Source organism: Antechinus flavipes, chromosome 3, assembly GCF_016432865.1.
Source record: "Antechinus flavipes isolate AdamAnt ecotype Samford, QLD, Australia chromosome 3, AdamAnt_v2, whole genome shotgun sequence".
Taxonomy (NCBI): Eukaryota; Metazoa; Chordata; class Mammalia; order Dasyuromorphia; family Dasyuridae; genus Antechinus; species Antechinus flavipes.
This window is the reverse complement of record NC_067400.1, coordinates 45,739,962-45,811,361: the sequence shown is the minus strand read 5'-3', so window position 1 is coordinate 45,811,361 and position 71,400 is coordinate 45,739,962. Positions and strand designations below refer to the sequence as shown.

The 71,400-nt window shown below is 41.6% G+C and overlaps 3 protein-coding genes across 3 annotated transcripts; 1 reads left to right on the top strand and 2 right to left on the bottom strand.

Annotated features, from left to right (window-relative positions):
- Positions 1-31,980: 31,980 nt before the first annotated feature.
- Positions 31,981-51,090, bottom strand: ZIC4 (Zic family member 4). Its single transcript, XM_051983315.1, has 4 exons — positions 50,650-51,090; positions 46,136-46,220; positions 37,907-38,518; positions 31,981-32,674 (listed from the first exon to the last, which is right to left on the bottom strand). The coding sequence occupies exons 2-4, from the start codon at positions 46,203-46,205 to the stop codon at positions 32,112-32,114; spliced, it is 1,245 nt and encodes a 414-aa protein (XP_051839275.1). The 5' UTR covers positions 46,206-46,220; positions 50,650-51,090; the 3' UTR covers positions 31,981-32,111.
- Positions 38,526-39,417, bottom strand: LOC127552972 (zinc finger protein ZIC 4-like). The gene has a single exon (XM_051983316.1). It carries the CDS (start codon positions 39,137-39,139, stop codon positions 38,612-38,614), a length of 528 nt encoding a protein of 175 aa, XP_051839276.1. The 5' UTR covers positions 39,140-39,417; the 3' UTR covers positions 38,526-38,611.
- Positions 51,091-54,496: 3,406 nt separating the features above from the next.
- Positions 54,497-58,148, top strand: ZIC1 (Zic family member 1). Its single transcript, XM_051983314.1, has 3 exons — positions 54,497-55,553; positions 56,935-57,098; positions 57,867-58,148. Exons 1-3 carry the CDS (start codon positions 54,575-54,577, stop codon positions 58,062-58,064), a joined length of 1,341 nt encoding a protein of 446 aa, XP_051839274.1. The 5' UTR covers positions 54,497-54,574; the 3' UTR covers positions 58,065-58,148.
- The last annotated feature ends 13,252 nt before the right edge of the window (positions 58,149-71,400 follow it).

The window sequence follows — 71,400 nt, the reverse complement described above, 5'->3', positions numbered from 1 at the left end:
TTTTAAGATAGATACTTCCTCTGATATACTAAATGTCAAATTTTTATCCAGAAGTTATGCTAAAGACATTTAATCCAAATCCTTTGTTTGGTATTATTTTTGCTTTCTATTTCTGTATGCCCAGTGCCAACATGGAATCTGGAATACAGTGATATTTAATAGGCTTATTGAATTAAATTGAATTTACAAGGCCAAGAAAGTAAAACTACTTAGGAAGTAAATGATAAAGTCGAGATTAGAACACATAGCCTCCAATCCAAAATTCAGTATTCTTATAAGAAAGCATTATTTTTATAATCTTATTTTATAAGGGAAGAGAATTTTAAAGTTTTATATTATGTATTTCTAATAAAGGGGAGGAAAGACATGGGAACAAATCTCTCATTATCTCCTTCAACTTCTCAAACTATTAAAATAATTCCCTTTTTCATTTGCAAAAACACAAAACTTGAGTTGGTAGGAAGTCTTTAAATCTACCTTTTGGCCTATAGTTGGAATCAGATGTCCTTTTTTGTTTTGACCTTCTGTCTTCTTTCAGGAACCAAAGCCAACCCATAAGTCTGTTTGGCCTATGTGACCAGGTCTGAAGGAAATCCATACAGTAGTCCTGATAAATGGAGCTGAAGCCCAAAGAAACAGCAGATTTCTAGGTCCTGTGGCTAAGGTTTAAATTGAAGCCCAAATACATCACTCTTCAATATGCATAGGCTGGTGCACAAAACACCAACATGAACACATACATGCACATTATCAACCACTATAATTATGAAACCAAGAATAAGATTTGTCTTCTCTCTAGAATCAGAATGATAATAATCAATAAAAGTTTGGGAAAGAGGACTCTGATCTTAAGCCCTATTTTTCACCTTTCCTGCCAATTTCTCGATCTATTCCAGGCATCTAGCTTGAGCCTTAGTGATGATATGATCATATACAATTTTCGAATTTAACCGTTGGACCAGGCTGGATTAACTTCTTTCCAAAGGGCTGACTTTCTAGTCTTCTCTTAGAAGAGTTTTAATTATATAAGACACTAAGTTTCAGAGCAGTGACTAAAATGAACTGGTAAAAGAGTTCTCTAGCCTGGAATATAAAGATAGAGGAAGGAAAGATGGATGTTACATATATACACATATACTTATATATATATATGCAAGTGCATATGTGTATAGAAATACAGAGACAGAACAGATTACAGAGGCAGAGATGGAGAAATAGAGACAAAGAGACACAAGAGAATGGCCTCATAGTCAAATCCTGAGTTGAAGCCATGGCCTGATACATGTTTGTTAAAGTCACTTAAAATCTATGTTCCTCCAAGAAATTTTCTGACTATCAGTGACTGATGGTGATCAGTCTGGTTGGAGGAAGTTTCTCACTAAGATCTACCCCTAGCAATTGAAAATATAGACTAGTTCAAATAGATTGAGGGGGAAAGAGAGATAACAGCATGGGTTACAGCTTTAGGAAACTTCTTTACAAATCATTTAGTCATCACACACAGGGGAGGGAAGGAGGACATCCTAAGTATCCTGAATGGTGTGTGTTTGTGTGTGTGTGTGTGTGTGTGTTTAAAAAAACAGAAAAATAGAGGGAGAGGGAGAAACCAAATGACAAAATAGAGCTTGCCTCTGAGCCAAGAAAATCAACATTTGCCTCTGATATAAATTGGTTTTGTGACCTGAGATAAGAGTTTATTCTCGACAACTCTTTAAGAGTATAAATTGCTGATAAGATGCCCACCTGAATTTTTGGTTGCCCGATCGTATCTGAATCTTCATAACCTTGTTTAAGGTTTTCTGGACAAAATACAGGATCAGTTTGTCATTTCCTTTTCCAGTTGATTTTTTTTCAGATAAGGAAACTGAAGCAAACAAGATTAACTGACTTGCTCAAGATCATACAGCTTGCAAGTGTTTGAAGTCAGATTTGAACTTAGAAATATGGGTCCTCTTTGTCCACTAGCTGCATCAGTAGAAGGGATTTCTTCAACTTGGGATTCCTATATAAATAAAATCATGAATCCATTTTCTAATGCTAAAGATAGCTCCAACCAGCCTTTCAGTGAGTCTTTTCTATAACTTGTCAGTTCTACTTTAAACTGCACAATTATCCACACTCCCCAATGTGGGTGTGCGTACATATTTTTAGATAATAATAACTGCTGGTGAAAAGCTTCAGTTTGCAGTAGGAGGGCCTGAGGTAGTGACCTAGAGAATCAGGAGATGGTCTTAGAATAGGGAAGAAAAGTTTACTCATACAGAGGGCAGGTCTATTCAAATCTGAACCCAGGAAATAACTCAGAATGACTCCAGGCTAAAATATAAGTTTTGGGGGGTACCATAGTCTAGCCTCCTCACATTCCCCCCAACTTACTCAGAGAGCTGTACATTCTGAGCCCTCAGTCTGAAGGGACAGCTGGGAGAAGAAAAAGAATTATATCAAACTCCTAGATAGGGTCCCTTATAAGGGCCGTCATTGGCTAGGTGTTTTCAAAGAGGAATTGGGGCTAGGAGGAAAGTTCCAAATGGCTGCCAATGAAAATTAACAGAGATTTAATAGCCTCACTGTGCTGTGTATGGGCCAAATTAATACTGCTTTTACATAATTTGTAGACAAATATAGTATGGTAGGTATCCTTACCCTGACCTGAGCAAGTGTTACCAGACTAACTTTCAACAAACTGGGGACGTATAGGAAAGGGAGAAAAGGGAGGAGGGGAGTGAGGAAGGGAGTAAAGAAAGAATGGGAGGAATAAGATGGGGAAATTGGAGGATTCAAGATTAAAGAAAGGAAGAGAAAGTCAAAAGGAAAAAAAAAGTCCAAAAAGGGGAAAGGGAAAGAGAAGGGGTTAGTATAGAGACACAGAGACACCAGAGATAAAGAAAGGGAAAGAGAAAATGCTGAGAGAGAGAGAGAGAGAGAGAGAGAGAGAGAGAGAGAGACATTCATACTGTATCTTGAACCACCATCTAAACAAATAACAGTAAGACTGCTGAATTTTTTAAATGTTAGAGACTACAGTACAGATATTAGTGATGCTTAAGATTTATATCCAAAATGGAGCAGAAATAAACCTCACTGGTACTTTATTTCCATATTCTACTTTTGGATAAATCCCATCTTTATATTGGGGCAATTTATAAATATAGCTAGCTGAAGAATAGAGGATCATTTATTTGCAAAAATGTTTTAATGGTCTCTTTAAATATTTGAAAAGTATTTCCTAAGTTATTAACTAGAGTACAACATAGTTTATGACAAAAGCTGTGTGTACTATTGATATTTCATAATAGAAGACTCTTTTGATACACAGGAGTTTGTGTGTATTGTTATTTGTGCCATTTAATGATTTGTGAAGTATATTATATGATAGCATTCTATCAGTCCTTATATTGTATTATTTTTGCTATGCACATACTCACTACCTCTCATGTGAAACATTTTTCAATAAAATCAGTTAATTAACTTTTAATTCATAGTTTTACAAGAGAAAATTAGGAAAAGGCCCTGACATCATTTTCCAGAGAATGGAACAATTTCTATCATTACACTGTTATTGTGATTATAAATTCTTTCCTTTCTTTTCTCCTCCCTTCCTCCCTCTGTCTCTATCTATCTCTGTCTCTGTGTGTGTGTGTGTGTGTGTGTGTGTGTGTGTGTGTGTGTGTCAATTGAATGTACATCATTAAAAGTATTCTGGCAGTTTCTAAAGCACAAAGCAATTCTTACAAAGGACTTTGAACTTTTTTTAATAACTGTGAAGAATTTACATGACTCAATTATATATACATTTATATAATTATCATGGGAAATCAGATAATTGATGAAGAAATTATGAAGGGAAAGACAAATGGAGGGAGAAAAAGGGGAAGTGAATGAGGTAAAAAGGAAGAAGAAAAGAAGGAAAAGAGGAAGGGAGGGAAAGAAGGAAGTAAAAAAGGAAGGAGAAGGAAGGCAAGCAGGAGGGAGAAATAGAAGGAAAGGAAGAAAAGAAAGGAAAGAAGGAAGGAGGGAGTGAAAAGGGAAAAGGGGGAAAGGAAGAAAGAAAAGAAGGAGGAATGGAATGAAGGAAGGAAGAAATATGGAGGGAGGGAGGGAAGGAGGGAGGAAGGAAGGAAGGAAGGAAGGAAGGAAGGAAGGAAGGAAGGAAGGAAGGAAGGAAGGAAGGAAGGAAGGAAGGGAGGGAGGGAGGGAGGGAGGGAGTTTGTCTTTCACATCAATCCTCTTCAGTTTCTAATCAACTTGGTTAAAACCACGTTTAACCACAGAAAACCACTACAATCTGACAATTATTTTAGTAGAATTTTTTACCTTTTAGGACTAAAGTGCATTTTAAAATGTTCTCGAGATCGATAAATTCAGGGGTTATGGATAAAATCAAAACCATTCCTATTGCATTTTCACCAATAGAGCTGGAATAGTTTGTCTGCATTGAATCATTTTAAAATCTATATAAAATTTAAAAAATAAATTACCTTGGAACGAAAAGACAAATAGGGAAGGGAATGGATTATCTAGATAGCTGTCTACCTTGATTAAAGTAAGCAAATCCTAACTTCATTATTCTACTTCAATTTTGCTACAGAGACAGAAAGAGATTTCGTGGAACTTCTAAAAATATCAAACCCAAATAACCCGATGTTACAGCAAAGTCAGAAAGAAAGGTCTGGATAAATAAGTTGAGGCACAGAAGACAGTCATCCAGGAAACATTACAGTTCCAAATATGTGCCCCAATATAACAATAATTATTTCATCTAATACATTTTTTTAATAAAATAAAATATTCTGCTGGATTTTGTCCAAACACTCTACTCTACTACTTGTAGATTAGATTAGCAGTGGTGTTCTTTTATTAATAGCGATTTAAATAGCACATACTCATTTCGGGCTCCCCGGGAAAAAAATGGTATACAAATATGATGTGTATTGTCACCAAAAGTCACACACACACACACACACACACACACACACACACACACACACTTGCGTATACCTAGAAATGTTATCAGTATTTTATATAATCTCATCTAAAAAGTTTTGTAGGGTTTTTATTCCCTTTATATTGATTTTACAGTTATTTTATGAGCCCCCTAATATTAACAAGCTTCAACAATTTGCCTGTGTAGATTTCACAAGATAAATATTTAACAGCATTTTTTCTTTAATGGTGATGTCAAGGACTTTAACCAATAAAACGGACAATTGCTCCACTAGATTTTTTTTCCAATTGTTTTGATTAGGTAAATGAATAACTAATAAAATGTATGGGTGGGGAAAAAAAAAAAGAATCGCTTGAATTTAAATATTTAAGTTGGCCAGACTTTGGTCTTCACACAAACACATACTTATACATATTTCCTGCTCCTTTTTAGCTTATTCTCAACAAATGCCATCAATTCTTTCTATATGTTTTAATTTCTTGAAATTGAAACCTTCTGCTGTCTCTCTAAAATACACATAACTAATCTTAAAGTTTACTTGTCCTCGACCTCTAGGGGTCCACTTTATGCAATTCTAGGTCACTAAATGAACATGTGTCCACATCAAAAACAACCACACAGGAGCAAAGCCCAAATCTCTGAGAAGAATTAGCCTGTTTTTTCCAGGTCATAGTAAAGAGTTTGTAAAGCCACCAGAGAAGAATCTCAACGTTTGACAGACGTAGTGCAGGATCCTTCACCCAGGTACTCGGACTGAGGTCCGAGGAAAAGGGGGTCACATAACTAATGACTTCTCTTTATAAAATAACTAGTGTTTTAATCAATATCACGGTTAAATTGATTACAGTATAACAACGTAATAGGGAAATCCGTTCCCAAGAACTATTCCACTAATTCAATTTCTCTCTAATGATTGCATTTGTAAATAGAAAATCAAAACACCCAACTTATCAGTCATTCAGGTTTCTGTCAGCCTTGAAGAATTGTCCTTAAATGGTGTTTACCTGCCGCATTGTTAAGCAAATCGTTCAAAAACCTGACACTTCTGTTTGTTGCCTTTTAAAATGGGGACTTAACAATTTCTCGCTTTTCAGTACAATTTCTCTTCGTTTTATAATCACCTGAAAGGTATTTGTAGCACCTCCTGGAATCTTTTCTCCTAGTGTCAAGCTTATTCCCGAGCTAGATTTTAAATGTGGTGCTCGATTTTAATGATCCAAAAAAGCTGATCTTTCCCAAAAGCCCAGGACTAAGAACAAGAAGCCCGCCGATAAAATGCCTCCGCTTCGACCAACCAAAAGAGAATATTTTGTTCTGGCTGAAGATTGTTTACCCCCAAGTTTGGAAAGATCGAACACCCAGAAAACATCAACAACAGATAATAATTCAACTGAGTAAGAGGACACCTTCAAATTATGCTGAGTAAAGTTCTGAGATAGTTCAGTCTTTAAAGACCCCAGTATGCTCGGAACATTTTCGATTCGCGTGGATTTTGTCCCTTTGCCATCAAGAAAGCGAGTGTGCTTCCCCTAAAGTTTCTTCCATCCAGAGGAATCTTTCTAATGAAGGATATACTTTCTTATAATTATTTATCACCTCTCTATTTCCCTCAAGTTTTCCTCCCCTCTGCAACTCCACCAAACCCGAGATCCGGTCCACTGTAGTAAAAATTCTATGTCATATAGCTAAGGAAATTGTGTGTGTGTGTGTGTGTGTGTGTGTGTGTGTGTGTGTTTGGTTTTTGTGTGTGTGTATGTATATATATATATATACACATACATGTGTGTATATACATACACACACAAGGGACATGGACATCGGGACAGATCAATACCGAGTGTATCCTTTTTTTGATCTTCAGATTGAGGATCTCCTCATAAGCTCACTGAGATCACGTTGCCACAGCAATGTGTGTACCTATAGCAAGTTCTGATTTTATTGTTTTTAATATAAAATTTCTACGGAATGTTTCATGTTACCCAATAAGTCTTTTTCTTTCATCTCAGACTAGGGAGTGGTAGAGATGATATATACACCATTGGCATAAGGTCGAGCGATCTAGCAAACTTTTTTTCAAGTTTCTGCCCAGAATTCAACAGTATGATGCTAGCATTTCTTCCCCCACCCCACCCCCCGGCCCCTCCCCGGTTCCATCCAGCTAGCTCATCTTGGCTCACTATATTCTCCAAGCTCTCTGGGTCTGTTTTCCAAACAGTCTTTTTTCCTATTGTCCTGTATGTCAGTCCCTTTTTTCTTCAGCACCCTACTCCTCCTCCTCTTACTTTACCAACCTAACTTATCTTCGTGGCTGAGCCATTTGTAATAGAAACACATTCATGTCCCCATTTTCTTCCTGATCAGACAGGATTCTGTTGATCCCCCCAGTTTTCCTTGACCATGAGTTTTGTCTCCTGACCTTTTTACAGATTTTTTTTTAAAGGATCTGCATTCGACATGTAAATGGTCTATTTAACCAGCAACGAGCAATCATCAGACATTAATTTATACGGTTTTTACAAATACCTAAGCTATTTAAAATGCTGAACTGGGTTGTGTGTGGCAGTGAACATCTATCTGTTGAATAGACTGTGTCACACGGTAGCATGCTCTCTTGTCAAGGCTGATTGTGTTTTAGGCAAACATTTGAGCAGACATAAAGGCATGGGTCAAGTAGTGTTCAGTGACAGTGCGTGCTAATTCACCTAGCTAACCAATGGGGCAAAAGTTGCATTTTCTGTGCTCGCTCCTGCAGATCCAGGCTCCCAAAACTAGCTCTCTTTTGACCCACTCCTTTCCCTCTGCCGACTGCAGAGCCATAAACAGTAGAATTGGAGAAAAGCTAGTTAGTCTGCAGACTTTAGAACGATTTCGCCGAGGAGCTGGCCTGGCACGTGTTTATTTCACGCTCCTCTGTCTGAAAAAAAACGGCTGCCTCCGAAGGTAGCAGGTTGCTGCTGTGTGGTTAAATAAAGGACCCTAGGCACTGGTGTTTGGATCTCTGAGCTGTTACACACGCGGCAGTCCCACAGTAATGTCCCGTCCCCACGAACAAAATCACAGAGCTTCAGGTTAGTGACAGGAAATTACTCTTGAACTGCACTGATGAGATGTGTGTGTGTGTGTGTGTGTGTGTGTGTGTGTGTGTGTGTGTGTGTGCCTGTGGGGGAGGGAGGAGGGAAGAGAGAGTGCTCTATTTGGAAACTGAGTCTTCAGTTGCATTATTAAGGAGCACTTTCCTTGTTATCTAGAAAAAAAATAATAAATCAAGGTTTTAGGGATGAAATAACCCTCCCAGAATAATTTTGTGTAGAACACTGACTAGGAATCCTTTTGGTTATTTCCCTAATCTTCCAACACAAATATAGACAAATTAAAATACATATATGATGGTATGTCAGACTAGAAACTGGAAGCTAAGGATTTAAAAAGAAAGAAAGAAAATTAACATTTTTTAATGTGGGAGAAAGGATTCTCAATTAAAGCCAGATTTGTTAAGAAACAAGGAGTTGTTTTGTTTTGTTTTGTTTTTAAAGAAAAGTTCCATGTATTTTTGGTTGGATTTTTTTTTTTCTTTTCCACAAACCCGCAGCTGTGCTCTTATGCAATCAAGTATGTTTACACGTGCAAAATTCATTGCTGGGAGTCCAGCAAGCCCCCAGCCTCCTGCTGCAAAGTCTGAACCAGCCCAAGGCAAGGGGAAAGCGGGACTTGTTGCCTCAGCAGTCCCCAGCCGAGTTCACAACACACACACACCCCTCCCTCATCCACTGAGCTGTATCTGGGAGCCCCTGGGACAGCTCTTGACAGTCCCCAGGAGAATCGCCTGGACTTGAAACGTTTGGAAGAGACAGACAGACGGAAACAGTCACAGAAACAGAGAGAGAGAGACAGAAATCGAGACGGGGAGAGATAGAGAGAGGGAGGGAGTTGGGGGAGAGAGAGAGAGAGAGAGAGAGAGAGAGAGAGAGAGAGAGAGAATAGTTAACAACAGTGGTCTGAATCCTCTAGTTGTTTGTGGTCCACTCTCCCAAGTGCATTTCTCTTATCTCAGAACCCCAACGATAAAGCAGAAGAAAACATAACTTACCCCAACCTGCCACAACACTACATTTGGGGCGTCCTTTTAACCCTTTGATGCTTCCTTTAGGGTTGTCGATTTTTTTTCCTGGCTCCTTCCAGAAATCTACATTAAAACTAGCTAAAAGTTAAAACTTTTTTCCCCTCCTTCAAATCTCTTCAAGTACAATCTGCCTCAAATACCTCGTCTTTCTTTACAACTCACTGGCCACGATCCTCTAAACACCACCTGTGCATCTTCGCAAGCTTTAAAGTTTTGTGTGTGTGAGTGTGAGTGCGTGTGGGTGTGTGCGTGTGAAGTAAGTTGCTTTAAAAGACACCGTTGTCATTCAGAGTAATAAAAGTGTTGCCCTGATCTTTGGTGTGATGTTTATACATGCACCTCTCATTTCAGTTAACTTTTTAAAGATGAGAAAATCTGCAAGCTTAGTTTCTGGAGACTTCTCGTTATTCATCTGTTTAGTCGCCTTAGCTGCACAAAAGAGTATCAGCGGCGTTATGAAAAATGGCCTAAGCCCAGAGAATGTCACAGTGGTCGACTTATTATTTTAGCCCTTCTTAAAAAAAAAAAAAAAAAAAAACTCAGGGAAAGTTTGCTTTTGATGAATTCAATAAAAGCAGAGCTGCAACGGAAGAGATTTTAAGCTAAAATCATACAGCATGGGGGCAGAGCTTAAAACAGCCAGATGGCCAAAGGTAGACTAGAGCTCTCTGTTTCAAAAACCCAGATATAGAATTACTCCCAGTTGAGCTTCTTAACTTATTTAATCCTGAGTATATCTTTATGTCTTTTTCAATTGATTTCTTTCCCCCACTCTTCCCCCCTTCCTTTTCCCGGCGACTTTTTCTCCCTCTTTCACAACTAAGTTTCAGTTTAGACCCTGTTCTTGAATTTGTAGAAGTCACTTCTCAAGTTTCTCCTTTTTATTAGTTAAACTTCCGATCAAAGCTAAGCACCTCCAGATTTCTTCATTAGCCAGAAAATCCCCCTGTTTCTTTCCCGTCTTACTGTTTAGGATGAGTATTCAAATTGGACTGTATTTGATAGATGGAGTAGGGTTCAGACTTCTGAAAATGAGGAATACTGATGCTTTTACTAACATCCCAGGGCAAAAAAAAAAAAAAAAATCCGAAGGGTAAGAACTCAAGTTCACCCTCCATCAATTTCCTCTTGATAAAATCACCTGCTTTGATGAGAAAAAAAAGATGTAATCAGTTGCCTCTCCATTCTCAGATTGTGTTTGAAATATGTCATTTTTTCCTCTCCCATCTTCAAGTAGGTTTCTGAGAGCCAGAAAAATCATAATCATTTTAATTCAACTTTCTATAGCGTTTTAAACTTTACAAGGCACTTTGCTCATAACAAATCTGGAAGTTAGAGAAACACACAAAGTATAATTGAAAAAAGATCCATTTGGAAACTGGGAAAGAGGGGCGATGGAGTTCAGCTATACAGATTCCTCGATTTACAAAATGTTGCAGAATGCTGACTGCTCAACAGGGGGGAAAGGACAAATGAAAGAAGATAAACTACTATATGAGATTTAACGACCCTCACCCTAACCCCTCCTTTAACAGTTCTGAAATAAATGAGATGACCATTCTCATCTAAATTGCTGGTAAGTCAACTCCACCCATCTCCTACCCTTAATTGGGAGCAATATGAACCATTTAGCTCCCAAATAGGTCAATTTGTGATGGAAGAAAAGTGGAGGCACCCCCTGTTCCCCCAGCAACCAGGTCTTGTGCACTGATATCCTTCTACAATCCCTAAGGGAAAGATATTACCTGGTCTTAACATTACAAGCAGGAGAAGCAACTAACTAACCCTAAGTCACTATTTCCAAAAGGTACTGAATAGAATCATGAGTTTGCAAGCTTGAATTCGATTTCGACCTTGGCTCCTCCTAATAAAAGTGAGAAAGAATCCCACAGGAAGTACATACCTGCAGGGTTTGGGTTCTTGGTGTTGAGCAAAAAGCTTTAGATAACAACTTAGAAGATCTGGACCTCAACATAGCTTAACCTGCTATTTATATGACTACATCTAACTCTTCATTTGGCCTCAATTTCCTCATCTGAAAAATGATAAAGGTGGCCTATTCGATGTCAATATATGCTAAGATGAAGACAAACCTTCCCAAACCTAGAGATGTTTTTTTTTTCCCTTTTGTAGAGGTGGAAATAGAAGATATATTCTGTACTGAATGGTTATGTTTTTTGGCTATCCTCCAGAAGAAGGAAATATGTGTACCAGTCCCCAAATTTCAGGGACTTTAAAAACCTCTGACTTTTCTCACCTAATCCCACCACCTGCTCCATATACTCATTCCATTGCTTTGCCCTTGACCGAATCCAAAATTTCTCTGTTACTCTTCTCAGACTTTTTTTCCCAAAGAAGGGTGCAATACTTCTGTAGTTGACTCAGTCAATCGATTTATTTTATGACCCTCACCACAAACATTGAGGGAACCTAAAAACATTTATTTTTCTTATTGAGATGCTGTATTTTTGAAACAAATATCCAAGAGAACTATTGCTGTTAGAGTCCTGTCTGATTTCCATCTTATCCATCTATACTTAAAAGATTACCTACAAAAAGAAGATTGGGGTTGCCCATTTCATTTCCAACCTTTCTCTTATCAGTCATCCAAAAACTGAAGAAAGGTTCATGATGCCCACTACTACCCAAGTATTTGATTGAGTATACCTCACTATTTCCCTAGCAACTTCCCTTCTCTAAATTGAATTTCCAGGTACTTAGATCAACAGGATACTGTCTTGTTAGATAATTTCTCTAGTGGAGGGATAGACGGATTCTAATTTTTAAAAAGCATGAGAGATTAAGTTTTGAAGTTTCCTCTTTTGTCTGTTTTCCTAAAAGCAAAGGACAGAGGTCTAACTATTCTTCAATTTCAGACTGAATAGTGGGAAGCTTTCTTTACCTTCCAACTGTCTGAGTAGTTTGACTAAATTTGATTAAATTGTTTTAGTCAAATGCCAGTACAAACATCATTATTGGAGCCAAAGAGTAGCCCTTCCCTAGTGTTAAATAGATTTGATAAGTCCCTTCCCCTTACATTTTCTCTTGTTCTATGAAGATTCAGGAAGCATGCCTGTTTGAAGGAGAAGACTTTTAGTTTGGAGATTTCCCATCTCTTTGTTTTTACCCCTTCTGCATAATTCTCCATGAAAACCCAAGCCTATATAGAGCTATTCAGAAGGTGTTAGGGTGGAGAGCATCGATGGGAAGGCCAGGGTTTTTAGTGGTCCGTGCTGATATTTTCTAAACAATGCAATCGACAACTAGGACAAGCTAACTTGGGTCTCTCTTAGAATAGGGCTATTAATTGCCAAGAACCACGGTGAGCCATGCTTGTGCTTCCTACCTGTTTTAAATAAATTTTAAATAAACACTGCAAAGTTGCACTTCCAGTCTTGAATGACAACCAAGAAACTCACAAGAGAAACAACAGTGCTTGTGAAAATTCTGCCACGCCCAACTTCAAAGGTTCTTTGGCCAATTTCTACCTGAAACGGTATACGGAAGCACTCCCAGGTGCGCACGTGAGTTTACAGATTTTTCCAAAGTAACCACAAACCTGAGTTCGCTGTTTCTAAGATTTTGTTTCTTCTGTGGGTGCATCTGGGGTTGGAGCATCTCATCAATGTTCTTTATTCGAAGGACACGGAAGGACCACGCGGGCAACTTCGCAACAAGGTCACTTACGGATTTGTACAGGATGGAAAGAAAAGTTTTGCTCAAAACGAAAAGTTCTGATCTTGGTTTGCAAACGAAAACAATAGATTTAGGGATGGAGCCATTTAGAGACAAATAGGAATTTAAGTGCATTGTTTCCACAAACTACTGACCTTTGAAGTCTTGGATTTCTTATGATTAATGGACTTGGCTTTGCTATTCAAAATTATAATTAAACTATTCGAAGCTTCTTGCTCATTTAAATACGTTTAACCAACATTAAAGTGATGAATGACTTTGTTTCCCAATCATAATTTCACTTCTGCGATCCCCTCCCATTTAGAAGACTGTCTGGCCCGGAAAGTTTGCCCATCCCTGCCTAAGGCTATAGCGAGACCCAGAGGGGAAACCAAATCCCACCACGTTTGCTCTTTGGGGGCTACTATTTTTTTTTAACTTCTGCAAGTGTCAGTAGAATTCAACTTCGGTGCTCTGCAGATATCATTTTCGCCTGAGGTGTATCCCCAGCATTAATTGTCCCAATAAATTGAGATATAGTGTTCGTAATGCAATGTAACAATATGGTTATATTCCACGTGTATGACTTAATTAAGCTATTTGCAGCCTGATGCTGCAAGTCACCGGGTGTGCAAGTGGATTAACAATGTACTGTTCTGTATCCTCAGGATGGTGCGTAATTACTTTACTGGCGGTACATATCAATTTTTGATGATTGCAGAACACATGCTCACTTTACCAACAAGCGGCTTAATAACTCTCCATTGTGTATTTAAAAAAAAAAAAGTGTTGTTTGAAAATATTTGGAAGTCTCGACCAACCACTTTATGGGTTCTCCAAGGCTTAATGGCTCTGCGTTTTTATTCTAGATATATATTTTATAAAGGGGCAAAAGCTTAAGGTTATGCTTGGAGAGAGAATTGGAGTTCCCTCAACGCACTCTACTCTGTGGACTGGCCTAAACTTCAGGCAAACTAGAGCAAATTCTACTGGGAAATAGACTATTGGTATGACATCAAGCATGTCCATCTTTGAAACCGTGATTCATTCCCTCATCCAGTCTCATCTCCCCTTGGATTCTACTCCCTTTTTTCTTCCTCCCTTCCTCTTCCCCATGCTGCAGACATATACACACAAACATGCACACATACACACACACCTTTCCAACTGTTCCATTAAGAACTGAGTCGGGAATGTGAGGAAGGCTTTCTTCCTTCTCTCTTCTTCCCCCTCGCCCTCACCCCTCCCACCCCGATCTCAACAAGGCTTCACAATAGCTAGGAACAGCCCAAGAAAGTTCCCTAATGGATAGTCTCTCCCTTGTGGCAGAAGCTCAGGAAATGATAGTGTCTGGTGGCCCGGCAGGGTGGTTTGTAACCAACACAGGCTTATGAAATTTGTGAACAGGCTAATGAAATTTACCAGCCTGATTACAGTGGCTTTGACAGTTTGTCTATCTGGGAGCCCAGGTCTTTGTTTCAAGTAAGATGGCGCCAAAGACCCAGATAAAGCCTTTGTAGGCTGGAGACTGTGGATGTTTATGCTCAATAATTTACTCTTTGAATCTTAAAGTCAATGTTGATCGTTTGACCTCTCTGCATTGAACTAAATTTATCACCTATAATTTTATTAAAAAGCCTGCTGACTATCAATCATAATGAATGCATGGGGAGCCATTTTTTTTTTTCCGTGGGGAAACTTGTCAACCCCTCATTCCCCATTAAAGCTCTTATTTGCTGGTCTTCCAAAGACTCATAAATGTGCTGCTGTCCTGAGCTCCAAAGTTAAAATGTCAACTAGCTGGGGATGGTGGACAAGTGAGATGCACAGAGAGACAATTTTAGGTGCTCTAATCTTGGGTCCCAGACTAATATGTAAAGGATGGGTTGGGGGAGAGGAGAGCAGAGTCCATTGAAATTTGTCATTCTCCTGATTTAGGCTCCTCTTTTTTTGTAGTTTGTATTGGGCCATAGAATCATAAGATTTTAAGAGATGAAAAGACCTTAGAAGCTACCTAATCTTATCCCCTCACCCATTCATTCTGCTGGAGAGTAAACTGAGCCCCAGAGATGTTACAGAAAATTGAGTGTGACCAGTTTCCATAGGGAGGAATCTCAGAAAATTCCAAAATGGGGGAATGGAATCAGCTTGAGTTTCTCTGAGCTCTCTACTGAAGCTCTAAATCACCGTTCAATTACAGCAAGCCCTTTCACTGCTCTGCTGTCCAGGTATCCACACATTATTGCCCTACCACAGAAATAAATGGGTAGAATAAACAGCTCTCTCTCTCTCTCTCTCTCTCTCTCTCTCTCTCTCTCTCTCTCTCTCTCTCTCTTTCTCTCTCTCTCTCTCTCTCTCTCTCTCTCTCTCTTTCTCTCTCTCTCTCTCTCTCTTTCTCTTAAAAAAAATGCATGTTTCCAGGGGTCTGGTCAAACGAAGTCTGAATTAATTCTTAAAAAAAAAAAAAAACTAAGATTGCCACACACCCCCAGGTTTTCTGGAAGAAGTCGATTTGTTCTTGTACCTGAAGCAGGTGATGTTTATGCAGAGACATCTGAATGACAGCGGGAGCGAAGGACAAATCTAATAAAGTCTAATAAACCGTGAGAGCCTAAATGTCATTAAACTTACAAAGATGATGCTCAAAATCACCAAAAAGGTAAATGTCTTCATTAGTCTGATCTCTGAAGACTGTCGAACATTTCATTAATTTATAATTTATGATTGTTTGACAAATATTGAAAAGTATGTAAATATGAGAGGGATAATGTCTTTTCTGCGGGAGATGAGGAAATGACCCAAACTGTACGTGCCTGCTAGATTACACACGAGGACCCATCTATCTGTTATCAAACTGTGCTTTCCCTCTCTCCAACATATTGTGCAAGTGACAAGTGAAATAGTGCAGATAAACCAATGGTTTAAAACGTAATAAAGACAACAGCCATTTGCATTTTTTACATTTTATTACAAAGGTAATTTACTATGACACATTTCTGAATGTAATTTATGAAAACATTTCAAAGCAATTATATAGTGTATATAGCCTTTAGAGCTTAAAAAGTCCGATAAATAATAAGATTATAGATCTTTAGAGACTTTCACTATTGAAAACATATCATAGAAAGAATCCTTTATTTCAAAAATATGACTTGCACAGGAAAAATAATAGTATTAAAAATTTAAAATTAAAGAAATAAAGTGCAGAAGGATGCAGGATAAGGGAAATGAATAATATTCTTCTGTGGGATTACAAAATTAAACCTTCATGAGGATGATTCCTTATTTTACAGTGAATTGAAACCAACAAATACATATGTTATCTATATTGTTTTTCCTTGGGACAGCTCTAGTTGTAGAAACCTTATAGAGGTTCTTGAAGCATATGTGGAAGGATGGCGTAAGGATGATTTGTGTGGTTTGGGGGTAAAATTCTCTATGTGTCTTTTTCTCTTTCTCTTTCTCACTCTTTCCTATATTCGCTTTAATCTCCATTTGGAACATGTTGAAATAGGAAAATGTAATTCCCCCCCCCCCAATAATGAGCACTACATTGATATTATTCTTTCTCCCCCTGACTTTTTCTGGTGAGTCACAAGCTTTCAACGAACAAATGAATCTTCATCTATGTCTAGGCGAAAAATAGTGATCAAATAAACATAGATTGTGATATCAAACTGACATGCATTTGATTTCTTCCTCAATGTGACAAATATTCGTTTGTTTTCTAGTGACTTCAAAACATGCCTTAATCCTGTATTGAATCACAGAATAGCTTATATCTTGGCTTTAGAGTGCTGTTGTTAAAGTTACTTTTGCTTGGAGGAGATGGGAGGGAGAAGGGGTAGGGGTCCATGAAAGGTGCTCTCTGCTGGTCTATATTTGCAGATATAGTGAGTGTTCTTAACCCACTGAAAAATAAATCCCCGTCTATATACTTCCTAACATCTCCAAGGAGAGAGACCTTGCTTCATCCTAGAATCATGAGACCATGTCAATAGTGCCTGTTAGAAGTTTCACTAAAAGATCCCAGCTGAGGAGGTTACCTGCTGTGAGACTTACTGCCTCCAGTCCCTTTCACCAGACATATTAAATCTCTTACCCTAAGAAAACAGGCACTTGTCACAACAGAAATCCTATTTACGGGGTAACCGAATGTAATGATTTAGGGAGCTTCATAGTTTAACTTGGTGGCTCCAAATGGTCCTGTTATTCAGCTTCTCTTCCCACAATCTGTTTTGCCTCACTCCCCTACTTTTCCCACCTTAAAAAAAAAAAAATCCTCAAACAAAATATCCCTTTAAGCCACCCTAGTGTTTTTAAACTTCATGAAGGTTCTCTTCCTACTTTCCCTTTTCCCCAAGGCGAAGGGCAGAAAGGACAAACCCCTTAAACCCCATTCACATCCTATTCTGTACCCAGAATTCCAGGGTGAGAAAAAAGGCTCCTGTTTCCCTCCTAGAAGAACGCTCCGGGATGCGGTCAGCAGGTGACTATGCTCTTTGGCATCCCGCACACTTGCCTCCTCTGTGACCCCTCCCCCTTGGGGAACTCCTGACCCTTTAGCCGGGAACCCCAGGAAATTCCTCTTCGCTCTGTAACTCAACTCTCTCTTACGAGGGCAGCTCCTGAGTGGACGTGTCATTGTTTAGCTCGTTAAGCAACCGGCCACTTAGACAAATTCCAATGGAGGTTAACGCCGCTGTGTAGCCCCAAAGTTCGGGGAAGGTCAATGCTGGTGGAGGAAGGGCCGGGACCTAAAAGTATTAAAACAGCAGGAGAGGAGTCATTGACTATTTCATCTGCTTTGAACGGATACTGTTGCATTCCTGTCCTGGGTTCTTTAACATATTCTTGCATTTCTGTCCAGGAAATAGCCCTTCCCTCTGAAACCTTCCCCTCTCCAGTTAAGTAAGACTCTTCAGAAAGGCCCCCCCCCCAAAAAAAAAAAAAAAAAACCTCCCCAGTATAGTACTTCTCCAAAGCTTCCCCCTGCTCAGGAGCTGCCAGGAATTAGAAGTCAATTTTCACCAGACTTAAGAGTTTTCTTTTATATTCTTTGTTCGTAATGAAATATTTATTTGGAGACAATTTCAATTGCTTTTGCACTCCAAAATGTCACTGGGTTCCCAAGTTCCTACTAACCCGCTTCTATGGCTAGGTTTTACTCGCCCTGGACAACTAAGGGTGATCTACCACAAATTCTTCTGTGGACGCTTCAGTCACACACACACACACACACACACACACACACACACACACACTTTCTTTTTCCTTTTTAGGAGGTAGAATTCGATTTAATGATGGAATACCCGAGTTTCAGACTTTCTATTGAAGAGGAGAAAATGTAATGGGGGGGGGGGGCAGAAGAGTAAAGGAAAACATGAAACCTGATGATGTATTAACTCCAATGGGCAAACATTCACTTACTAACAAATGGGGACAATGAAAGGGCTGTATTGCTTTCTATTAAGCAATTCATAAGTGACCCTGTTTATAGCTAAATAGCGGTGTTTTGATGACTTATAGTATATGCAAAAACAAACTTTCCCGCCGTGGGGTGGGGTCTCCCTCCTTCTACTCTAGTTGTCAAGTTTCCCCCCCTCCCAAACAGTTGGATGATTTTAAAAAGGAAAGAGAGAGAGGAAGGGCAAGAAAGAGGGGGGGAAAAAAAACAAGAAATGATAAATAGCGTCGCATAGCTAATCGCTGGAGGGCGCGTTTACCAATTCATAATCATTTATTCTTGGTGATGTATGGCCCTTACTCTTAAATCTGAAAAGCTTCTATTTGAAGGTGTAAATAGCTTTTTTTTTTCCTTGCAGTAAACCTTAGTGCATTAGCAGTGATTGATCTCATGTACAATTCGTCCCAGAGTGCTATTTTACAGGGGGAGCACTGGCTTTTGGAGATTAACTGGGGAGTCTGTTACATATTAATGAAGCTAGGAGATAGACTAACGTTTTGGTAATTTAGTTATTTGTGTCTATAGCTATCGCCGTTATTTTCTTTTAGACCCCTGCGGTTGTTATACAGCGAATTAAAAAGTGGTCCTTAGCATTATTTTTTCACTGGCAACTAAACGCCATTTAATGTGAAAAACAAATGTTGACTTCTCTCTTGAAGGAAGTGTGTTTCTTGGCAAGACATCAAAGTGTTTTAAACTGTATTAGAGGGTTATGTTAGTTTTCTTACTCGGAGCCTGGGCTCATGTAAGAAAAAGAACGTTGGAACGAGCTTTTGCCCACAGCGAATTGGTGTGAGCCGCCAGGAAAAAGGAGAAAGTTAAACTCTGGAAAGAGCGTGCCGTGAATCTGGGGTTCCAAAGTCATTTGGAAACTCGAGCTGGATCAATAGTCGGACTACATTTGTGGAGAGAGGACGCTCAGTGATTTGCAACTGATAATTAATACCCACTAAATGAGACGTCAGCGTCACTAACACCTGCTTGTGGTCCCGAGAGTGAGCCAAAGAGTGTACATTTTCAATGTAATATAAAAGGTATACCAGGCAAAGAAGTTATCGAAATACCCTTTTCTCTAGATCCTTAGAAGAAAGTGCACTATCTTTCTTGAGGTAAAGGAAATCTCATTGAACCACGAGGTTTGTCCTTGATCTTTTCAAAGGGATAGGGCTCTTAAAAGGCCTCTCAGTTTCAGAGGTGTGTGTGTGTGTGTGTGTGTGTGTGGTGTGTGTGTGTGTGTGTGTGAAAGAGATCATGCTACTGAGTTGTGTTTTCACGTACATTTAGGCGCTGTGTTCAGAAGGCCTCTCCAAATAATCCATGCTTCCTCAGCCCAGAAAAATGCAACTAGAGATCTGTCCAAGCCCTAGGTAGACTTAGATAGCTTTGTAATACTTTCCAGGTCCTATATCTAATGAACTATCCAGTCTTGGGTATCGTTAATTACAGTGCCCGTTGCCTTTGAATAAGTCGAAGCAACTCTGAACCATGGAATTATTTGAGAAGTATCCTGTCCACTATACTGTCATGATCCTTATTGACCAACCTATCCGAATACACGGTCCATCTCAGTAGTGATCAAACATACTAGAAACTCTCCCCTGTGGCCCAGTATCAGCAACGGTAGCACGTACCCCGCCCCTTTTGTCGCAGGGATATAAATATTTGACTACAATTAGACTTCTAGAAACCTTGCTTAAAGTTAGACAAGTCAAGTGGAAATATAGAGACTCTCCCCACTTCCACCCCAAGATCCTCCAAACCCCAATATATTTTCTTGGCAGTTCTTTGCCCCCAAATCTCCCTGTTTGTTTAGCACAGTCTCCAGAAGGAGCGTCTTGTCTGCGGAACAAAATCATCAGGATCCCCTGCGCCAGTCCGCTGGGCGCACAACTTTTGTTTTCGGGGGGCGATTTATGTTCTTTATAAATATGTGGTTTAGAAAATAAAAAAAGGACTTGAAAACGTTGTTACAATGAAAAAGGACAAATTAGAAGACATTTTCTGTGATCAAAGGCAGAAGAGAAAGCGCGCATGGGTATTCAAAAAGCTTGACTCATTCAGACAACTCCTTTGGAACGCGAGGGCAACAAGCGTGTCTCCCCGTGAAAAGGCGCCTCTATTCAGACTGCAGGTGCGAGGTGGTGTGGCACATTCTGCGACATTATGTCAAGGTTGTTGGAGATTAGTGTTCAGACTTAATAACTAAAGCGCTTGATTTACATTGGAAAAAAGCCCCCTCATCCGTGAAAGCAAAATAATTTAACGCGTGATCATTTCGAGTGCTGCTGATATCCTAATACTTGCATTGTTCCTGGAGGAGGGGGGGGCAGTGCCTCAGAAGGACAGAAGGAATCTTTGGGAACCTCAAGCTCTTAGGCACTGTGTCCTAGTCACAACTGGGTGTCTAGAAGGATAGAACGGGGGGCGAGAGGCCTGGGACTGGGAGGAGGGAGAGCTGGGAAGATAAAAGTTTCCCTGGCATTAAAAGGAAACAATGGACTTGGGGGCCCCATCTGCAGTCGACACTGGGAGATTGGAGGGGAGTGGTACAAAGAGAAAAGAAAGGGGAGACCCAGTTTGGAAAGATCCCTCCTTGCCTACGGATAGGAGGAACTGAAACTTCTTAGAGCTGGGGTAGAGAAGGCAAGTTTTAGGATCCAAGCTCCAGCTACAGGTATGGGCTGCCTGACGTCTCCCAGGCTTAGGTCTGGCTTCATTTTAACAATTCTCCTCTCCCTAAATCGAGTCTCAGAGAAAGATTAGCTCGCCCACCAGTCCCTGACACTTAGTTACACTTAGTTTCATTGTGAGTTCTTTTCCTTCCAAAGTGACCATATTTTGTATTTTTTCTGTCTCCTCCCGCCTCCATTCTAGTTTTTTTTTTTTCTTTTCTTTTCTTTTCTTTTTTTTTCTTTTTTTTGGGGGGGGGTCTGGTAGTCCCCTATTTATGCATTGCCTAAAAGAAACACACACACACACACACACACACACACACACACACACATACACACACACACTTTTTATCCCTTCACCCCATCCATGGGTCTCAGAATCCCCCCTCCTCCTCATTCGGAAGGAATCTAAAGGAACAAGCGAGCTTGTGGTAAGACATAATAGTGAGAATTTCAATATGGATATGTATCCATTATAATTGCAATATCTTTTGTTGAAGTAAAGCATCTTATGGCGATTTCCATAAATTTTGTCTAAGAATAAAAGGTATAATGGGGACAAGGTGAGAAAGCTGTTATCCATTGTTTCCTCCTGAAAAGGTCGTAAGTCAACCTCTTGGTGTCTGACCTGTCAGGCGAAGGTATAAAGGCTTTATTCAAGCGGTCGCCCTCAATTTTCTCAGCTCTCACAAAAGTGTTTTTATGATTCTATTTTCTTACCTCTTTCCTTAATTAAAAAGCTGAATGATTAGAATAGCACCTGCATAATGTCTGAACGATTTCTGCATACTAATTTGAGAGCCTTTACATCCAGTAATTATAACATAAAATCAGAGATTGAATAAAACAGAAGGATTTTGCTCCAAAAGCCCTGCTAATCCCCCTTTAAAAGGATCTGGTGAAATAATTCAGAACAGTTTCCGGAAGTTGGATTACCGATTCTTTCTTACTTTTTACAATGAAATGATATTTCACACTTAAAGGGGACTATGCTTTTCTACAACAGGTTTCCCCCCTCCCACCCCTTTACAAGTTGTCCGGTTTTCTCAACAATAGAAAACATTTGACTCTGGATTCCTTTCTCCCCAAATGGATTGCCAGAAATTCAGGGCAAAGAATCTGTGAAGAATTTGGGACACTTTTGCATTTGGTTGGGGCAAGGGAAGCAAAATCATGACTGAATTTTATGATGCATCATTTGTGTAACACAAGCTATTTCGGCCAATAGTAAATAAACAACCAAGCCTTCTAGGTGGATAGCTATTTTTCGTAGCTTAGCAATATGTAAATTGGTTGCAAAACGCTGGCTGAAATACATACACTTATGGCTGTATATTTTTATATAAAAAACTCCATGGTGAATAGCTGTCTATGACTTAAAACATGGAAATAATTGATAGATTGGTGCTGTTAGTGATGCAGGATTTGAATCAAACACTGCCTCAGGTGCTGACTTTGGAATCTTGGACTTGCACTACAGATTGTGAGGTGAGGGGGCGAGTGCTCACCATTCAAGTGATTCTGTCATAACTGCAGAACTTATTAGTCCCCATTTGATTCAGAATGAATAGCAGAGAGAAGATCTAGCTTGGAGATTCCTCCTACTAATCTGCCAATTGTTATCCATTTAAATATGATGGTTTAGTGACAACTACCACCACCCCCTTGGTTGATTTCACTAGGCAGATTTCTCACCCAACTAAACATGGGTTTATACAATTCAGTGGCTTTCCAGCATTGATCACAGGCAGCATTGATCAATGCACCTCTGTTAAATTTTAGTTAATAGAAAGTAAACACTGAAACTATAATGTGTAAACAATGTGAGTTAACTTGTCAAAGTTTGTCTCACCGGTAACATTTGCATAAGATTAACCTAAATCCTATATTTTCTCCCTCCTTCCCACACAGCGGATGTGTATATTTAACAAAGCTACTGAGGATTACAGAAGCTAAAACAAAGATCTCCTGCTAATTGTTTACATTGGATTGTTGGTTTCATTTTAAAATAGTCGCTCCCGAAAGAATCCAGGCAGGTCCTCCAGTCATGTATCAATTTGGCTGTTAATGACCACAAAGATATTACAATACTTAATTCATTGAGAAAAAAAATAGATCTATAAAATAATACACTTCTACCATGCCTCGATTAGAAGGCTAATAACAGGTAGAACATGTTGCTTTCCTAATTCTTGATCCTACCAATATTTTTATTCAGCTCAAGAAACGGGCACTTTGGAGGATAAAACCATAATTGCTTAACCGGACGCTATTATCATTCTGTGAAGAATGTACTTTTCTTGTGAATTTCACCCAAATGCTTTCTCTGCAGCCTTGCCTTTCTGGCTCCCCGTTTTAATGCTTTCTGCGTTATGCTCTTGGAATGCAGATTCTCCAGCATGCAATAACCTAAAAGACTTATGATGTAAATAAATCAACATATGGTCTAGACGAGTTACAGAGGTTTACTGAAGCTACAGCGTCTTAACAAGTCATATGGGTGACATTAAGGCGATCTGATATCTCCAGCTTCATTCCACATAGAAATAAACTCGATTCGGTCTAATTTTTCTTGGACCTTTTAAAAATAAATTACATATTTTCTGCAGTGACCCGCTGCAGGGCTTGGTGGGATTGAGTCAAGCCCATGGCTCTTTGACTGTGATTGGAGAGAAAAAAGAAAGAAAGAAAGAAAGAAAGAAGAAAGAAAGAAAGAAAGAAAGAAAGAAAGAAAGAAAGAAAGAAAGAAAGAAAGAAAGAAAGAAAGAAAGAAAGAAAACACATGGACAAATATATATGAATGGTGACAAGCAAGCACTCCCATGGAGCTCACCTTTCCTTAAATTTCCTTCTTGAAACCCAGGGACAGCTCTATCTTATATGACTGTTCCTTGGGGATTCCAGTTATCTGACCATATAAAGAAATATCAGGTTTCTCAATAATGGGTAGAGCACCAAGTCAACACTTTTCCAAAGCAAAATGCTAACAGTGGATTGGGACCACTTCCTTCTCCTCATCTGGGGAAGTTAACCTTAAGAACCTTTCCCTCTTCTTACAAAAATCTATCCTATATCCTCCATTTTTAAAAGGAGCCGCAACTTAAGCCCGATAAACTGCGAACGATGCTATCCAACTTTGCTCCCCAAGAAACCAGTAAATGTGTAACTAGGGAGCACAAGGTGGGAGGTGGGGAAGCCCATTCTCAACAGAAAATCAGCTCTTGGGTACACCCAAGAAAAAGAATCTGTTTTCGCTATTCATTGAAAGCTAGCTATCCTTGAGGAGTAAAGATTAGGGAATGGTTTGCGTTTCTGGGCCCTGTGGATGAATGCAGAACCCGCAGACCCGGAAGAGAGGGCAAGGGGTGAGCGAGAAGGGAATAGGACTTTCTCTCTCCCAGGAGCTAGGACTCCGCGGGAAATCCCCAGGCTTGGGTTTTCCCCATTCCCATTTTTTAATCTTCACTTCCTTTACGTACCAATTGTGCTTTTGTGAAATGAATGGTCTTTAATTAATGCACTTGCACAATGGCTGGGTTTGCATGGGGATCGATGATAGGAAGCAACAGGGGATGGATCCTTCCAAAATGGTTCGTCAGTCCTAGAAAGAAAAGGCACCGTCTATAAAAGAGACTACGAATAATGCCCACACGTCTCTCCCCACGCTATCAGATGGGACATTGCATCTTTCAGTGACTACAGTCAAATGTAATAACTACACGTCTTCGCTCAATCATGGGGACCCATAGAACTGTGTGCTCTAATTAGCACATTCTGGGAGTCTTCTTTCTTCTTGCTCTCTGCTTCTGTCGCTGTCTCTGCGTCTGCTGTCTCTCTCTCTCTCTCTCTCTCTCTCTCTCTCTCTCTCTCTCTCTCTCTCTCTCTCTTCTCTCTCTCTCTCTCTCTCTCTCTCTCTCTCTCTCTCTCTCTCTTCTCTCTCTCTCTCTCTCTCTCTCTCTCTCTCTTCTCTCTCTCTCTCTCTCTCTCACTGTATGTGCCTCTGTCTCTCTCTCTTTCTTTATATCTCTCTCTCGTCTCTCACTTTTCTTACCTCATCATCCTCCTCCTTCCTCGGGGTCCTGGTTCTTCCTCCCCCACTCCCTACAAGGAAGCATTCTTTTTTCTTCTTCCCTCCCTCTCTCCCTTTTTTCCTCCCTCCCCCTATTTCTCCCTCCCTTTCTTCCTCCTTCCTCCTTTTCGTCCTCTTTTCCCCTTCTTTCCTTTCTCTCTCTTTCTCTCCTTTTCTCTTCCTCTCTTTCTGTCTCTTTTTCTTTCTCTCTTTCTTTCTTTCTATTCCTTCCTTCCTTCTTTTCTTCCTTCCTTCCTTCCTTCTTTTCTTCCTTCCTTCCTTCCTTTCTTCTTTCCTTCCTTCCTTCCTTCCTTCCTTCCTTCCTTCCTTCCTTCCTTCCTTCCTTCCTTCCTTCCTTCCTTCCTTCCTTTCTTTTGTTCGCTTCCCCCCTTTATGCCTCAGAATGTCCATTTCCACTCTAGAAACTCGGCTTTGACATCCCCTGCCTGGGTGAGGCAACTTCTTTTAAGTTCAGAAAGACAGAAGCATTGAGCGCAAAACCGTGGCGCATGCGCGCTAGAGTTAAAACGCAGGCGGGGTTTTAAGACTGGAGGTGGAGGGGGAAGGGGGAGAAAAAAAAAAAAAAAACTGGGGGGAAACATCTTTGCCTAGGAATGAGAATTGCCCAGAAGAGACATTGGCTACTGTGAGAACGTACGGAAGGGAGAAAAGCAACGAAATAATCCTAAAAGGGCCTAGTCCAAAAAACTTCATCTGCTAAACAGCATAGAAAGAACTGATTCAGGTACTGGACTTTCAAAAAATTAACAAACAAACAAACAAAAACATGCAAAAAAAATAACCCCACCCAACCCTGGGCTTATAGGAAGTCGTGCGGATTTCATTGAGAAGAATCACATCTGAAGGAAATAAAAACATCTCTGAGTTGAGGCTGCTAAATGAAACCCCAGACACCCGACCCGGGTTCCGCGTGGGAGGGGGGAGCAAAAATGGACCCAATCAACATCTGTAATGATGTGTTTTATTTTTGTTCGATATACCTGTTCCTAGAAATGGTTCCGAGACACCAGCGTGGTGGCATTGGTCAGGCAGAGTTTTGGTGGCAGAGGAGAGAGATTTGGAAAAGCTTTTGACGGCAAACGCTTACAACTTTGTCATATCTCCGGGTATCTACCTCCCCCACCTTCCCCCCAACCCTCCAAAAGTCCTGTTTTTTTTTTTTAAGTTTTGTTGATTGGAAGCGGATGTAAATGGAAGAGGGACTGCAGCCTTAATTGTCCAGAGTAAGCTAGATGGTGCTCCGCTTTCCTTTTTCAAACAAACAAACAAACAAAAAAGCCCAAGTGATTTCTCTATAATGAAAGGCAAATAAACCGAAGCTTCCTGTCCTCCTACATAGAGACTGAGTTGTAGAACACATTTATATCCCCAAATAGAGCAATCATTCGAAATCCAGAATCGAAATAGAATGGGAAGATGCATATGTCGTTTATTTTGGAATAATGGAAAGAAGGGAATGACACATCATCTACACATGTAGGATATATCTTGGTGAAAAGTCACATAATTCAAGTTGTACATATTTACAGCAAGATTCATCAACTACTTGGAACATTTTCTTTCCATAGTAGTATAGTCGTTTTCAAACAACAGAACAAGTTTTTTTGTTTTTTTGTTTTGTTTTTTTTTTAAGTTACTTTATAATTTAACTCCTGCTGAAGGCAAGATATAAATCACAATCTGGAAGGGAAGGATGAGAAATATTCAGAGGGCTCAGTAGGGCATTCTTTGTGAGTTACGGTTACAAAACGTTTTCCTGTCTGTATAATTCACATTCATTGCGATCATTACATTTTCCCATAAATTAGCGATATAAACAAACATATGGGGACCTCCAGTAAACAAATAAAAATCAATAGAAAAGACAACATTTTGCAGCAACTATAATAACAGCATGGGTTACAGCTTTAGGAAACTTCTTTACAAATCATTTAGTCATCACACACAGGGGAGGGAAGGAGGACCTCCTAAATATCCTGAATGGGGTGTGTGTGTGAGTGTGTGTGTGTGTGTGTGTGTGTGTGTGAGTGTGTGTGTGTGTGTGTGTGTGTGTGTTAAATCACCTTTAAAAGCACAACATGAGGTTTCAGAGAACCAGAACCAAGAAAAGCTCCAAAATCTGGCTATACACACAGTAAGAAGATTCATTCATAGGCTCATAGGGGACTTTTCGTTTGCATGCCTATTAGCGGGAATACACTGCTTCCTTATTTATTTTTCAGATATTCCAATGTAAACACTGAATTGTAACTATTAAACTGGAGCAGGCCCAATTCCCTCACCTACTTTTATTTTATTTTTCCTAAAGGAATTTGGTGATTCTATGTTGGGAATGAGGAAATAGAATGAGTCTACTTTTGGTTGAGGACTGCCTTTTGACTTTGAGGGTTGAGAAGAATATGTTGAGGGATGTGATTTCTGTGGACAAGAGACTTTCTAAAAGAACGTGTCCTCCTTCCACCCCTTTCAGGTAATCTACTGATACCAGTAGCTAAGATTCCTCTTATCTAAGAAAAGAATCATAAATTCCCCAGTCTCTGAAAGTGTTCGACTTGACCATGTAACACACACACACACACACACACACACACACATCGTCATTTTCTTAAATGTGTACCAAAGTGTGTGTGTGTGTGTGTGTGTGTGTGTGTGTGTGTGTGTGTGCGCGCGCGCTGGGATTTTCACAGACGGGCAAGTCTGTAGACTTTTTATATTTATGTGGATTGCTCTTTGCTGTATCGACTTGAGAGTCCTAAAGTTATCTTAAAAAAAAAAAAAAAGTTTGATTTTATCTCTTTAGAAACGGTTTAAAGCTAGCGGGCAGGGGGAGTTTGACAGAGAGGAGAACAAATCGCCAACAAAGCCCGTTTTACGTTTCATCAGCGTTGTTAGGACGACAAGCAGGAATGTCTCAGATAATAACTCCCACTTCAAAGATTTCTCAGCTCAATAGAAAGCGGACCATCCTTTTTATTCAACCACAAGGGCTGGCACTAAAGAAGACTCAACTGTTTGAATTTTTTTTTCACCGTGTTTATTTTTCCCCTATTCACTGGGGTACTTGGATAAAATAAACAACAAGACAATTACTGAAACATGGACTTCTAACTTTCCTGGGATCTTCCCTAATGCCTTGGCCTTCCTTCCCAGGAATGCCTGCCCAACTCAATCTCCTCCAGACTAAGTTTTTTCGTAGCTGCCCTTAGTGGGATCCCTAGAACAGGGGCACTTGGGCCATTTAGACTTTGATAACCATCCTTCTTGGGATAAGGGAAGATTGTAGGCAGTTAAATGAGGAAGGGCCTTGGAAATGGTGACAGTAGTCAGTCCTCCTTACTTTCTGAGATTTTGGCTCATTCCCATAGCCCATCTCGATGTCCTGGTCTTCCAAACTCAGCTAATTTAAGGACAGGAAAATGAAGTGTTCTGATGGATGAAATCTGCTTTTCTTTCTTTCTTTTTTCGATTTTAGTTTTAAAGCTTCTGACGTTGCCAGGAGTCATTCACCACTGACCCTGGATCGTCTTTGGGGGGCAGTAAAGGTTCTCAGAGACCAGCTCTTCCTTTTCTGATAATAAACAACAACACTGCGCACAACACGACAACATAGTAATAATAAGAACAATAATGATTGGGGGTAAGGGGAGAACATTGACTTAAAATCTCAGGCACAATAAGAGCCAGGTCTCGGGTAAATACAAACACCCAAATTTGAGAAAGTGTATTATGTGCAGGAAGTATATGATGGAGAGCAGATTGACTGTATTAAACTAGCATGAAACCAAAGGTCAGTGCAAATGTATCTTAATAGACTGTCTCAAATGGAGTGTGCCTCCATTGAGGGCCGCTTGCTTTTGCTTTCCTCATTACCATAGCGATCCTAACGTGCCATGTAGATGCACCATAAAACTCACACTTTCAACCCCAAAATCAGACTCTTTGAACAACCCGAGCTTGATTAGACCTTTCTCCTTTTCTTTCCCCCTTAAAAACCATTTCCTTGCCTTTAGAAACTCGCCATCAAATCCAAATGCATTCTCTGATCACGGCAGAATGCAGAGACAAAGGGGAACTGACGCGTCAATTCAGGCGGCTCTTTGCTTCCTGACATTATTATCCATTTTTATTATGATCTGGAACAAGTGCCCATTCGCGTGGTTTTTGTTTACCGGAAATTAAATGAAAATGATTTAGTTCGCGTCAAACAAAAATATATACTTGTATACACAAGAAAAAAGGCCTGTTAGACGTAAATATTATGTCCTTAATGAAAAGACTGGACGGGCTCCAGACTTCGCCTTTCAGTATTTAAGTATGACTTGCCTATTGCCATAGAAATCCTAACTTACCATGAAGATTCACCGTTGCGGAGAAATACTTCTTTGTGCAATCTGCCTTTGATGTCTAAGGCATAAGATTCAAGCTTTCAGCTGCGTCTGTCTAGATTACCTTGAGAGCAACGCTGTGGACATCTGTAACAAGCAAATGAAAAATTAAAGGTGATTAGCCTACACCGACAAACATTTTTATTTTATTTTATTTCTCTTCGGGGTCAAAGGAACGAAAAGAAAGCAATGAGCTCAAGATAATTTTTTAAAGTTTTTTTTTCCTTTTTAAAAGAAAGACAATATTCTGAAATGAAAGCTCTTTCTCAGATGACCCTTTCCTGTCCTTCCCCCTCCTCTCAAAACCTTTTCTTTTCCAGAGTTTTAGTTTTGTGATGAGAAGCACCACTTTGCAACCAACTTTGCCCATGGCTGTTGCAGTCGATGACTATCAGCGCTGTTGTGTTAGCAGTGGGTCCCCCGCTCCCCTTCTCTCTCTTCTCCCCCCTCTCTCTCTTTTTTTCCTTTCACTGACTAGATAATTCACCAAGGATGTATTTGGATGCATCAGGTTTTCATTATGTGTAATGAAAACAATCCCACACCAGTTAGTAAGTTATTTATTTAGCTGAAGTTGTTGGGCTGAGTGTTAGGAAAAGAAAATTGTCTAATAGTATCTAAAAGAAGCTTCTATAGAGAACAAACCAAACTAAATCCCAAGAAAGAGCACTGGCTCAGTGAAAAGGTTTCAGAACTGCCTAGTGTGTCTCTTGTGTGAAGATCCCCCCCCCTTGTTCCTTTGATTAGTTGCCCCTCTCATTCCCTTTAACACCCCCACCCACCCAAAACAAATTCCCCAAATCATCTAGTTCTTTAAATTCTATGGGGAACGAAGGAGGGGCTGGGAAATAACCAATTGGTCTTACATTTAGTCAATGAACCGACAACAGTTTTAGGGAAATTGCCCTTTTCTTTCTCCAAGAGAAGATGAAGAAGGAGAAGAAAATGATGGCTAAATTGTCTTCCCAACTTTTGTGAATTCCTTAACCCCAACCTCTTACACCCACTCCCCATTGCCTAGAACTCAAGAGAAAGGAGAAAAACAAGGTACAGGAACTGTGGTTCTCCATCGGGCATCCTTTCCCTGGTGTCGTGTACACCGCAATATATAATATGTATATAATACACATTCTATCACCACCATGGGTTTCTTTTTGCCTTTACAAAATTTATTATTGGTGTTTCTTTCTTTTTCTTTCTTTTGTTTTTGTTTTCTTTAAAAAAAAAAAAAAGACAAAGGTTGTGCGCTTTAGACAAAGACCATCACGTAGTTTACACGATTCATCCAGAGAAACTGACACCTCACACAAGTAATTTCGCCTAAGTGGCCTGAGAACAATGACGTCACCACGAACAGCCTTCCCACAAACCCCGAGAAATCACAAGCACCCACAAGATTCAACAGGAATGAATGACAATGGCTTCGAGGGGGGCTGGAGTGGAGGCAAGGGAAGATGGGATTCAGCATCTTAAAAGACTTGGGAACATAAAAGGAAAGGACAAGCTAATCACTAGGCCACTACTTTACTCCCTCCTCTCTTTAAACAGTTTTATTCGTTGACCTACTACATGTCTGTATGTATACATGCATATGCACATGTATAGTGCATTCGCACATACACACTCATGTATATATTCTGTACACTCTTTTCCTGTAGTTGTGTACATATGTCATACATACATCCTCCTAGGAAATGTGCTGGAGGTGGGGCTTCATTTAAAAAAATCACCTTCAATTCTTGAAGGATGTGGGATATTTCAGGAAGGGGGGATTTTGTTTGGAGGGGGAATCGGGGAAAGAAATCAGGCAGAAATGGTGAGAGCGAGCAGGCTGCCCCTCGCAAGCTGTCCAGAAATCCCGAGACACTAAAAAATCTAAACACTTTGGTTCATTGATACAATCATGGACGAAGAAATCAGAAATCGATGAAAAACAGTTTGGCACCAGAAGGGCCAACCCAACCAGTGGGAGAGGGAACTGTGCTGGGGAGGCGGGGAAGGGAAGGAAAGGGGAAGAGAGGGCAGGGCAATAGAGGGGCGGGCTTGGGGGAGGGAGAAAGAGAGCAGGCCAACCCCTTAGGAATCGTCTGCAGGCCCATTGACCTCCCTCCCCCTAGGAAAACATATAGTTCCCAGCCTAATGACAGAGCCTCGGCCATTTATTTTACCAGGCTTTCGGCTTCTTCCAAGTACCAGGGTTTCCCCATCAATCCTCTCATTATTATTATCGTGATTCTTCTTTTTTCTTTCTTTCCTTCCTTTTTTCCTTCTTGGTCCTTTTAGGAATAGCTCCCAGAATCTGGGGTTCCCTTTTCATGAGTTTTCCTCTATAGTCTGCATCACCCTGGGGTACAGGAGTGTGTTTATGTACTGTGTTTGTGTACAGTGAGTAAAGGGGGTAAGTGTATGTGAGTAGATAAAAATATAAGTAGAGGTAGATCTGCAAAGATCTCTCTGTATTTTAAGATCGATGGGGATGGCATAACTGCATTGGGGACCTATAGTCCTGCAGCTAATTATTGGTGGGTTGCTCTCCCTCCCTCCCCCCCCCCCTCCCTTCCTTCCTTCCTTCCTTCCTTCCTTCCTTCCTTCCTTCCTTCCTTCCTTCCTTCCTTCCTTCCTTCCTTCCTTCCTTCCTTCCTTCCTTCCTTCCTTCCTTCCTTCCTTCCTTCCTTCCTTCCTTCCTTCCTTCCTTCCTTCCTTCCTTCCTTCCTTCCTTCCCTCCTTCCTTCCTTTTTTATCACTCCCTCTCCCTTTTTAGTAACAGGGCCTAGCATCGCAGTTCGTGTGAGCAGCAGCCGCCGCTGCCCCCGCTGCTGTGGCCGCCGCCGCCGCCGCCGTGGCCGCTGTTCCCGCCGCCGCTGCCGCCGCCGCCTCCGCCGCCTCTGCCGCCGCCTCTGCCGCCGCAGCCGCTGCCGCCTCTCCCGAGTCAGGTGACCGAGCCGGACTGGGAGGAGCCGGGAGCGCGTTGGGCCCGGAGCTCTGACACACGTACCATTCGCTCAGGTTCGCCGCCCGCGACGAGGCGCCCGGCTCCGCGGGGGCTGCAGCCGAGCCGGGGGGGTCCCGCCCGGAGTCCGAGGAGGGCGACACCAGGGAAGGGGTGGAAGATTCGTAACCCGAGCTCGGAGGAGGAGACTTGCAATGCACTTTCATATGTTTCCTCAAGGAGCTGGGGTGCGTGTAGGATTTATCACAGCCTCTCACTTTGCAGTTGTAGGGCTTGTCGCTGGTGTGCACGTGAGAGTGTTTCTTCCTGTCGCTGCTATTCGCGAATCGTCTGTCACAGCCTTCAAATTCACATTTGAATGGTTTTTCTCCTGAAAGAATGCAATTAACGATTACATACATTAGTTAGGGGGTGGGTTAGGAGCCTACCTCCCTCTCTGTCTCTTGTCTCTCTACAAAACAAAAAACAAAAGATCCCCCCAAAAAAGGGGGGAAAAGAGAAAGAAGAAAAGAAAAACCCTTCCACATGGCCCCAGGACTTCCAATTCCCCCCCCCTTTTCCCCTCCCCCAATAGAACCAGCTCACATCCTTTGATAAATAGAGATCCCCTCCCCCCCACCAAGGTTTGAGAATTGGGAGCTTGGGAGAAGGGGATAGAGAGAGAAGGTGACTCCATCTTAGTTTAATTTCCATCATCTAAAACCCCAGTGGATCTCTCTCTCTCTCTCTCTCTCTCTCTCTCTCTCTCTCTCTCTCTCTCTCTCTCTCTCTCTCTCTCTCCCTCCCACCTTAAATTTCCAAAATCCATTTTACTGGTAGCCCACTTTATTTACACTGTAAAAAAATATTGGCAGTGAAGCCAGAATCTACTCAATTTAAAGTTGTCCTCAGACCCAAACGCTTTCTTCCTCCAGCCCAAATTGTTTTCTAAAGTGGGTTTTGTGCAAATGACAAAGCAGTCAGATAATTTAAAGACCAACTGCAGTTGCACACTGCGTGTAAACAATGTGTATTCTGTCTTCGGGGAAAGGTATTCTGAGCTCCTCAGTGGGCAATGATTCACTTCTGAGGCTGTTTTCACATGAAATCCATTTCCCCCCCCCTCTCCTCTACCCCCTGAGGGAAAACATTTAGCAGCATTCTTCAAATCTTTCCTAAATAATCCTCTATCTCTCTATACTGGAATGCATGTAATAATATTTTATTATATGGGTTACAACGGCCTCTCGAAGATATTAACATGTGCTACTTGGTTTTATTGTCAATGGAGTGTTTAAAAGACAGATTGGTCTCCACTAACCGCTGAAGGCAAGATCTTAAGTGCTGTAACTCCAAAGCAGAGGTGAAGGGGCCAGCCCTGCCTGTTGTTAGAGTTAGAAGGAAGGTCTTGCAATGAATTATTTTCTCCATGGATGGGGAGGGAATTTGATTAGGGCCAAAGTTGCCCCCAAACTATCACAATCAGACCAGAGCCCACCTTCATAGAAGCACAAACAGAAATTTTATAATCTGGAGAATTAGCAAGGGATTTTTTTTTTTTTCATTTGGAATTCATGATGTGTCCAGGAGCTAATGAAAGGTGATCATATATGACCTGTGGAACCTCTTGGCAAAATAATGTGCCAAATAAAGATCAGTTGTGTATTGCTTTATCCCACCCTGCCCCCGAAATAGACATTTCCTTGTCTGCAGTCAGGGAATTGGAAAATATAGAAACATTCTATCTAGTCTCACAGTCAATGCTGCCAAGTCAAGTAAGGTATGTGATTAAAGCAACTAAAATATAGCTGAGTATATGGTGCCAGAAGTTACTGTATATATAGTGATCTACATATACATACACACATACTGTGAATAGACACAGTATACTATCAATGAAGGTCAATCCCTAATGCCCTTAACTCCCACCTCATCATAAAGCCAATTCAAGGGAAAAAAAAAATATGTTCCCATGAAATGATCTAGATTTGGTGCTGATGTAAACAAAGCCTCACTCAACAAGATAGACCTCTCAGGAAGAAGAAATCGGTGTCTATCTATCTATCTATCTGTCTGTCTGTCTACCTATTATCCTGTTATGAATCTATCCTCTACCTGTGTTTCCTATCTGCCTATCCATCAATTTGTGTGAATTCAGGATTGACCTAGGCCTATACACTTGCTTTACATAAAAATTAATCCCCTTTGAAGAATACTATCCCTAAACAGTCCCCCCTCCCCAATCTCCTTTGTAAATGGGAATTTTTTCCCCTAATGGGGCCTTTCATTTTTCATTTATCACACAACAAACCCTCTTTTTTTTTGGGGGGGGATGGCAGAATAAATCAGTGTCATCACTATCCACATGATCTCTCTTTCCCTCTCCCCCACTGGTCCAATTCGTATGGATAACCAAAAAAACAAACAAACAAACAAAAAAAAACTTTGTCTTTCTTTTTCTTAAAAAACAAAAATTAGAAAAATGACTCAATCAAGGTCCTGCAAAAGAAGAAAGAGCTTCACTGAGAAAACAGATTGGGGAATTCTAATGATTATATTTTCTCCCACCAGAATTAAAAAAAAAAAATCTTCTATGACTGCCTAATTAGAGTTTCACATAAAGAAACAATGATTTGACCTCCGGCCGTGGAGCCATGTCAACAAATAAAGGAAGGATATTAGGGCAGTACAAAAAAGCAGTAAGTTAGGAGGCCCCTGGGAAAGACGATCCGTAAACTCTAGATCTGAATCCCGGGAGTTATGTGGCAGGTAAGGAAGACAGGCCCAGCTGAATCCAGGGCTCAAGCTTGTTCTCTCTCTCTGGAGCTCCAAGCCTTCGGCCTCAATGGCCCTGGCTTCTTCTCCTCGGCACCCGACAGCCGGTTTCTGGGTCCTAGCCTAGCAGTCCTGACTTCGGCCTCGGTCCCGACCTCGGCTTGGGTCGGCTGTCCGGGAAGCTTCTCTGTCTGGTTCACTAGCTCCGAGGCGGCTCGAGAGCCGAGCAAGCGAGTAAGCGCCGAGCGTAGTCTAGGGGAGCAGCTCTAGCCGGCCGGGAGGGAATGCAGGGCGTGGATCCTCTGAGTCTGGCTTTCGAAGAGCTCAGCTGCACGCCGATATGGAGCTCGCGCTCCTCCCGCTTCTGCTGGGTCTCCACAAATATCCCGGGCCGAGCAGGCCGTCCCGGGAAGCGGAGCGGGGCCGGCCCCTTTGAGGCTCGAGGGACCCGCCTCCTGCTGCGAGCAGCCGGGCCAAGTTAGGAAGTCTGGGGCGGCCCCTCTGCAACCGCCATTTTATAGCACACTTGTAGCTGGGCACAAGTATTTTGGGAGAAATCCCATTCGCTCGATTTTATTTTTCCTGCACTACGGGGCTCCACCTCGAGATTTTTACGTTTGGCTACACCAGCTGGGGGAGGGAGGAGAGCCCCGGTAAAAGGGAAGGTTAGGGCCTGAGTTTCAGGAGGCAAGATTCGTGCCTGAGAAAACGAAAGTCATAACGCGGCGAACGGCTAGGGTCTCTTCCCCTCCTCGAACTCTATTGTTCCTGCTGCCTCTTTTTCTAAGCACCACACGGTAAAGCAAACCCCTCAGTGTTGGCGGAGTTAAAGTGCTTTTAAGTTAGAGTCTTTATTGTAAGAGAGAAATTCTCCGAACCTAGGAAATCGCTGCTTTTCACTACTTCCCCGGACTGGAGGAAATGAAACGTCATTAATATTTGAAAAGGCAATTATTTTCCTGTTGAATCTAGAACTGTCTTCATGAATAATTTGTAGCGAGTTCTATTGCAATTTCAGAAACATTTTGTTTTTTGACAACTTAGGGTGTTTAATAGAAACGCGGGAACAGTCAAGGCCCTGTTGGATTTTTACACGGCGCGGTAATTAATCACAATGGAAGCTGAAAGTGAAAAGTGGATACTTAGAAAATTGTGGTTAACAAACCTGAACCTGCGCTCACTGCGACGCCCTGAACTTGCTTCTTTGCTGTAGGTCAATTTCACTAAGAATTTAACCATTTTCTGCTTCAGAGACTTCAAACAGTGGGCCGGTAAAGAGCAGTAAAAGTTTGTTTACTTAAGGAACACGCTGTCATTAAGGATGAGTTGCCTTGTTAATGACTCTTTCTACCTGCTTAGGGTTGACAAAAAGGTCGCCGAGGTGTTATTCTTACCACTTGGAGCATGGGTATTTCTTTTTAACTCCTCAATCAAAATAACACTGGAGTCGTTGTGGTAGATCCAGGGTCTGTGTAGACCCTAAAAAAAAAAAAAAAAAAATCTCCGAGTTGAGACTCTGTAAAATAGTCAGCCCAAGGAGATGCTGCCTTCAATTAAGGGAACCAGGCCAGAAGGCACTCCGTAGGGCCCGAATAGGGGAAAGGGGGTGGAGGTGGAAATGGACAACTATTCTAAGTAGTATTCTTCAGGTCTATAACTCCGAGTAGGTTCCACGCCAGAGACCTACCGTGAGAAGAAAAGGGGGGGAAAGGGGGAGAGAGACTCGGCTCGTTATTCGAAGAAGTAAGCAATCTCTATAGCTAGAAAGACTTCTGATAACCAGACCGTAAGTTATTCTATAAAATACAGGAGTAGAAGTGAATAGGAAAATAGATAGGGAAGCGAGAGAGAACAACTATGTTGGAATAGATTTCATTATCTCTTCTCCCTCCTCTTCTTCCCCTCCTTCCTCTTTCCTCCCTCTAATCCCCCCTCCCCTGAAAAATGGGGGAGGGTAGGTTACTGGTACTTGAGCAGAAAAAAAAAAAAAAAAAAAAACCTAACAGCTAAAGAGACTACAAATACCGGCTGCTAAACTAATTAATACAACTTCACAGGCTGTTCCGGGAAGTGTGAAAACTTTCTCCTTGCAATTTCATTAATTATAGATGCTTCTGGCCGGAGGAGTTCAAGCTTTGCAGGATCTTCCATCCAGCGACTTTTCTCTCTGTTAACTAGAACTAACAGATGTGTTTGACACATGTCCCCATTTCACTTAACAGTTCTGTAAATGACATTTCAAGCAGATAGGCCCAATTGTTTCTAGGCTCTGGCTAGAGGTGAGGATTCACAAAATGCGTGGGGTCTGTTGCCTCTGCAAGTCTAAAAAGGGAGGACTTCGAAATACACATATACACGATTCTGCAAAGTCTCCCAAACATCATTTTCATTGCTGAACCCCAGAGTAGGCAGTGGTTAGGAAGAATCAACAATTAAAAGGCAGGAAGAGTTCAGCCCCAGGAGTTAAGACCGTCCGGAAAAAGTTAGAGGCCCATTGTTCACTCTTAGCTTAGGGAGCTCGCCACACCGATTTGATTTTAAAAATCCCTTCATACATCCTAAAATATTTAAATCATGTGAACACAGAATTCATACAGGGACACACACATACTCATTCCCCAATCTGACCCTCCCCATAACGGAAACATTGTAGCAACGCACTCAGCCTCCAAAACTTGAATGAATCTAAAAATAGAAAAACGGAATTAATATTTTATGAACTTTGGCACATGGGAAAACAAAAATACAAGAGTTGAAAGCTAAGGAAACCAAACACTGAGGGCACACAAAATACACCACTTGCTTGCATCATAGTGGCTGAACAATATAGAGAGCGATGAATACTGACCTGTGTGAGTTCTTTTGTGTATTTTGAGATTTTCTGATCTAGCAAACACTTTCCCACACCCCGGGAAAGGACAGGGGAAGGGCTTTTCCCCCGTGTGGACTCGGATGTGATTTACAAGTTTGTATTTGGCTTTGAAAGGTTTCCCCTCTCTCGGACACTCTTCCCAGAAGCAGATGTGATTGGACTGCTCCGGGCCGCCAACGTGCTCCACCGTGACATGAGTTACCAACTCGTGCATGGTGCTGAAAGTTTTGTTGCAAAGTCTTTTGGGCGCTTGCTCCACCTCGATCCACTTACAGATGAGTTCCTGCTTGATGGGTTGCCGCATGTAGCGAAAGAAGGCTCCGGGGCCGTGGTGGGGAGCTAGGTTCACGTTCAGGTTCATGCCCCCGTAGTTATGCAGAGAAGCTGCAGCGAAAGGATCTGTCCTGGAGGCGGGCACTTGAGTGAAATGCTCGGACCTGGCGTACATGTCTCCAGGTAGCCCCAGTCTTATCTGTCCGTTCAGATGGCCACCTGGGGAGGCCTGGGGAGGCGGCTCATGGAGTCCAGAGAAAATAGAGTGGTGCCCAGCTTCGGGGTGGTGGTGGCCATGGTGTCCAGAATAGCTACCTGTTGTTGAGACAAACATTCCGTGGTGAGAATTGGGAGCAGGGGGCTGCTCGCTTAGCCCTGGCATCATGGGGGCTGGCAGATCTCTGCGTATTAAGAAGTCCCTACCTGCCGTAAGCGCCTGAGCGGGGTGGGAGACAGGGTAAGGGATAGCTGTTGAAGGCACTGGGCCAAACGCTCCGGTTGGACTACCGACCACCTCAGCGTGGCCTCCTGCCATAGAATGAGAAGGTGGAGGAGGAGGAGGAGGAGGAGGAGGAGAGAAGGATGGTGGTGGTGGTGGTGGTGATGATGATGATGTTGGTGTCGGTGGTGGGGATGAGGATGATGGGCAGGGCTGAGTTTGAGGGCCGAGGGATGATGGTGCCCCATGTGTTCGGCTCGAAATGGACTCGGCCCTAGGCGGGATTCAGCAGCGTACTCCCCAGGGTGCGAGGGAGCCATTGAGTGGGGGTGACCGGCGAACCCCGGGAAGCCTGTGACGCTCTGTGGGGGATGATGGTGATGATGGTGGTGATGGTGATGATGAGCCCCTGCCAAGTCAACTAATCTCAGCGCCGGGTTCCGTTTGGAGAGTGCAGCTGGTTCCATCACTGGGCTCCCCAAAGCCTCCACACTCATGGCTTCTAACGCTACAGTCACCTGACAGCGGGGAGGCGGAAAAGAAAAAAAAAAAAAACTTTTGCAAAGTTTTTTTTTTCAAGTTTTGGCTTTTTTTTTTTTTTTTTTCTTTTTAATGCCTACGTGGAATCCCATACGCTTGAGAGGCAGCAGCAGGACGCTGGGAGATACTGAATAGAGATTCATGGACACGGCTGCAGCCCAGAGAGCTAAACAATTACCCCACCCTCTGATTGGCCGGCGCCGGATGATTGACGTCATTGATGACAGGTCCTGCTGGAGACTGAAAGGCTTTAAGCTAGAAGGGAAACACACACACACACACACACACACACACACACGCACGCGCGCACACACATTCTCTCTCACACACAAGCTGCACACACACACACACACACACACACACACACACACACACACACACTGCACATGCGCCCTGACTGGGGCACCGATTCTTTTCTTTCCTTACGTTCGCCCCCCTCCCTCCTTTCCGCTCCTCCTCCCTCCTCCCCTGCCCTCCACGTCTCAAAACAATTTTGGTTTTGTAGTATTGTTTGTTTGTTTTAACATTTTGAACCATGCCCGGTATTTTCATTAAGAACATTTTAAAAAAAATGTTTGACAGATTCATATCTATTTTAATGTCTCCTGGCAAAGTCGAAGTCTTGGGCTACGGAGAAGCAGAGGTTGGCCACGGAATTAAAACAGCTCTGTGGAAGCTACAGCTGGGAGACCTGCATAAAATCAGGCTGCTGTTAGAGGCTTCCTCAATTCTTCTCTCGGCTAGGTTAACTGGGATGGATTTAGAGACAGCCATAATCCAGCTGAAATCAGACAGTAGCTGGAGAGTAGATTGGACACATCCTCTGCCTTGGAAATCCCTGTGCTTAACTTCTCTGTCTCTCTGTCTCTGTCTCTGTCTCTGTCTCTGGCTCTGTCTCTGTCTCTGTCTCTCTCGCTCTCCCCCCCCCTCCTCTCTTTCCCTCTCTCTTTTCCCCTCTTTCCGTCCCTCCCCCTTCTATTTGTCTGTCTTTCTTGCTTCTATGCCTTGTCTTCTCTTTCTCATCCTCCTCAGTCCCTCCTCCCCCCCACTATGATCTGCTTTTTTCACTCCCCAGGCCGAAGGCCTGATAAACAAACCAGGAAAATCAGTATTCCTGCTTGCCACCCCCACCCCTTAATGATCAGAGGCCAAGGTCATGTATTTCCGAGTTTGTGGCAAGTTGGAGATGGTTAGTGTCTACTCGTTGATAGGACAATACATAGAGATCTTTGTGACACAAAGTAGGGGCAAGAGAAGCTTTTCCTGAAGCCTGATTGAAAACAGCCACCTAAACCCTGCCCGCTTTCTAGCTCCAGTTCTTCTTCCTACATTCCTTCTTTCAAAATAACAAACCCACTAGAAAAAAAAAAAGAACCCAATACACATAAAACAAAAGAAACAACAACAAAAAAGCCCCCAGAGAAGAAAACCCTGACCCCAATCTTTCTTTCCCTGGATGCTCCTCCCTAACTTCTTCAGTAAGTAAATATTGGAAGCCTAGAACCTTTACTCTCTGGAGAGCTACAAGATCGGTTCTTTGCCTGCTAATCCCCTGAATAGCTCCAGAGGCGTTCTTTCTTTCTTTCTTTCTTTCTTTCTTTCTTTCTTTCTTTCTTTCTTTCTTTCTTTCTTTCTTTCTTTCTTTCTTTCTTTCTTTCTTTCTTTCTTTCTTTCTTTCTTTCTTTCTTTCTTTCTTTCTTTCTTTCTTTCTTTCTTTCTTTCTTTCTTTCTTTCTTTCTTTCTTTCTTTCTTTCTTTCTTTCTTTCTTTCTTTTCCCCCAAATAATGTCCACTTTAGTTTTCAGAAACTATCCGGGCTCCATCCATTAAAAGAGTCTAACTCCGCAGTGAGGGAAGGGAGGGGGCTTCCTAGAGCGGAGACAAGCTGCGCTCCCCAGCTACGGAGACAGAATTCCCCTGGGAAGCGAGAGCTGGTTAAGTTTGTTCACAAACACTTGTTGACTACGTGCTTAACTTCTCCATGTTCTCCCCCCGATTCTTGTGGTTGTTGGGACAGCCTTCCTTCTTTCTTTCTTTCTTTCTTTCCTTCCTTCCTTCCTTCCTTCCTTCCTTCCTTCCTTCCTTCCTTCCTTCCTTCCTTCTTTCCCTCTCTCTCTGTCTCTCTCTGTCTCTCTTTCTCTCTCTCTGTCTTTCTCTGTGTCTCTCTCTGTCTCTCTCTGTCTCTCTCTGTCTGTCTCTGTCTCTGTCTCTCTCTCTCTCTCTCTCTCTCTCTCTCTCTCTCTCTCTCTCTCTCTCTCTGTCTGTCTTTCTCCTTTCTTCTCTTTCCTTTCTTTCGCCAGATTCCACTGCCAAATGTGACTACCACAGAGCTTGAGGTCGGATAGAGGGTGATGAACCACGAGTTTGCTCCTTCTGCGGCTAGAGATCAGGGACTTCAGCTAAGAGATCCTAGCTGTCTGATTCCCATTCTATTCAGTTAAGTGGCGGAGAGCTAGTGGTGCGTGAAAGTAGCCGATGAGAAACCCGTTAGGTTAAGAGGGAGCTGAGTGTTGAGCAAGCAATGAGGTAATTTCCTTTGTCTGCTTTTACCGGATGGTGCAGTCTTCAATGCCTTCCGATTTAAAGGGGCAAAGACGGAAACCAGCATCCACCGCTAACTAGCTTTAGGACAAGCACCAGCAGACTAGGAACGGAGTCCAGAGACTGATTGTCCGACTGTGTGTTCTAGTTCGGCTCTGGATGGCTTACAGCAGTTCTGTCCCAAGTGCAGGAGTGTTCACTTCAGCTTCCAACAGGGGATTGGTGAATGGAGGTGGGGGTGGGGGAGACATTCTCCCATTTGAAATAAAATATCTATTTTCATTCTTAAAGGGTGGGGAGGAGAGAAGAGATAGGAAAAAAAAATGTATATATGGTCAGCTGTACTCAAATTGAACGAGGACGATTATTGTATGATTCCCGCTCAGTCAAAAAAATATTTTTGTTTTTAAAAATATCCAAATCATTGAATGCATTTCTAACGTGCAGGCAGATTCTTATTAACTTCCTTCAAATAACTTATTGTTCACTTTTTCTCAGGACATTCTCTGCACGATGCAATTCAGCACAGGGATTAACTCTTAGAAGAATTTCGCTTGGTTTTAACAAGCCCAAAACATTCCACTGTCAGGGCCCCCAAGAGCTTAGCAAATCTATCTCTACTACCAATCGCTGTCCCAGTTGAGTTTTTAAAATATGGAAAGCTATTGGACAGCTAAGTGCTTCTTCATTATAGTTCCTCATTAAACAAAGCCTTTATAATGAGTGCCTTATCATATTAATTTTAAAAGTAGATGTTATGGTCTGTTCTCCCCTTTGCTCCTTCACTCCCACAATCACTTTCTTCAACTTCCTCATCAGCAACAAACATGAATCTGAAGGAGCTTAATTTGTTTTTTCAGATCAATTCTAAGATGTTGGAGAATATTTCCTAAAGAAATGAACTATCCATCCTTGGTTCTGTATGAAGTTTCCAGGGATCAGCAAGTAGTTTAAAAATTCTCTTCATTTATAGGTTTATATTTAATGATTTATTTCTAAGGTTGTATTCCTGGATGAAAATGTGAGGAATTTCTAAATTCCTATTAAATTATTAAACTGTTACTCACAAATAAACAGAGTATACCCTTGAAATAAAACATTTTTCTCCTAACCTTTTAATACTAAGTTTAATATATTTCTTAGTTTAGTGAAAGTCCTACCTTAAAGGGGGTGGTGGTGGGTTCAAAATGAATGGGCAATTAAAAATGTATTTGAAATTAGGATCCTAGACCTGTGAAACACATTGTTTGGTGGTTTTGTCACAAAGTAAGGGCATCTTCAATTTTAGTTTTGGTTTAATGAGTCATTTAATTGTTCAATATGTCTACCAGTGCAATACAATATGAATGTATTATATATATGTATATATGTAAATATACATATTTGTGCATATATACAATGTACATGTGCAAGATGTATTCAAATCTACATATATATGTATATATATATATATTCAATGTGCAATTGTGTTTAGTTTTGAGGGAACCCCTGGGAGACTTTTGTAACAGCAGAGTCAATGAACAGAAACATCTCTCTATATAAGGGGTTCTCTCTGTCAAGGTTTAAATGTGCATGCACTATAATTGTACCCCTTGGAAAATTTTGAACATCTGCTCACCTGAGAATGTGAGTAGCAAGAAAGGTCCACTTATTTGTCCTAGTAAAAATGACTGAAAAGAAGAAAAAGTGATTCAATATAGCTCATGTCCCGAAACATTCTTTCTTAGAATGCTATAAAACTGGGATACATCTTTGGCTGTTTCTTCTTGGGTGACCAGTAGCCATCCAGTGGATTTTTCAAATTTTCCTGATCTTGGCAGAAAAGTTGGAATTCCATATTATGAATTGGAATCCATCATGGAAAACTCAGAAAATAGTTACCAGAAATCTGTCAGATATAAATAGAAGAAATATTGCTATTCCCAATATTTTTGACCCTTTAGATTTATTCAAACATTGACGGGGAGGGGAAAAAAACCTCTTTTGAAAAGTGATTTTGAGTCCTATTGTATCTAAGCAGTTAGACAAGAGTGTGGATGCATTACCTCTTAACTAAATGTAAAAAGCCTTTTGCTAATCTCTGAAGCTAGAGATAAGGGATAGAATGCAGAATGAATTCAGATTCTACCTTAGGAGCTGGGCAACAGAAGTGGATATTCAAGTAACTTCCTCTGGTAAGTTATTACAGAGACTGTCAGGGTAAAAGAAAAGTGGGTAAAAATTAACTCTACGGTAACAAGCAAGTAGGTAGATGGCCTTTATCTCCCCTTTCCAATAATACAGCCAAATAGTTGTAGCAAAAACATGAGCACAACTAAGCAAAAAACAACTCTTTGTCTACAAAATAGAACAGTACATTTTCCTATTTGATTCCAAGAGGAATCTGAGGAAATTAGCTCTGGAGAGGCCTTTGGAGGGTCTACATTATAGTGGTGTATATTGGTGTTTGAATGAATGCATAATTTTTACACAGACTGGGCCAATTTAAACCCCAGATAAATAGAGTTTCTTTTAAATAAATAAATCCTCAGAAATCTTGTGGAATGCAAGACTTTGGAAGTCAGTACTATATACTAAATTCTCCCTCCTCTCTGTCTCTTTGTCTTTGATTCTCTATGTCTCTCTGCATATGTCAGTCTCCCTTTGTGTCTCTGGTCTCTCTGTCTATTTGTCTGTCTCTCTCTTGGATAGGACAAACAGTACTACCTCTCAGAGAAGTGTTTCAAATGGAGTTAAGTGTATACACTATACACTGATGCGACTTTTTAGTTTTTCTGATTTCTTTAGTTTAAAATTGCTCCCCTATACTGTACTGTCCAAATGAATGAATTTATACATGCAGTGTACCTGAAACTTTTTAGCATTCTGGGAATATAGAATTCAGAGCTGGAAAGAACCTAAATTGCAAACAACATGTTTGCCTATATGAATCTAATATTTATATTTTAGATTATTTACATGTAGAAATAAAAAACAAGTATTTATATGTTTGAATTTTTGCTATTTTTAAAATGTCTTCTAATTTTGTTAGGGCTCAGGAGCAAGCCCCAGAAACCACAAGTCATTTCTGGCTGCATCAAGCTATGTATAATCAAGCTATGTATTTGCCTCCTTTATTAGAAATCGATCTAAATTCATAGAATAACTGCTAATGATGGAACAGGTTATCGAATACAAAGTACAATTTCCTTCCTGGTTATTGAAATAAAGATTTCTCATTTCTCTTTAAAATTAAGTTTTTCTCCAATTAAGAAGGAAATATAAGATTTTTGGTCAGAGGTCAAAAGTCTATGAAAGAATATTAATTTGCACTCCTAAGTAGGCAAAAGCATTGTGGAACCTCAGGACTAAATGAAGAACAAAAAAGACAAAGTATTCTTTCTCTATTCTGCAAAAGACTGGTCTGTTAATGATCATTAAAATAATAGATATAGTAGGAAAAGCTGTTCTAGTAGAATTTCATTCACTAAGATGTCTTGTTTATGAAAATTACATGGGAATATTATAGGAGAATAAGAAATACGTTTCAAGATTGTCCAAGAAAGGAAATGGAGTTTACTCAACTTCAACACCACTGTCCTTAACTAAAGAAACATACAAAACAATGTTTTCTTTTTCTCTTTAAACCATTAAATACAAGGAAAGGACAGTGAGCATCTCACTCCAGGGATTGTCCATTTGTTCTGAAAGAATATTCTGTAGGCACATTAGAGTAACTGTGGAAATCATAAGGAACTGGTGGTGTATTTCATATTTTAGAAACTACGGTGCCTTGAAGCAAAAACCCAATCGCAGCTTATTTTTTAATGGAATATCGAATTAAAGTCTTCAGGATTAAGGTTTTCCTGCCTGAGCAGATGTCAGTGACTAACTACTTAGACAAGGCATGGTGGAAACTTGGTCTTCACCACATTGTGGAAGGCTGGTATCCCTAGTAAAGATGAGACATATCATGTCTACCCCATCAACAAGATCAAAGTCTTCTTCTTTAATAGGATCCAATACATGTCAAACCTCATTCCAATCAAATCGTCCGTAAATGAATTCAAGATGAATATGTCATAGAATAATGTGACAGTGGCATCGCAGAAGGTCAGGGGTGGTTGTTCCAACGAGAGAGTCGTCAAATATTAATTCTAGAGCTCCGGAACGAGTCATCTTTGAACAGGATTTACCGGGCTTTGGTGGGGCGGGATGGCCCTGATTTGTGTTTATGCAAGTAAATGAAATATAAAACTCAAAAAATGAATTCATTTAGCCTAAAAATTGAACAAACCTCAATCGTTCGTGCGTTCCTACCCCTCCCACACACAAATCCCCCAACCAAAATTTTAAAAAATAAAATAAAAAAAGCAAGCAACTTCATCGAACACTCACGAGATACTTAATTGGGGGGGGGGGGGAGAAACTTACTTGATTCTTTGAGGGCGTTTCTGTAAAGTCGTAATCTTTTCCTCATTACCAAGGAAGTCTTGTATCTCATTTTCTGACTTTGACCCTGTTTGGGGAGAAAGGGGTGGGGGGAGGGGAGGAAGTAACCAGTAAAAAAAAAAAAAAAAAAAAAAAAAAAAAAAGAGTGAGTGTGCTGGGAAAGTCTTCCCCCAGCCTTTGTCTGGAAGACTCCTGAAGAAGCCTAGACAAGTGGGAGTGAAGGATGATACTTAGGGTGGACGGCGTCTGCTTCCTTCTTGGCCATTTCCAAGCATGAAGGCCAAGATGGAGACTGAACAGAACTGCCCACTTTTATAGCGTAATGAAGTTTCTGTGCGTGATTTCGGCAGGGGTGGTGGGATGCTCGCGGGGGTGATGGTAATAGTAACAAAAAAGGAAAATTATTATTCAAACTGCTCAGAAATTTGCACCATGACTCCTCATTGAGCTGTTTTTACACTCATTTTCTAGTAGTTTACCCAAATGAAACTTCTAGAATTTGAAATTATGCTTTGAAGTTCCCACTTTAAAAAACAAAAAACAAAAATAAAAACACTATGTTAATTATATGGTTTTCATAAAATTCGACCAGGCCAGCCTACACACCGTGGTCTAGGTAGTTAGGAGACTGAGAAAAGAGAGTCAGAGCAAATATTCAAGCTGAATAGAAACTTGCTTGGCTCACTGTGATCTAACAAGGTGTTCTTATGGATTCTATGCATGTACATTTGTGTGTATGTGTTTCCACACTTTCATGGACGCAGACTTCTTATTGCCCACCCCAGTTTAAAAATACAAGTTTGCCCCAATCAAGTTGTCTGATTAGAAGCATGGAATTATTTGGCACTGGCAGTTAACTCACTTTCTACTTGGCTGTTAGAAACACAAGATAAATAAAGTTTAATATAAATTCATTAGATCCATTTGTCCCAGTTGAGAACTGCCCTACGCTCCTCTTCATCACCTATGCTTAGGCCCTGAGTTCTGGAAAGTAGCGATGGAGAAGTCTAGCTAGTCAAGCCCTACCCTTCTCTTCCCAGAAGGAGAAAAAGAAGGCAAAAGCCAGAATTGCAGATCTCTTCCCTAATGCAAATTGAATGAATCACTCTGGATTCCCTCTAGACAAACACTACAATCCTTTAAATGGAGGCAGTTTGCCTGCCCCCGACATTTCAGCAGGCAGAACAAGCCCTGGTTTAACTTGTTGAACCTGAGGCTAAAGGAGATTCAGGCTCAAAGGCCCTCCAGTTTCCTATAATCAGGGAATCCCCAGCCTCCCTTCTTGGCCATTTCCAATCCTTCTGAGGCCTTCCATTTTCCCTTTGGCATCGACTATCTTGAGAACGACAGAGAAAAAGCAGGAAGGCCAGATTTATCTTCTTAGAAGTGATTTAGAACATTTTTTTCTTTTTTTTTCTAAAAGAAACATAATTTCCAAAGTTATTTGTTATTATTAATACAAATAACAATCCTAGTAATACTAATAATAAACAGAGACTTTGAGATATATTTTGTATAGAAGAAGGCTATGCCGAGACCTTTACCCTAAAAGGGATTGAGCAAAATTTATTTTATATCACGTATCTATTGAGAGGCAGATACTAAATACAGTATAGGTTAAAGGAGGCCAGGATGACTTTCAGTGCAGAACAAAGTGCTTAGATACCACCTTTTATCATTAGACACTCACATCAACAATCCAAGCAAATATTATTTGAAATTATTGAAGATTCTCCAACAATAATCTCTTTTCTAACAGCATCTACATTAGGACACATGCTACTGCCAAGTGACTAGGCATCTGGGAGAAACTTTCAGTTGCTTTTGAGAAACAGATTTTCCCTTCAAACCAGTGAGCCAATCCAAGCTCTCAGAAGCAGAGAAACTTGTGGCTATTTCCCCTGAGGCCTTTCCTTCCTAGCTTCTCCCTTGTCCCACTGCCTCTTATACCCAAATGCTGGGGTATTAAGTGAGTCTTTGGGGGACCAACGGAAGGGTCAGTAGTTAGCACCAGATGCTTGTTTGATGACATTATGTTTCCGCCCTACTTGGAGAAAAAGAAGCCAACTGATTCAATCCTAAATCTGATCCTGATCCTGAAGCCACCTGCAAAAGTTGGGGTGGCAAAAAGAGTGGACATGATTTTCCTGACGAGTTTTATTTTTTTTCTCCTTCAACCCTTAAGTAAAGAAAATGAAGCCATTGATCCAGACTGAATGATCAGATGGGAAAGGAATGGAGAATGGAGGAAAGTGGAGCCAAAAGTAAGGCAACCCTTGACTTTAGGGCCGTTTCTCAAGTTAGTCAGGCAAGATCCACAAACACTTTTACATACCCCATCACTGAACTGTGCCGTGTGCACGTGGTTGGACCTAGGTCAGAGGTCAAACTCTAGGCTACTTCCAAAATCGGCCACTTCAAAGGTTTTCGCCTTCAACGCTTCTCCAAATTGATTAACTACATTTGCAACAATCACTGAAGAAAATGAGTGCCTATCTCCTCCAATCTAACCCTGGCTGGCCCGCCGCCGATGCCTCAAATCTAAGATTTCTCCAAGACGAATCGCCTTTCTTGGGACAGAATGGGCACAGGTCTCTAGCTTTAGTGTCTTTACACTTTCTTCCTTTCCTATACTCCCCTCCTTCCCTCCTCCTAAACGCAAGGTATTCCCAGGGACAATGGGGAGAAAAATAGGAGTCAGAGAAGAATATGTAACTACAATTGCCTTCACGCTCTTTTCTCTGCAAGAAATGTGGGTTTAGGAGGTGGTGGTGATAATGGTGGGGAGCGTATTAAAAAAAAAAAACAAGAAAAAGAAAAAAAAAAGAATGCTACTCTTTCTTTCCTGTAAATGCCCCTCTCGTTTACTCCAGTCTCTGGGGCTGAATATCTATCCCCTCCCCCATTCCACAATCCCTCCCCGGGTGGGCTCTGTCCAGTAGACCGCTGGCTGGCCCCGGAATTGGAAGGGAAGCGCCGGCCGCTAGCCAGCAGAGATGTGCTGGCTAGCTCCGGACAACGCAAACCTTTTCCCCTCCAAAGGCCGGGACTTAACCCTTCGCTAGTCTACGCAAAACAAGGTTTGTGGCTTACAAAAAGTCTCAGGGTCTGGGAGATTCTTTAGTAAGCACTTGGGGGGCAGAGAGGTTGAGGGAAATGACCCTGTTCTGGAAGCGAAGCCAGAGTTCCTAAGGGACAAGTTTCTCGCCGACCACGGACTAATGCAGCCCAGGGGCACGGCTTAAATGCTCTGAGCTTCAAAAGGCGTTTGTTTGTTAGTGACTGACTTTTACACTACTCTGACCTTACACACACACACACACACACACACACACACACACACACACACACACATTATCCCCCAACCTTCCCTTCTGTTCGGCCCGGATTTCAATTCAATTGGGTCCAGAGGAACATCCAAGACACTAGGATAGGAATCCACCCTTTTAAAAATCTTTCCTTTCAGCTCGTGGCAACTTGGAGACTCCCTAACAAAGCCACTACTTCGCTCTCTCAGTAGCTTCACTTGTCTCGTTCTCATCGCCTGTTCGGCTACCTCAACAATCGCTCTAGGGCAGAGGAAGTTAGCTGCGGCAGCCGAGGGCTTCCCGGAAGGGAAGGAAAGAGCCTATTACTTGGCCCTCAAAAAAAGAAAGGCGAGAGTGTTCCTAACAGCCTGTTTCAGCACGAGTAAAAGCTACACTTGGCCCCGAAGCCAGGAAGTCTCCAGCTTGACCCATGAGCTAAGATTTGTGTTGTGTTTCCCCCAGTCAGAAGTCTGGGGAGCTCTGCTTTCTTGTTCAGGATAAAAACGGAGAATACCCCGCACCCGGATCCGAATTGGGCGGGCGAAGCTTATTGCCTTTGACCTGGGACTAAGTAATTGTAGTCTCTTTCCCCTCGCCCTTACCCTTATCTCCTCCAAATCCCAACAGAGATGGGGACAGAGGGAAAAAAAAATCCTTCGTAGCTTCCTCTGGGGGTCTCACACCCTTTATCCCAGATCTTTTAGAATGGAAGGCTGATTCCACCCCACCCCCAACACCCCCTCCTTCCAATAACTCTCACATCCTCATCCCCATCCCAAACAGGTTCCTTTCCCTTTCCTCACGCTGGATCCCCAAATCAATTTAACATGTGGGGAGGGGAGGGTGTGGAAAAAATTTCTTAGTTTCCAGAAGAACCAAATTTTCCCTCCCATCCCTTTACCCCTCCGCCCCCTGGGGAGGAGAGGGAGAATTAAAGCAGAAAGTTGCCCATTTCAAGAAGTACCAATCTGCCTTTCTCTTTTCTCAACGTGTGTTCGATTCCTTATCCCTAGTTATGCAAAGAAAAAAAAAAGTGGGGGGAGGGGGTAATGCCACGGTACCTTTCCCCCTTTGGGAAGGGTGTGCCGAAGCCATACCCTAAGGATACAAAGTTGGTTTTAGCCGGGTGGGGGGAGATTGGGTGTCAGTCCCCTTCTTCCCGCCTGCTTCCCTGTAGCATGCACTTACCCCACTCCACCTGTTGAAGAGAATCCCTCATTTCTGTACATCACTACGAGGTGGACGATGGGGAAAAAGAACCCCGCTAACCACGTCTTTTGTGGTTCCAGCGAGGCGGTCATCCTTCATTTCTTCTTTTCGGGCTTTCTGGAAGCAGTTAGGGAATGTATGATGGAGCAGAAATGAGCCGTCAGGATGATATTTTAATGGCTTATATGTCACGTTGGTGCATGTGGCTTTGAACTGGAGCCGCTCTCGTTTCCTGCAGAGAGCGCCGCAAATCCCACTTGATAACTTCTACAACCCACAACTTTTTTCCCCCCACATTCACTCTTACCCTGTATATTTTGACGCGCTGGCTAAAAATACCCTCTTGTTAACCTCGCCATTAGGTTTTTACAATGACTGGCCAGGATGAGGTTCTCTCCTCTCTCTCTCTCTCTCTCTTTTTTTTTTAAAAGATTTTTTTTCCTATCCCTCTCCCACCTCCCCCTACCATCTCCATCTCACCCCACCCCTCCTTTAAAGGCAAGGACATTTGGATTCGATTTTTGTCCTAGCTATTTCCTGAAGCATTTCTCTAGAGAAAGGGCACAACTCAAAGGGACATTTCTTTCTGAAGTCTTTATATATCTGGGATGGAATGTTTTCAAACTTGCATTTGAAACAGGAAAAAAAAATCCTCTACATGGTTCCTACATATGTATGTATATAGAAATGTACGTATATACATATACATATATTCACCACAAAATCTTATAGAGCCACCCCTCCTTCCCTCCCCTCACTTCTTACCACCATGCCCTGTTTCGGTCAGTGGGTGTCTGTTTCTCTCTGAAAGTGAGAATGGGTTGCAGAGATGTAGACTTGTTGCTGTAGACATTACATTTGATTTCTGGAGCTGCTATTTCAGCCTCACCACATGGGTCAACTTGCCATCAGGTAATCTCAGACGATATTAAGCCGTCCTGTCTACAAAAGCCTTGGGCTGAACCATAGGTCCTTTGGGAAACCTTAAGAAGGACTTCCTAAATAACATCTCGCCAAGCCAAACCTCTAACAACGCATTTGGGGGGGGGGGAAGAAAAAAAAACAATAAAAGGAAATACAAATCGGACATTGGCAGAGGCTTACCCTTGATTTCGCAGTCTTTAGAGGCAGGCGTGCAAATCACACATATTTTCATTTTCTTCTTTGTACCTGCAAGGGAGGCTTTCCTAACAGGCTCCCTTTCAAAGGATGAGTTAAAGTTTCTTTGTTTCGAAATGCGAGTTTAGGGCTCAGATTCCGCTGCAAAAGAGCCAAATGAAGTGCGACACAAAGGCTAAATGGAAGGATTCCGACTCTTGGCTATTGGTGTTTTCGTTACTAGAAAATAATTAGACCTAATGAATATGCAGACGACTTTGTAAATAAACTATGTTATATTTAAGAAAAATATATAGGGAGATATATTCAGAAGAATGCGGTCTTATTTTAATGCTTAGTATTTTTCGAATGTACAAATGTTTCTGAGTTTAATTGACTGAGTCACAAAGATTTTTCTGCTTTTAAGTACCATACTTATACCTTTCAACAATCATTTTAATATATAGTCAATGGCTCTTTGTAGCAAGAACAAAAAGAAACTATCCGCAGTTTTTCAATAGACTTTGAGCTGGGGAAAGACAGGTTAATCGAGGGCTGTATCTAGAAAACAACCAAGTGTTGTATGTTTGCACTGAATCCAAATGTCTGCATTTTCCTAACTAAATCAAAGGGAGTGTTATTTCTTTTTCTGCTCACTCATCTGAAGGTAAGTAAATTTTCTCTGGCGATCAAAAGCCTGCTCAGCAACAAAGACACCGCCTGCTTTTTCCACCGTCCTGGTGTGGCGAGTTGAGGAATTTCAATAACTGTGACAAGGGTGACTGATTTGTGAACTAGAAAAGGTTTGAATGTCAGAAAATTTACATTGGTCCTATCTATCGAGGATTTTAAATACAAAAAAAAAAAAAGTATTCGGAGATCATTGGAAAGCTTTATGCAGCCTAAAGGAACAATGAAGCTTTGGAAAATTTACAGTTTTACCTGAATGAATGAGACCCAGCTTCAAAAGGGTTTGGGGGTGGGAGTGGCAATGGAGAGAGATAGAAAAAAAAAAAGAAAAAAGAGAGAAAACAAAACAAGAATAGAAAAGTGAAAAGAAAAATAACCACAACTTAAAAAAAAAACACCATAAAAAACCTAAAAAGTTAAGACCTTTCACCCACCTGCGTTCTGATGGGCACAGGATGCGTGATTTATTTCAGAAAACTGATGGAATGAGCCAGTCAGTTAGTTACCCCCGAGAAATCACGTCCCTTGTAAAGAGAAAGTGAAGTGAACATGTGCTCTTGAGATCTTAAATTATAAACAAGGAGGGGGACAAGGCAAGGGGAAAGGGAAAAAAAAACTTCAAAAGCAGCAAATAACAAAAGGCTCTTTAGCTAGTCTTAAAGAAAAAAGAGAAAGGAAGGAAGAAAAGAAAGTTGCTGAATCTAGGCATTCTGGAAGTGCCTTAGCAATGTTTACCATCATGTTCCCCATCATCACATCATCATCATCATTACCCTGATCATGAAATAATCATCAAGGAGCAGGTTTCTAGAAAAGAAAAAAAAAAAAAAAAAGAGTGTGTGTGTGTGAGAGAGAAGAGGACAAGAAAGAAAGGGATCTGTGGAAAGATTTCTTTTCTTTTTTTTTTTTTTTTCCGTGAGAAGAGGGGAAAAAAATTTGGCTAAAAAAAAAAGTTGCTACTCCTGGAAGCCCTGTTTGTCAAAAGGGGATGTCAAGCTCTTTACAATACCTGGGATTGATGAGCTGGGTGGGCCAATCAGAGGAGAGCTGGAGCTTTGCGCGCCCTTAGTTGGAGAGGCAGCAGGGGAAGGGGGGAGCTCAGCGGGGCCAATCCCGGCCCACGTTGCTCCGCACGTGACTCCTCCCCCTTCTCCCATTCATCAAGGGGGGGACGGTGTCGTCTTTTCAATTCATTTATCTGCAGGAATGATTGCCGCTATCAGTCTCGCGCTCACCGCCCGGCTGAGGAGGTGAAAGTTTCTCCCCAGGAAGATAAACCGCAAAAGACAATATTGTGCATGATTTGCGCCTTTTTTTCCAAAAAGCAAAAAAAAAAAAGAGAGAGAGAGACAGAAAGAGACAGAGAGAGAAAGAGAGTCGGGGTGAGAGAGAGAGAGAGAGAGAGAGAGAGAGAGAGAGAGAGAGAGAGAGAGAGAGAGAGAGAGAGAGAGAGAGAGAGAGAGAGAGGAGAGTGGTGGGAAGCTCAGGAGAGAGAAATATCTCTTCCACTTACATTCCTATATGCAAAAAATACGGGAGCAAGTTTTTTGGGGGGCTGCTGAGCTCCATGCTTTTTTGCAGGCAGCCTTGACTTGGGCCTCCCGCGCCGGAGACTAACCCGAAAGAAAGTCTAACTCAGCGGCGGCGGCGGCGGCGGCAGCGGAGGCGGAGGCGGAGGAAGAGGAGGAGGAAGAGGAGGAGGAGGAGGAGGAAGCAGCAGCCTGGGCTGAGGCTTCGGGGGCTTCTTTTGGGGGGCGGGGTGGGGCAGGGTGCCGATTTTTTTCTGGTTCGTTTTAATTTTTATTTATTCTTTTTATTTTTTTGTATTTTTCCGTGCCTTTTCTTGACGGTGGTCGCGGCAAGTTGACATCCGTCTCCTGCTCTGCCCTATTCTGCTTTGCTTTATTTTCGTGGCTATTTTTTTGGAGGGGGGGGGGGGGGGATCGGAGGGTGGGGAAGGAGATTTTAGGTTTTTTCTCAAGTTCGGGGTGGTGATTGCTGGTTGACTTTCCGAGGTGTTGCCCCCCCTCCTTCTCCTATTCCTCCTCCTCTTTTTTTCCCCCTTACGAGGTGAGGGTGGGGGGGCGGGGGAGGCTGGGGCTGGCCGAAGGCGAAGATGCTTCTGGACGCCGGACCCCAGTATCCCGCCATCGGGGTGACTACCTTCGGAACGTCTCGCCACCACTCCGCAGGCGATGTGACGGACAGAGAGGTGGGCTTGGGCATCAACCCCTTCGCCGACGGCATGGGAGCCTTTAAAATTAACCCCAGCACCCACGAGCTGGCCTCGGCCGGCCAGACCGCCTTCACCTCGCAGGCTCCCGGCTACGCGGCCGCAGCCGCCCTGGGCCACCATCACCACCCGACCCATGTGAGTTCGTACTCGAGTGCCGCTTTCAACTCGACCCGGGACTTTCTGTTCCGCAACCGGGGCTTCGGCGAGGCGGCGGCCAGCGCGCAGCACAGCCTCTTTGCCTCGGCCGCTGCGGGCGGCTTTGCCGGGCCCCACGGGCACACCGACGCCGCGGGCCACCTTCTTTTCCCGGGGCTTCATGAGCAGGCAGCCGGCCACGCTTCGCCCAATGTAGTGAACGGACAGATGCGCCTGGGCTTCTCCGGGGACATGTACGGGCGGCCTGATCAGTACGGTCAGGTCACCAGCCCGCGCTCGGAGCACTACGCTTCCACCCAGCTACACGGCTACGGGCACATGAACATGAACATGGCTGCCCATCACGGGGCGGGGGCCTTTTTTCGCTACATGCGGCAACCCATCAAACAGGAACTCATCTGTAAGTGGATTGAGCCCGAGCAGTTGTCCAACCCCAAAAAGTCCTGCAACAAAACTTTCAGCACCATGCACGAGTTGGTAACTCATGTCACGGTGGAGCACGTTGGCGGCCCGGAGCAGTCCAATCACATCTGCTTCTGGGAAGAGTGTCCGAGAGAGGGGAAACCTTTCAAAGCCAAATACAAACTTGTAAACCACATCCGAGTCCACACGGGGGAAAAGCCCTTCCCCTGTCCCTTTCCTGGCTGTGGGAAAGTGTTTGCCCGATCAGAGAATTTAAAGATTCACAAAAGAACTCACACAGGTACAGTAACACAAACCCCAAGAACGGAATATCCCCGTTTGGTCGAGATGTTTGGGAGGGCCGTGCGGGGAGCAAGGCTCCGGCCAAGATCCTAGCACGCAGGCACCGAAGGCTGTGTGTGTGTGTGTGTGTGTGTGTGTGTGTGTGTGTGTGTGTGTACGCGCAGGGTGGAGGTGGGGGGTAGGAAAGAAGTTACTTAGAGATTAGGAAAGATATTTTTAAAAGGAGGGAACTGGGAATCGAAAATACAATTAAAAACGAGCAGCTAGTGTATGTTCGATGCCCTTCTCTTTTAGTCTGAATGCATTTGAAAAAGCTGCCTTAAAGAGAAAATACAATTAAAAAAAAATAGTTTCTGAGATTCCCCCCTCAAAAAAAAAATAACAAAACAAAACCGTTCTCTCTTCAGAGGAGAGATTTGCCAAAGGAGGCTAATGAAACTGAGGAGGGTAAAGGCTGGTTAAACAGTGAGGCAAGGGAGAAAGAAATAAGCAGAGTGATTTGAGATTTTTGAGAAATATCTATAGCTCCATACGTATTTTAAAAGACCGTTTTCTCTCGGATCCCTTTTTAAATTGGGTTCGGAGTTCAGTGAAAACCCTGAATGAATGTGTATTTTATAAAACGGTGTGGGAGAGATGTTAATGGCCCCTGAATCGAACATGCCTGTCGTTTCTAATAACCCATGGGCCAGTAGGTAAGAGAATAGTTTACACACTCTTAAAATCGCTGATCAGTTCTAGGGCAGGTGTTGTTGGGCTGTCCTTCTGGCTGTAATCGGAGTGTGGGATTTAGGTTATTGGGTTATCCTTCATTCCAACCGCGGCTGAGATCGACTCTGTCAACTTTGCACCCAAAGTCTCTAAGTGAAGGAATCGCAGAAACATTTCCTGATATTGCGTTATAAAATGTGTGTTCTGGGCGCGTGGAAGGGTGGGAGGTGGGGGGGGAGGGGAAAGATAGTAAGGGGAGGGGAGTAAAACATCACGAGAACCAGCCATAAAAGCGGAAAATTAGATAATAAGAGCTCATAGAGAAACCTAGAACACCTTCTGTATCTCCCAGAACCTAATGAGCAGCTGGAGATTCCAGTCTGGAACAGGGAGCTTAAAAAAAGAAAGAAAGAAAGCAATTAAAGAAACCCTGCAAATGAAATACTTTTCTATAAAAGGGTCACAGAGGAACTGAGATTAAAAAAAGGAAGAAAACAGAAGCAAAAGCAAAATAGCAAAAAGATAATAATGGTAATAGCCAAACGAACCTCCGAAAAACCAATTTTAAGTTGCAAAGTTATACTTGATATTTTCTCTTTATTTTGTAAATTATTTAATAAATCAGGTACAGTCTTTCTAATCGATCCTTTCCCCTCCCCCCATACTAGGTGAAAAACCATTTAAGTGTGAATTCGAAGGCTGTGACAGGCGATTTGCAAATAGCAGCGACCGCAAAAAGCACATGCATGTGCATACTTCTGATAAACCTTATCTCTGCAAAATGTGTGATAAGTCCTACACCCATCCGAGCTCACTCAGAAAACACATGAAGGTAATAGCTGCACTCTCGTAGTCCCGGGATCGCTTCGACTCTCTTCTCCCTTTAGGTTATCTTTTGTCAATATGGACGAGTCCCAGTTCTTCCATTTAACTAGAGAAGACGGAAACGCCAAAGAATTGTTACTTTTAGAGGTCTGGGGCATTGTGGATGGGAAAGTGAAGGACAAAATGGGCCGGTGTGTTGTATTTTTTTTTTAATTCTAGAAAAAAAAACTGTTTTTGTTTTTGTTTTTGTTTCTTTTCTCGGCGAGGGTGGTGGTGAAGTAGACAGATATTTCTTAAAGATAGACCTGTCTAGATTTTATATATTTTAGTTGGAAACCTTTTGCCGCTAAGATAGTTGCACTCCCTGGGCTCATTCTAAGTTGACTGTTTTCCTGGAGTGTTCATTCAATGGCCAAGCTCTGTGGCTAAGGGAGGAAGCCGTGGGGTTTTCTTTTCAATCCAAACCCCTCAGGTCCTCTTTCTTTTGTTCGTCCCCGGACCGTACTTACCTTCCTATGCAGTCAGCCAAGGGGCCAAATCCTATCTAATATCCTCGGCGGAACTAGAAGGCTGCTTGCAGCATCTCGGTTCTATCTGAGTTTGGACTATACTCTTTCCTACTTATTTCTGCCTAAGAGATCTGAGGGTCCAACTTACAGAAAAGGAAAGGAGGAAGAATACAAAGGTGGAGGGGAGGGAACAGTGTGATGAGGAAACAATGATGAGGCCATTTATTATTTTTTATATCCTTAAAAACAATGCTTTATTTCCGTAGGTCCACGAATCCTCTTCCCAGGGATCGCAGCCTTCTCCAGCCGCCAGTTCAGGTTACGAATCTTCTACCCCACCCACCATCGTGTCTCCTTCCACTGAAAACCAGACTACGAGCTCCCTTTCTCCATCCTCTTCAGCAGTCCATCACACGTCTGGTCACAGCACGCTCTCGTCAAATTTTAACGAATGGTACGTTTAAAAACAAAACAGAAAAAAATACAAAAACAAAACCCTATTTAAAAGACTCCACAAAAATTAAGGAACACTGCGAATCAAAACAGAACCATACACACAAGCCCCCATAATCTTAATTTTTAAAAGCTGCCAGTAGACCCAGGAGTGCATAACACGAAGAATCAAACATTTTTTAAAATTAATTGTGTTTCTGGGCAATGGCTTGGTAGTTAAGGGGTAGGAGAAAGCAGGAGAGTTGCCTGACCAAATGTCAACTCTGTAGGGCTGATGATTCCAGGTTTGAATTTGATGGGGCTTTTAGGACATCGGCCTTTTTTCTTCTGTAAATACAGAATTATTAGCATAAAATGTACTGTTTGATTTTGTAAATAGTTATATCACAGTTGAAGAGGGAGGGGGGAATCTGTGGAATTGTGGTCTTTGCATTTATGTGGGGGAGGGGGGGGGGGGGGGGAGGGGGAGGGGTGGCCAGGGTATGAAGGGGGAGGGGGGTGGGGAGGCAGAAATTCAACTATTTGTACTGAATGGCAAGAATGTTCTAGTAAATGTGTACCACAATGTGAATTCCTTTGTATGATTACAGTCTAAACGTCAACCTAACAGAATATTATTGATATTAATGTGCTTTTTTTGTATAAAGTGCAAACATTTCGTCCCAAAGTCCAGTCTAAGTAGTGCAGTAAAATGTTGTTACAGTCCTGTCAAGAATTCGTATAGTACAAGCCTGGATCTCTCTGCGTGTCAAACTGTTACATTTGTTTATGTAAAGTGATATTAAAAAAAAAAAGATATAAACTATATCTGTCCATTGCTTTTGGCAAATACAACAACATAATGTATATACTTCCTAATTTCCATATTTATCCGCATGTAAAGGGCCGGTTATACATGTTACAGATATTCAATATTTATGGATAGAAGAACTCGTATGTAAAATTTAGTTTACAGAACTGTTTGGTAACATTTCGTACCTTATTAAAGATTCTTAAATCTCATTAACCGTGGTAGGACTTTCTTGTGCTCCCAAACCAACCTGCTACAACTTAAGCTCTCTTTAGTATCGGCCGCGAAAACTCAGTTTTGTTTGTTTTCTTTTTTCTTTTTTCTTTTCTTTTCTTTCTTTTTTTTTTTTTAAACCGCTCTCCCTTCTGTCACTAGGAAGGCAGCGACGGTGTTCTCTATATAAATGTCATCCAGGAAAGAGTCCCTGCTGGCACGAGGATAGTGTGTAATTAGTATTTATATCAAAATTTATGAAACAAATTTTCGGCCGCAGTATAATTTAAATGACCTTTGCAGACATAGAATAACAACCATAAAAATAGCAGAAATAGATTGCATATGCTACATAAATATTAATGTGGGTGAATTGTGGAAGCCGAGAAGCTTTTCCATACTATCCCCACTGCAAATGAACTCTCAGGCTAGCGTCACACTACCCCCAAATTAAATTAATTCGGGTAAAACATATCAGGAGATTTACAATATCATATTTTAAGTTGCTGTTTTTAAATGAAAACATTTATGGCCATAACTAATTTACATGATGTAGATTCATGGTTTTCCATGGGCCCTTCTTTGTGCAGAAGTGAATGTCCATAAAGACATTTTCCTTCGATCCCTTAAAACGTGATGTTAATTTAAATTAATTACATCCTATGATATGTTATTATTACTATAATTTTGCCAGTGTTATTAGCTTCCTCCAAAAAATAAATCTAGGGGAGAAGAATTATTTTATGTAATTTGATTATCTTTCTATCTCTTTTATTTATTTCTCATTTACTTAAGAAATTCGTTCCATTGGCTGGCGTTGATACAGTAAATTTGTAAATGAGGAGACTATATAAAAAATCTAAATTACTTGTGCTTAATGACTGTGGCAGAACGCCTTTTCTCTAAATCAGATTGTCTCTCTCGCAGTTAAGTTTGATAGATTTGCTATACTGCTTCCACTAACTTAGCTACGCTTGTTGGAACTGTTGGGCTTTGTTCCTTGTTGTAGCTTGCATGATCGCCCCATTAAGCAGACAACATATCAACAGACAACACAAATCATGAGCTTGGCTAAAGCTGCGAGTGCGTGTGATATGTGTGTCATAGAGTGACGTGCAGAAACTGACCTTCCAGTAAACCAAGATGACACTTTAACAGCTTCTTTAAAGAAATATTATGTGTATAGCAAGTCACTAGGCAGGCATATTAACTGTGAGAAAGCAAGCAAAACTCCCCCAAAGTCTGCCACCCCTGAAGATGGTGCCCAGTTCCTCTAAGGAGAAGGCAACTCTTTGCAAAATGTTGGTTGATTATTAAACATAACACCCCCATACACACATACACAGAGTCCTGTAATTTGCTACTCTTTCATATTTTATATTCACATTTATCATTTAGGAATTACAAAAATCTTATTTGAATGGATAGAGATGCTAGCTCTGGGTATATACTTAGTGGATCTGTAGAAACTATGGCATTAATGAAGTTTACTTTTACTTTATCAAAAATGTTATTCTGATTATAAGCTTAATATTTCCTTTAAATGAAAAGAGCGCCACCTTGCAGGGTTTGGAGAGATGTAAAGGAGTTCCAACGGTGGGGACCCAACAATAAAATTTTGCAAGTTGAAGAAATTCATGTCACCAAAAGCCTCCCTCAAATGGCTGTGGGGGGTTTGAAATTGATTACTATTCTAATACCTGAAGGGACTCCAGACGGTTTGCCTAACAATTAATAATTGTATAAATAAGAATAAAAGTAGGTGAGGGATGTAGGAAAGATAACACCTCAATCAACATTCTCTACCCCTCCACCCCCCAGGGATAAGAACTGTCTGAGGATGTTTAATACAAAAGATAGATAATATTGCAACTTGGTTAATGCTTGGTTTTAAAGGACTTTTTTTTTTTTTTAGAGTATGTCCTTAAGGATTATTCTGTTAAAGATTTCTGAAGGAAGGTCGTTTCTCCATTATGGAAAATCACCAGTTTATTCTTTGTTGTGTTTCTATTATCTACTTTTTTTTTTTTTTAATGGAGATTGGGAGGTGGGAAAAAGTCCAGCACCGCTACTACCACATAGATCAAATTAGGAAGTTGGAATTTTTTTATTGGAGGAAGAAAAAAAGGTAAATGATGTCTACTTACTAATTTCAATATTTGCTCTTGTTCTGCAGAAATGAATAGCTATTTTAAGTATTTGAGATTAAGCGGGGGTGGGGAGGTAGGAGAAGGGGACGATAGGAATCTACATTTTCCTATTGAATGTCTAACATAATTCAACCAGAGAAAAGAAACTTTTGGAGCAGATATATCATATACGAAAACTCCTTTGCATCGTAGTCGTCAATATTAATGATCTAGGCCACCTAAAATGGTATTTCAAAGTTAAATGCTGTCTATTATTTTGCTCCTACCTTTAATGTCTGTTTCTTGAGATATATTTTTCATACTTTTCTTCATGGGCTATTAGGTTTTGAAATACATGAATGTTAGCAGCAAAATATGATGCTCGACTCTATTTCGCAGAAGCTGGAGAGTCTGTCTGTAAATGGCTTGTGTCCTGTGTAGTTGTGGGTTGTGATTCAGGCAGAAGGCTCTGTATATTAGCACACGTTTGCTGCTGTCCTTTTATGCATTAGTCCATTAGAAACCCTAACAAGGTATTTTAAAAGTTATATTCTGTCCGTGGAAAATATGAAGTGGATGCAGGCCGGCTGAGAAAATGAAGTACGGAGAGTCCTCCCTCGTAAGTTTAGGTTCATAGAGGAGTCATATAAGTGCACACACCTATGTCATGTTGGGTGGCACTTAATAATTTTCAAAAAAAATTCTGTCCCCTTTGTTTTCTTCTTCAAAAGTCACCCCCAACTGCTTTAAGCGTTTGCAGCTGATCATTTTTATTTTTTTAAAGTCAAGCATTCAGGTTAACCTTTAAGAAGCAAACCACTTCCAAAAGAAAGATGTAACCTTTCAATCGGCCCAGTCTGCTTATCATTTTTTTTTTTTTTTTTTTTTAGCTGACAATAAAAATAGCACTAACCTTCTATACTGGGCCTGGCATTTAGATTTTTTTTTTAATTTTTTTTTTTTTGTTGTTGTTGTTGTTGATGAAGTTTCCTGAAACTTTTAAAGGGTTGGCCCGCTGAATCTATCCCTAGAAGCTTATCTTACTGGACTATATTCTTCACTTTACCCACCCTATCACCCCTTCCCAACCTTCAAAAATAGTATTTCACAATCTCCCATGCAGTTGTAGGGAGAGATAAAAAATTATTTTCGTGTGGCCAAAAGAAATGAATGGTGGCTAATATTCCCAGTTTGTCTTGAGAATAGTCGCTATTTTAGATTAGCTGATAAGTAATTTTATCAATGTGATCAGCGGCAGCGGGGCACCGAGGCCTGACTAGTTGCCAGTGATGATGAAGCCTGTTGGGAGTACCTGGCTTTCACCCCTCTCCCCGGCACCCTCAAGCCTCTGCCTTTGTAAGTGGGCCAGCTTGGCTAGGTGTATTTTCAGAGTTTAAGCTTCTAAATTAAAAAAATATATATTATTCCTTTTCTCTAAGTATAAAACACACACCTAATTTCTGTTGTCTCCCCTTCTCCGCCCCCTCTCCGTTTGGAACTCAAAGCGTAACTTACCACTGGCATTCCATAGACTAAGCCTATACGCTGTATTTGGAAAGGTTGTAGGTTCTCTGAACGACTTGAAGCAGAATGCTTTTAGAATACTATGAAGTCTTTATTGCATTGAAAAAAAAATGCCAAATTTTCTTAGCTATATTATTTAGTACCGAGAGCCACTTCTCCAACAGCATACACTTTACGCTTGGTCCGGGCTCTCTTAATTTCAACTACAGCCATCATGTCTATCGTTTGCAAATGATCTGACTGAAGCTCCCAAAGTTTTCATAGATCAATTCAGCAATTATTTGAAAGCTAATTATTAATCTATAAAGGGAATAAGAAAAAAGTCCAAATATATGTATATATGGAAACGTATATAATCCAGGCAAAGTTCTCCCTTGAACTCTGCAAGGCTTGCTCGGTTCAGCCTCACTTATCGAATAACAAGAAACACGACGAGGCAAACCAGGAACTATTTTTACCGTGCAAGCTGGATTCTGTCATCAATCTGTAATATTTACTTCGGCTTCAGAATGTTAGTGTATAATAACACGAAGTTTCCAGATGACGCGGGTACCGGAGACAGGATTTTTCAAGAAGAATAAATCAAATTAACTATCTTTTAGATATATTTTATGGAAATATGCTGTCTGGTCATGGAGAAGCCAATGACTTATGTCTGTTTACATGTCTAGGTGAACATACATGGCATTTAGCTGCAGACGATAGTTGGGTGTACATATTAAGTGCACGTATTTAGGGAAAAATAAGCACAGACACTGGACAAACTATTGAGTGTGTGATATTTTCTATCACATTTACACATTTACACGCACTAGTATCTGCTCATCTGTTGATACATATATAGATATATCATGATATGAGATAAGATGTTTTTAAAATCCCCGATTCCTGTCATCACAAAGCTTTAGATCTTAGCAAAACAATTTTTGCATTTTTCTCCTGCGAACATTTCCATTCAGGTTAAAAGAGAGAGAGGAACCCCTAGAAAAAAAATGAAAGCCAAACCCCAATTTTCTTCCTGCCTAGCTGAGACTATGTTGCCTCTCCTCTTGCGAAGAGCAAAGAGAGGAGGAAGCTGAAGATGGACAATGGGGACGATATGCTGTCCAAAATGATTCCTAGAAAACATGTAGAGGGACCATGTTTCGAGAAAAAAAAATTATGTTTGCTTGCTGCATCAGCTTGCCAGGGTTTCTGAAAGGGTTCCCAATGCCACACATGAAACAGGCTGCTCTCTTTTTAAGTACACACACTGCTTAGCTTTGACTGAGGAGACAGCGCGCATGCGCTCTCCCCGAGCTCGAGCACTGGCTCCACGTGCTGTTGAATATTTATGATTCTTTCCCACCTCCTCACTGTCTGGAGAAGGTAACCACACAGAGGCTAAATCATGTGAAAGCTGCTGGCTTGGCTCCCAAAATAGTTTGGTGGGGAATATGCACGTGTTTGTTTTCAGACAGCGCTGGTTTAAGTAAGATCACAATAGCCGGCAGAGTGGGCTCTGAAATCTTGAAGCCCCGGAAACAGACAATGTGCAAAAGCAGAATCAAATCGGGTGGGGGTTTTGGGGGGCGGGGGAAGTGTACAACAGAGGTTCTCCTAAGTGGCGTCTGATTGCAGCAGTTGGGCTGGAAAATAGCTCGACTCTCCAGCAACTAGATTAGAATTCGGTTATTATTATTATTATTATTATTATTAAAGGGCATGAGATGGGGTGGGGGGTGGGCAAGTTAATGTTGATGACTTTCTCCTCATTTCTCCTTTCTCTCCAAAGGAAGACATTTTTGTTATGGTGACATTAACAACAACAAGAAGCTACATAATATTGTTGCATTGGTTACACTCTTTGACTTACAGCCAACTCTCTTAGACTCCCTCGATACAGGAGATCTTAACTCAGACCCCGTGAATTTAAAATTTATTATCCATTCACCGGTTTATCTATCTATCTATCTATCTATCTATCTATCTATCTATCTATCTATCTGTCTGTCTGTCTGTCTGTCTGTCTATCTCTTTCACAATATGAATATATTTTGGATAATTAATTTAACTATTTTTTTCCTTCGTACTTTCTATGTATTTTATTTTATGTGTTCAAAAACATTTTTCTGAGAAGGATGCATAGGCTTCCCAGACGGACCAAGGAATACATGACACGTAAAAGGTTAAGAACCTTTGTCCTAGAAGGCCCTCTAGACTTTACCAGCACTTGCAGACTTAACACGTGCCTGTGGGAGGAATGGTATAGTTTTCAGCTAGTCTTTCACTTTCTTTCTAGGTGCTTGCCTATGTAACCGTTAAATGCAGTCTATATGTCTTTCAGGTCCTGTCTCTGTCTGTCTTTGTCTCTTTCTGTCCCTTTCTATTTTCCTGGCTATTCTCTTTTTTAGTCTCATTCTGTCTCAATCTGTCTCTTCTGTCTTATTGGTTCCTTGCCCTCCTTCTCCGAGCTTCCTCCTCCCCCCTTTTGTGGATTTGGAGGGAATTGTAAACCATGTTTAATTTAACGGATGCTTTAGGATTTTCACTCGATCCTTCCCAAGTAATAATTGTCAGATCACATATCTGCTAGTTGAGTTCTTTCTGTTAAGCCAAAACGTGCTTTCTGTAGTGTTATGTGAGGAAACTTTACTGGCAGGGAGACTGCAAGAGTCCAAGAGTCTGGTGGGAAGAGATGGGGGTTAATTTCCTGGATTACTGATTTTCTTCTACTTGTGAATTTAATTGTATTCTATACGGTACATGATATTTTATGGCTAATACTGAAATTCCAAGAGATAATACTGTAACCTCAAAGTCGTTTGAATCCTTTTATTTGTTTTTTTCAAAATTTTAAAACAAAGGACAGAAGAAGCTTTCCTCTATCAATATGGACCACTAACAAAATTACATCTTTATGGTTTAGGAATATTTGGGACAAAATCATTTGTGGTGAAATCTGAAAATGTCTGATGAAAGCCTGAAGTTTCTGATGTTTTTCTTTATTGTTGTTTTTTCCCCTTTTTTTTGGTCCCCAACTGAAGGAGAAGGAGCTATTTTTTTTTTTTTTTCATTCCTCTCCTTAGACCCTATTCCCAAGCCATCGAAGCTAATGCTGGGGCACCTGCTCTGTTTACACTGCTCCTGAACTTAATGTCACTGTCGCTAGTCCCAGATCCCTGCTGTAACAGGCTCCATCTGATGCCAAATTCACCTAGGCTCAAGAGCAATCCCCAAATCTTAAAACTTTGAACCTTTGGTAAAGTGGCATTGTTTCTGAGAAACTCCAAATACATCTTGACCTCTCTCTGTCCCTTAGAAATCATTCATCGCAATATGCAGCATGCATGGTAGCTGTAAAAACGACTTGAGGTGAGGATGTTCCTAACTTAGTGGTCTTACTCCTTTACATCTCCTCTTCCTTTCCCACCCAACTCAGTTTCCTAATGGCCCTGTTCCTATTTCTGCTGCAGCATAATTTCTTTCCACATTTGTTATGAACAGCTCTGTTTATTTCAGCAAACTGCAAATCTTCAAGTCAGCTGGGCTAAAGGAGACCTGTCCGTGATTAGGAGGATTTCTTTTCTTTGGCTTCCCTCAGAGTCTCTTAGGAACCTCCCCCCAAAAAACAAATCAAAAAAACCCAACTTGCACAGAGCACTTCAGGGGTATCTGACCATAGTTTTTAAGACGGTTATGCAAACACTTCCACGCTTCCTCCAACTAGCAACTAAAGTGTGGCTCTTGCAGGAAACCCCTTTTCTGATCACTTGTACCCCCTCTCAGAACATATCTATTGTTCTCTACCTGGGCATGTTTAGAAGAAAACTGCAGGGTATCCATCAATTGATGGTTTAAAAAAAAAAAAGGAGGTAGAAATAAAGAATAGTTTATTTCTTTAACATTTTCCAAAGAACCACTGTACAATTCAACCTTGTGATCTTGGGAGGGGGTTTGGGGAAAAGGAGGGGGCAAGAGGAGAGAGAAAGTGGCTTCAGTGTGCCAACAAGCAAGGCATCTGATCTTGCTGTGATAAGATCAGCTTTCTGTTCAGTTCTCCCGGCGGCCAAGTGTTTTCGGCCAGCCGTGGTAACGCGTTTGTTTACAAAATCCCACTGGCTAGAAGGTGTGCTCTCCTTCCAGCCCCTAACTTCCACCCCCACCCCATCACCAGCCCACCGTTAACCCTTCGTGTGCCCTCACTCCTGGATGCCTGGCGCCTGAGCTGGAACCTTGGCCTGCAGTCGCTGTGTGCGAATGGGGGCACTGCCCGGCTTCCCAAAATCCTGCGGGAGCTTTGTTTGAGTGGCGAGCAGAGGGTGTGAGGCTTTGATATGCGCCCCCCCCAAAAAAAAAATAAAAAGAGGGAGTGAGGGGTGGTGGAGGAGAAAACAATAATAAAAACAAAATCGGGCTAAAGCACTCCCTCTCCCCCTCGGCCCTCCTTGTCTCCCACCCCCTTGTAACTTTCAGTCTCCAGTGAGATTCTGCGGGGTCTCTCATACTACACACAGCTGCTGGCAATCTTTCCCGAAATCTGGAAAGGCATGGGTAAGTTACAATTTCTTCACAGGAGGAAACGTATTGCTGGCGTGCTTGTGGGTGTGTGTCCGTGTCCGAGTGCGTGTACGAAGTTTTACTTGTTTTGAACGGACTTGCCCCAACCAAGTCTTGGTCCACCAGCGGAAAATACTCAACTACTGTATATTGGTGTCTGAACTCTGAATGGGGAGCAAACAGATCCAACACGCAGGAGGCAGGCTGCAAAGGTCAGCGGAAGAGTAGTGTAAGGTTGGAAAGCAGTGTTTCCCTTTCGCCCCGCTCTTGCTCGTTTTCCATCGAATCTGTCCTTTTTTTAACTTTACTTAGGCTGTAGCTATTTCATAATTTCTAACTGAAGCCAGGTAAATTAAATCCATATTGAATGTGCACTCCACGTCTCGGACAATTATTTTTCCCTTCCTTCCTTCCTTCCTTCCTTCCTTCCTTCCTTCCTTCCTTCCTTCCTTCCTTCCTTCCTTCCTTCCTTCCTTCCTTCCTTCCTTCCTTCCTTCCTTCCTTCCTTCTTTCCTTCCTTCCTTCCTTCCTTCCTTCCTTCCTTCCTGTTTTTATTTTCCTTTCTTTCTTCATCTCCCCCATCCCCTTAAAGCACCTCCCACTACTAATCACTACTACTAAATACCTCTGTGCCTCTTGCGGGCATTTTAACAATTTCCTTTTCTGCCACTCGACTGGTATCCCACTTACAAAGACTTATACTTCATTTCCCAACAGATGCCTAAGAAAACGGACTTGAGTTCGTCACGGAGGTTCATATAACAGTGACATTCTTAGCCTCTTATTGGAATATGAGGGATGGATTTTTTTTTAATGGGGGGTGGAGTAGAATGAGGGAGAGTAAGAGGAAGTAGGAGAGTGCTTTTGAAAAGGAACATCCCTGTTGCGTATAGTAGCTGACCTTTGGCTGACTTAACTAAGCAGAAGGCCGGGAGTTACTTAAAGGAGGATTTCATACTTTCGGTGTGAGTTTGATATAGTCTGAATCTAGAGCCCACTGAAATTAAAGAGAAAATTGTATTTACACTTCTGGAGGAGTAATATAATTTAGAAGGTGAAACCTCCCATTCCCTGGAAGGGTGCCCCAAGAGCTCAGAGAATGTTGCCCGAATTCTTCACACTTGTCCCTGTCCCGTCATTTTGCAGAATTTTAAATATTCCCCTGCAGCACCTAATAATCATCTTCTAATGCACTCCATTCTTAGTAAGGCTCTCTCCACACCCGGCTTTTAATCACTCTTGCAGCTATGATAATCTCTTTTGTGGATTTTCAGAAACTCTAAGGTGATATTGTAGAGTTAGACTCTGACTTCACCAGAGAGGCAGACACACTCTGGAGGTGCAACTCACAGGTGTTCCATGCAGTTTTAGAAGTTGAATAACTCTAACTTTTGCTTTTGTTTTGCTCAGGACTCCCTCCCGCCCCCATTTGCGGAGAGGCGCAAATTAAATTGAATAGTGATGGTCCTTGTGTTTTATTGTGTTTTTATATTGCACCACTTCGCAAAACTGCCTTATGTTTTAACAGTAACATCCCCGCCTGTGTAAATTAGGGCCCTTTTGCACTGAAGAGTAGTGGAGAAAATATTTCCAGGGATTCTCCAGGAGAGTGGGGTACTTCCTGGCCATTTAATGGAAGCAACATTTTACTCATAGGGGTGAGAGTTGCTTGTTGCTGCTGTTGTTTCCCCAGACTCAAACGGTGTTCATTTGTCCCCTCCCAGATCAAGTACCCCAACAGCTGTGAAGTGTGTGTGTGTGTGTGTGTGTGTGTGTGTGTGTGTGTGTGTGTATGTAGGGTGAAAGTTTCTGCGTTTGGGGGCGTCCAGGTATTAAGTTTTGCGGAACTTTCTTGCTCTAATAACAAGTTGGCGGGTGGCTGGTATACTTAATTTGCTGTTACAAAGCGAGAAAATGTAGATTAGTTTCCCTATACAGTAAATTTGATTATTACTGACTTGCCTTCCTTTAGTTTTTAGTTGGGGGATTAGGAGCGGATCTCTGAAGGAAATATATAGCTCAAGTACATCCACTGGCGCAGGAGAGGGAGGAGGACGGGGATTGTTTTACTTTTATTGGCTTTTTTTTTTTTTTTTCTGAAGAAGACAAATTCTATGCATCGATACAAATGTTTCAATAAGCAATTACCTTCTCATCTCAACTGTACATTAAAATGAGAGACTGGTCTGGAGAACTTTAGGAAGGCCGTGTTTGTGAGGAAAGTGGAAAAGAACCTACACACATTCGGACACAGAAATCAGGTTCAAGATCATTTCTTAAAAATCTTTGCATCGAAGGGCAGCCTGAGAGTGCAGTGACAGCTTCCTCAGGCTGAACCGCTATCAGAGGGGAAAAAGCTGAAAACGAGCATCCATTTAAAATCCAGGCAATTGGGGGCCCGGGCGGCTCGGGCCGATCTAAGGAGATGGGATGGGTTGGGATGGGATGGGGGTGGCGAAGAGGTTAGCAAATAGATGGCAGAAGAAGGTTAGGGACGGGGGTGGGGGTGGGGGGAGGAAGAGAAGAGTGTCAAACTTCGAAATCGAGTTAATTTTAGCAATGAGTAGCTAGAGACGGCTGAAGATTCTGGTTACAAATGACTTCTTTTTTGAAACGTAATTTCCTATAATCTAATCAGAAACTTTAAGGCACAGGAGAGCTAAAGCTAAAGCTAAAACTATAGCTTTAAAGCCTGGATATCTGAAAATTATAGAAATAATAATATTAGGCTATATTTTTGTCGTTTGTATGACTTTTCCTCTTTTCCTTTGATTACTTCCTTTGTTGACTCTCTCTCTCTCTCTCTCTCTCTCTCTCTCTCTCTCTCTCTCTCTCTCTCATCATATCCTTCCTCTCTGCCTTCATTTTTCTTCCCATTTCTCTTTAATAAAGAGTTTTTTTATTTTTATTTTTTATTTTTCCCCGGCTCAGACACAATCAAGTCAAGCCATCCACGAGAGCCCAATGTAGCTTGAAGAGGGGTCTTTTAGAAATGGCATTGAAACCGCGCGCAGGAAAATCTTTTTCATCTCCTCAATTCCTGGATGGAAGAGATACTGTCTGCCTCTTAAGCACACCTCCCCCCCTCTGCCCCACCTCCTTCCTGCGCCTCCCCAGCCTGCCATTCTAGAGGATGGGCCTTCAACCCTTACGCAGGCAGCGCTGCCACTGACGTCAAATGAATCCTCCCGGTCCAAGAAACTGCAAGACTGGGCCCACATGCGCCTTGGCGGTTATGTCATTAATTATAAGGCACTAAGTGCTGTAAAGAAAGCTCCTGCTATTTAGGCTGCAGCTGATTTTTTTTTCTTTGGGGGTGGGATATGATGGTGGTAGTGGTGGTGGTGGTGGTGGGCCAGGGATAGGAGGGAAGGGGAGGAGGAACAGCAACCCCAGGGAATCGGCAATTTTTATCTCTCAGCTCAAAAGCATTCCTCTTGAATTCAATATCCTCTCTCTGCGTTTTCTTTACCTCTACTCTTTTGGGCTCATAATTTTACAGGCATGGCCTATTCACTCCTATCCTATTTTATCTGATTTTAAAGAAATTATACCAACTATATCATTTAGTCACTTAGGAAATTTATCTGCTCAATTTCAATGTATTTTTAATCACTTAGAATGGTGTGTGTGTGTGTGTGTGTATGTGTGTGTATACATACTAACTTGACGTTGCAAGAGAAACTTAGATTCGAAGCTGAGAAACATCACATGTCACACATACTGCTGTGCCATCATCACCTCCTTGATTTAGTTTGGTTTTTCATTGGTAAATAAACAATAATGCATTTGGTGCCAGACTAATAATGAAAATTAGTTCTTTATGTTCATAGTTTACAGACTCACCATGTTTTTTTGTTTGTCTTGGGGACAGAGGTCCACTAATCTATCATTCTGGCCAAAAGACTGGGTTTATCTTTCAATTGCAGAAGATGCCATTTTCTTGTATATTTCCCTGGTTCTTTAATTCAGTTCTAGACATGCTTTGTTATTCTTCAGAGGATAGGCAATACGCAAATCCAAGGTATTCTTATTGTTATTGTGAGGCAAATCCTTGACTGTATTCATCTGCAACAAAGGGAAAAATAAATCGATGTAATTTATATACTTTGACTCACAAGAAATGTTTTTTTTAAAGCTAGAAATAGAACT

Coding starts and splice junctions, on each gene's coding strand:
- LOC127552972 (XM_051983316.1), bottom strand. CDS start 39,139: ATGAGTGTGGAGGCTTTGGGGAGCCCAGTGATGGAACCAGCTGCACTC.
- ZIC4 (XM_051983315.1), bottom strand. CDS start 46,205: ATGAGATACAAGACTTCCTTGGTAATGAGGAAAAGATTACGACTTTAC. Junction 38,519..46,135: donor AAACGCCCTCAAAGAATCAA/GTAAGTTTCTCC, acceptor TCTCAACAACAG/GTAGCTATTCTGGACACCAT. Junction 32,675..37,906: donor ACACAAAAGAACTCACACAG/GTCAGTATTCAT, acceptor GCATTCTTTCAG/GAGAAAAACCATTCAAATGT.
- ZIC1 (XM_051983314.1), top strand. CDS start 54,575: ATGCTTCTGGACGCCGGACCCCAGTATCCCGCCATCGGGGTGACTACC. Junction 55,554..56,934: donor TCACAAAAGAACTCACACAG/GTACAGTAACAC, acceptor CCCCCATACTAG/GTGAAAAACCATTTAAGTGT. Junction 57,099..57,866: donor CACTCAGAAAACACATGAAG/GTAATAGCTGCA, acceptor TTATTTCCGTAG/GTCCACGAATCCTCTTCCCA.